Source organism: Podarcis bocagei, assembly GCF_964188305.1.
Source record: "Podarcis bocagei genome assembly, chromosome: 3".
NCBI lineage: Eukaryota > Metazoa > Chordata > Lepidosauria > Squamata > Lacertidae > Podarcis > Podarcis bocagei.
Window position 1 is genome coordinate 31443483 of NC_138127.1, and position 72089 is coordinate 31515571.

Consider the following 72089-nt stretch of genomic DNA (forward strand, 5'->3'; position numbering starts at 1 on the left):
GCATTTCTGCTTGCCCCTTTCCTCTCCAATGTGTTTTTCTGCACGTTCTCCCAAACCTCTAGAGCAGATTTGGCAGAGAGACAGTGGAGGAGAGAGAGAGGGCATTCCCCACTGATTAGTGGGAATATTCTGCTAATGGAACTGGGTAGTTGAATGTGGCTCATAGTAAGTAAGCAAATAAAAAATGTCATTTAGTCAAACTTTTAGAAATTTGATTTGAAGCCGATGCTTTTAAAAACCTCGTTGATATCAGTGAATAAATATCAGGAACATCACAACATAAGCAATCCCGGGCATTTCTGACTCAATCACAGATTTCACATCTATAATACAGAAGCAGTGCTATTAACTTTTTCAGTAATGCTAGCAGGCCTCAAATATTCTATAAATGAGCCTCACATTCATTGCAGTAGTGTTCACTAAAAAATTGTTAAGTGTCAATGTGAATACAGGAATTTTTTTTATTATGTGTCATAAAATGCAGTGCTATTTGGAATGTGCACTTTATTTGAAAATGTAGGCTCACTGGCATGGCTTCATGTATGCAACATGCATTTATCTGTCTTTCCTTCTCTTTCTTTGCCTCAGACACACTTGGACCGGGAACCTCGCTTTCACAAATAGGTCTCTACTTGCTTTACTTACCTCAGGGCTGGCCCACCCATGAGGCAGACTGAGGCAGCTGCTTCAGGTAGCAGAATCCACTCTGCAAATGTGCCCCCCAAGCCACCACTGATGGAAAAGTGGCTACAGCAGCTTTCAGGTTCTGGACAGAATGTGTAAGAGCCCCATGAGATTGTGCAGGGCTCCTGCAAGACCTCACTGAAATCCAGAAAACCGCAACCACACAAACCCAGTAAGCATGGCTTTGGCAGGAGTGATGGGGGGGGGGCCTGGCAGCACGCATGGAGGGCAGCACCTTCCAGTTTCACCTCAGGTGGTGAAACAAAACAGGCTGCCCCTGACTTACCTAAACAAAACTGCCAACCAATCCTCCCCTCCTAAATCATCTGCTCTTTTCTCTTTCACTCGCTGCCTACCCTTGGTGAAATATTAAATTAAGAAGATAAGAAGAGTCCTGGTCAAAGGCCCACCTAGTCCAGCATCCTGATCTAACAGTAGCTAATCTAATGCCCGTAGGAAGCCTACTAGCAGGAGAGCAGTACTCTCCTCACTTGCTTTCCCCAGTAACTGTATTGCATTGCATACAGTGAGAAATCTGCATTCAACTATTCCTCTTCAATGGAAAGTTCTTATCTTTATCAAGCCTGTCTCCATTCCTGTTCTAATGCTGGTTCTCTTCAGAGCTAGATTTTCTAGTAGAACCTAAAATTGATTTAACACTGAACCACCACTAAGTGTGTGCAGTCTCTAACAGACATTTATTGTAGTAGCTGCAACTGAACGGTCATCATCTCTCTCTCTATTCCTCATACCTGGTGGCCAAGCAATTCTAGGTTGATGCAGAAGTAAGCATGCAACTGGTTCAGTAGCAAAATACACAACAGAGGCATAGATGTTAGAGCAGCCACAAAGCCAAGGGAGGCACATATGTCAATGAAGCTGGGAGGGCACTGAAGCCAAGACAGAAGTCCTCAAGAGATGCCCAAAAGAGAGCAACTGAGAGCTGACCTCCCATCACAGGCCCTAACAGGACCAGGTGTTTTATACCTCCACAGCCAGGATCTCTTCTTTCTGTTCACTTACTGGGTGACAATGTACACTTGGTCCCTCTATGACTGGTGTGAGGAAACTTTGTACTTTTGGATATTGCTAAGCTACAACCCCCATCACCTCTTGCTGTTGACCATGCTTGCTGGAGTTTATGGGAGTTGTAGTTCAGCAGTATCTGGAGGGGCAAATGTTCTTCAGCCCTGCTCTATGACTTCTCCAAACTCCCAGATAAACCTTTTCCTCTTCTGCTGATCCCTGAGAGTGAAGCTTCCTAGCAGTTAGACTCTGGAAATCTCACTGGGTCCACAGTTGTCTCAGTTTCTGATCCTCAGAAGGATGAAAATTGGATTTGTTGGTTAAGGTGGGAGTATGAGGTTGTGGAGGGGGGGCAGTAATATGTCCTTGGGACTTGAAAGCACAGTGGTTCATCAGAAGCCCCACTATGCTAGGGCTTTTCACAGTGTCCCATGCCTCCTTCTCAGATGAGGCCTTCCTGTGGTCCAGGCCAGGCTGAACCCTGATACTTCTAAGCAATAGTGACTATTGAAGACATGAAGCACAAAGTGAGCTGGCTGGCCTAAGTCATTGTATGCACCTGATGTATTAAATAAAATGCATACATAGGTCACATTGAGTAGAATAGGCACATTTTGTACAAACGCTGAATTTCTAGTAAGGGCTTTCTCCTTTCATCCTCACATACAAAAGAAGTCAATGGCTTTTTTTAAAAAAAAAAGTGTTTCTCTCCTTCTCCCTTTGTAATAGGTGAGAGAACATTAATAGGATTGTACACTTCCCCAGCAATTTCTGAGCTGAAGTAAGATGAGTTTTCCTGCTTTAACGATCAGCCATTTGAAGCTGTTTTCATCCATCTTGTTCAGCAGCAAGGCCCATTTACACCGCGTACTATTAAAAGCCACTGGGTTGCTTTGAAAACTGTTCGTTTTCAGATCCTGCTGAATTCTCATTTTCTCCCTAGCAGATCCCTGAGGGAAAGAGACTTTGCTGGTCAAGAATTATTCCTCACTATTCCACAGCTTTACAGCACTTTATGCTGTCTAAATAATGATGACATCTCTGTAGCTTAGGGAGAGCAGCAGCTCCTTTCATGGGGCAGCCTCAAATATAGCATATGCTACTAATATGGGATATCCTGACAAAAAAGTTGCGGGAAATGTATATTTTAACTTCCTTTTATTTTAGGGTTGTCACTTTCTTAAAGAGTTCTAATCCAAACAGCTTTTAAAAAGTGTGCGGAATGATATATTAATTAATCATTTATTTATTTATTTATCATTTCAAAGGTTTTGCATGTGATCAGAATGCCTGCATGGGACTAAGGTGGTTAAGAAAATTGACAGTTAGAAGGTTCACAGCTGAAATATAACCAAAATGGCTGTAAGAAGGTTCAGGGCTTCCTAGCCTTAGATTCCCCCAAACTACACTGTCTTTGTGAGGAGTAGCCAATATGGTACCATCCAGATGTAGCTGAACTACAACTCCCATCATCCTTGACCATTGGCCATACTGGCTGGGCCTGATGGGAGCTGATAACGAATAACATCTCATGAGGAACCAGGTTGGCTATGCCTAGTCTATGCCAAGGAAGAAGAGTCACTTGCATTACAGGAAACCCAAAAGATAACAATTTCCCTTTGGGATCCACGTCTCTCTCTCTTTGGAAACCCAAAAGACCTGTTCCCTGTCATGTAGGCCTTTTCCCACCTGGCCTGGGAGGGTAGAGCCCTGATTGATTCCCGCTACAAAAGCTGAGACTGGCAAAGAGACTAGAGAACATCTTGGATGTCTCTTAATGCAAACCCAGGTCATTGCCACCAACCATCATGAACCACCATTAGCAAGATTGACAGCAACAGCAGCAGGTATGTTCTATGCTTATGACGATATTTTATTCTCTTGCCATTTATGCTGTCTTAAACGTGCATTTTATATTTGACTTCCTTTAGTAATGCTTTATTTTGAAATCTTTAAGATAGTATTTTAGTTTTCTGTTAATTATGTTGCTTTGCACGTAGACTTGACTTTCTTCAGTGGTGTTTTATTCTGGATTGTTTTATTTGATGCTTTAATGTAGGTTGTAAACCACTTTGACATTGTTTTTCTTTTCTTAAAGTGGTATAATAATAATAATAATAATAATAATAATAATAATAATAATAATAATAATAGGAATTGCATTTAGGAGAGGCAAACTATCAGCTCTGTTCTTGTTTAGTTGAGCCTCGCCAGATTTAATGATAAAGTTTCATCTATGTCACCTTCAGATATCGCCACATCTTTTCCTAAAGGACCGGAAGCAAAATGGCTGAAAATGTGGGGGGAACAGTCAGATTAAAGTTATTTAATGTTTATAGCACAAAGGCTACTGTCCATATTCTTTATTTTTACAGCATTGCTTTTTTAGAAAAATGTACAATGACAGCTGCCAGGCAAAAAACACTGACTTAAAGTAGCTCAGACAGTTTTCCACTCTGATGACATTTTTTTCATCAAAACATACATTATTTATGGGTGGGGAAAAATCTTTTCCCCATGAAAGTGATGACCTGAAAATGAACCTCCACAGATTTTGCTATCCAAAGAAGAGTGTTCCTGTGTCAGGAAGAAGTTGAATGACAAATGGGAAATAGATTCTCCCTCTCTTTTTTTTATTTATTTAGCCATAACCTCTGGGCCTAAGAGAAAGAAAACCGTGTCTTGTGCAGAATATCAAGGCTACAGTCCTGGCAGTAAGCCCTGTTGTACTCAGCAGAACTTACTTCCGAGGAGACGTTGTTAGAATTGTTCTGAAAATGCAGAAGACTATCACTCCCTTGTTTATACTCAAGGCATTTAGTTTTATATTGTTCTGTGCTAATTTCAATGTCATGGTCTCTCCCATTCCTTACTGCTGCCCATGACAGTGGTGGTGATTGACAAGGCAACTTGACATTGGCACTCTGGTGCTGGACTCACCAACGCCATCATGGTCCCACCCACAACACAAAGTGGGTCAATAGGATGGGGTCAGAGAATTCTGGCACACTGAGCTCTACTTGGCACTGCTGCCCATATAGTTCAACTGCAGACACCTTACATGCAGGCAGAGGGAACTTCAGCGAGGGTGGGAGTAGCAGTGCTGAGCGGTAGTGAGACTATGCACCTTGACTTACCAGCACTGACATCTCAGTTTGTAATTCCTCTGAATAAGGATATGTTATAAAAAAAAAAAAAATGGGTAAGCTAAGTTTATCAGTATCTTCATGCTTATCAGCAGTGCTTTTTTCTAGAAAAGTTGTTACAGTAAGTGTCATACTTTTTAACAACAGCAAAAGAGGTGCCACTACTGCATACCCTTAGGTAAAGGTAAAGGGACCCCTGACCATTAGGTCCAGTCATGGCCGACTCTGGGGTTGCGGCGCTCATCTCGCTTTATTGGCCGAGGGAGCCGGCTTATAGCTTCCGGGTCATGTGGCCAGTATGACTAAGCCGCTTCTGGCAAACCAGAGCAGCACACGGAAACGCCATTTACCTTCCCGCCAGAGCAGTACCTATTTATCTACTTGCACTTTTGATGTGCTTTCAAACTGCTAGGCTGGCAGGAGCAGGGACCAAGCAACAGGAGCTCACCTCGTCGTGGGGATTCGAACCGCCAACCTTCTGATCGGCAAGCCCTAGGCTTCTGTGGTTTAACCCACAGCACCACCCGCGTCCCTACTGCATACCCTTAAGTACCCCCTAACACCCCCCCCCTGCTTATTAGTATTTAGCATGCAGAGCTATCACATTGATATATCCAGTAAGTGCATTTGGGGTCACACCTTGGATGGTTAAATATGGGAGTACTGTGTTAAGACTGGACTGGCAGGTGGACAGATGAAAGTCCCATGCCTTTTGAATGCTATACATTTTTTATAGCTGCTCCCTACATCAGTGCCCATTTTCTTCTTTCTTTTGATTCGGCAAGCTAAATTATAGTTCATGCATAAGGGCTCTACAGAAAGTATAGCTGGAATTTCTTGTTTCCTTTTCTTGTTGCAAATCAAGCTAGTCACTGACAACTTCATTTTCGTCATGTTCTATGTAACTCAGAAGGCACAGCTTGCAGTGAGTGCTGTCTTATATTTCACATGTAGAGCAGGCTTATTTTAATTTACATTAACACCTGCCATGTTTTTCTTGAAAACTTTTAGAGCAGTAAGATTAGCAACATTTAGTATTCAGCATTTGCTAATACAACTTAATACAAAAAAACCCATGTCCACTACTGATGTGAAGTTTGGCAGCTTCTGTCCACAACCCAGTACAGAGCTAGGCATAAAAGTCCCCTTGATTTCCACAGTGCTTATTGGAATAAACATGTGAAAAATAGGACAAACATTGAGCCTTGCCATTGGATACATGGCAATCGCCTGGTTCGTCTTCAGTTTCCTTATTAAGGCCACCAAACTGGATTGCAATCTATAAGAACTTTATAGATACAAATATACCCAAGTTTGTACCATACAGATGCCATAACAAAAACATTGTATGCAGGTAATTTATATGGTTGTTTTCTATGCCAATATTGAACACTAAGAACACGCCATTGTACCAGAGCAATGTATACCCACTAAAAGGGTCCACTGTATTCTGCCTAAGGAAGAATAGGTGCAATCCAGTTGTGGTGTTACTAAAAGCTACCTCCTGCCACCATCAGGACAGCAGCATCAATCAGCAGTCTTCCTTGAGATCTTAGTACCCTTCCTTTACCTTTACACACATTGAAAAGACCAAAGACCCATCTAGTCTAGCATCCTATTCTCACCTTCTTCCAGGGCATCTAGACAGCATATTGAGTGGCATGGACTTGTTTTAAAAACACATTTATTTGGGGAGACCTTCAAAAGTTAGTCAGCAACCCAAGAATACCAGTATAATTAAGGGAAAACACACTGCAGAGATACAGTGCCAATTATAAGTTCATTGGGAGGAAGCTTTAGTAGGCTGCCTGACCCTAGCATTTCACAGTGCCCTCCCCCAAATTTACCTGGCTGTGAATGGTCAGCATTTATGGTGGTAGAGCTCCATGAAACACTGCAGGGGCAACAGTAATGGTGATGGTCCTCCAAGCACTGGAGCTCAGCTGGGCAACAGCATTGATCCAGAGTACTGGAGGGAGTTAAGATGGCATCTGGCAAGCTTCTCCATCCATGGAATGCCAGAGGGGGAAAAAGATAGGTGTGGAAGGGCATGCATCTGTGGTGGACCCTGCTAGAGTATTGGGACTCTAGTAGTTGCCTGAATAGTCACTTGGGAGCACTGAACCTTCACATGGCCTCTGCTTCTCTAGATGTATGCATCTCACCCCCACCAACATACTTTTACAGCCTACATCAATAGAACACCGTGTAGCTGGGCAGCCACATGAAGCGTGACATAGATTTCAATGGATCAGTTTCTATCTATTTTGATCTGCTCCCCAAAGGCTCCCCCCCTTAAAAGATTCACCACCATAGTAAAAGTAGCTTCCCTTTATGAATCATCCATTTCATTTTCAGTGTAAGAGCGTTAAGACAAAAGAAGGCATGAAAAATGAATACATCCTCACATCACATTTCATAAATATACTGTGACAGTGCATACAGTTTAGTAGCTACTGCAGATTGGTTATGGAATAATGCATGTGTAGAATTAAGCCGCCTGGTACTAATGTGTAAATCAAATATGCAGAAGCTTCTGTTATTTAGGGAGGATTAAAATACATTGAGTCAATTTAATCCATTAGATTAAAAGAATCATATTGTTGAATTCCCCATGAGGATGACAATACAGGCTGGTGTTAAAAATGTTTGTCTCTGCTACATTCACCAGATGAGGACTCTGACATGCCAAAGTTAAGTAAAGTGCATGGGACTGAGAATAACAACTACTGAGGGAATATTTCACTGCTATCCATTAAAGTCTTCTATCTCTCTAGTATATGTGACATACATATTCCTTGTGTAAATGGTGTAAAGAACTACCCAGTGCCACAGACATTTTAGAGATTATATTTGCTTTGTCAATCAGTGCTTATATGAACAAATCAAGGAAACGTATTAGGGACTGTAGAAAGATTTACCATCCATCTCCCTTCCCTTGGAGGCAGAAGGGAGCCATGTTTTGCCATCAGCGAAGGACGAAGTTCAAAGAAAGTGAGAGACGTGGATCCCAAAGGGAAATTGTTGTTATCTCTTGCTACTGCACTGTTGCTCATAGAGTCCTAAAACTTTTTTATATATTTATTTCAATTTTTATAACATTAAATAGCAGAGCAGTATGCAATGCCTAGATTCCTCTTTTGTTCAACATTTCTAAAGGCATTTATTGCACAATACCACCAGATCCACTTTAACTTGCAGGTATGAGAATGAATCCCACCCCCCAAAATAGCAACAGTCTGGAAGCATCACCAGATTTATTGGACCGTACAGCTGACGATCTCTCCCATACCACCAACACCACCCCCGCTAATATACTGTTAGTGTTCTAGAAAGGCAGATGTGCTTGATAGAGTCAAGCCACATATGAATCATCAACCTGAGGATGATAACCAAGTGGGAACAGTGGCAAGTAGGCTAGAAAAAGGTATTGTTGCCAACACTTCCAAATCTTAAATGTGTTGAGGGTAAATGGGTTATGTATAGTCAGTAGTCCAGAAGAATGCAATTTACACAAAGGCAAAATCTACAAATCCTTAATGACATTTTCCTAAATGAAAATTTGATCATATCTAATTGCTGACAAGGGGAACATATCATGATTAGGAATATTCTAGGATTGTTTACTGCACCACTTCAGTTTACCACTTCACATTTCCACTTTTCCACCTTTGTTTTTCAACTTTTTATTCACCAGCTTGACTGCTCTTATGTTTTTATGGTTGGCACAGGGTAGGATAGTGGTTGATTTGCAGCAAAGAAGGGGATTGATGGGCTGCTTTGTAGAAATTGTTTTATTGTGAAGAAAGAAAATGCATCAATGAAAAGTGAAATGAAAAAGAACAGAAGAGAGGCTAGATAGCTGAAGAGCAGCAGTAACCAACAAGAAAAAGGAGACTGTTGTGTTTTGGGTATAATATTTATCCATTTAATTCTGCTGAAATTTATAAAAGGTCTGCTCTGATACTTTTGGTGTAAAAGGCCTTTGGAACCTCTGTGTGTAGAAAAAGACACAAGTGGGCAATTCCCCAGTAAATAAAAGAGAATGTGATCATTTAAAAGGTGCAGGAAAGGGCCATAAGACATTTCATTTTATGGCAAGACAGAAAGAGGTTCCAACAGTAGTGGAAATTCCCTATCTCACAACAAGCAAAGCAAAAATCAATGCACAAAAGAAGGGCCAATGGGTTTTTGTTTTTTTAAAAAAAGAATGAACAAATTAAAATGTAACAAGAATACCACACATTTTAATTTTAAAATCTTTCATCTTGAAATCGTTATAAAGCCAACTATTATTTCAAGTTTGGAGACAACTCTTCAAGGGGTTGTACCAAGCAGGGTGGCCAGTTCAGGGGGGGGGGAGGCTCAAGGATGCATTTAGAATTCTGAGAGCACCAGGGGTGCTACCTTCTCCGGTTACTTCTCTTGCCCTCCCCTGAGGACACTCTCCCTACTCCAAACAAATAGAAAGAAAGTGTACATGTAAATTATGCTTTTCTATGAGGTCTGAATAAGAGTCAGATTCAGGATAATTAAAATGGATTCTGTTGAACCTGCATCATTTTACACAGTCTCCGAAACAACACTCCATCAAATAAAATAAAATAAAAAATTGGTAGACTGCAGTGCAAATCACTAATCGTGCTTTCCAGTAGCACAGAAATATTGATCCAAGGTATAGATCCCCATGACAGGATAACAATAAAACTACCAACAATCATTGAACACATCTGTTGATGCAGAAATGACTGGTAATTTTATGATAATTTTTGAGTCAATCTCTTGCAGAAATTATGAAGTAGCACTTTGTTGAGATACTTTCTGGGGATAATGGAGTAGAAATGTACTAAAGAACATAAATAAAGTAAATTGCCTGGTAACTTTTCAACCTCCACAATTGCCTTGTGAATTGGATGGACCTAAAATCGTCAGACACATACATGCAATTTTTAATAAATGTAGAGGAGAAAACAGAAGGAAACAAAGAGAACCAAACTGGGGACAGAATCATCATTCACACATACCATCAAGAATATATAGAAATGCTCTCAAATAATTTGAGTTGGGGAACTGGAAGCTAAAAAAAACCATTTCAGCACTTGGGAGCTGTCCACAGCATTAGTACTGGAGCTTCATCTGTCCCTAGTCTGACAATATGTCTATTCCTTGCATGTCTCGCCTATTCAGCAACAGTTCTATGCAATTTATAAGCAGCCAATTTTATATCCATGCAGTAACTATGCGAGGTAGGCTAGACTGAAAAGGGGTGACTGGCCCAAGGCTACCAGAGGTCTTCATGACTCAGCACTTCCAAATTCAACTTTCTAGCTTTTACACCCCACTGACTCTAAGGAGCTTAAGGGGAGACCAGCCTAGCTTCAGCCACCATCCAGAGAACAGTTGCTGCACAGAGGCTGCTTACCCACATCCTGTCAACAATAATACTCTGTTCTGACTGTGCACTGGCCTTGGACTGTGGAAATTAACAGAAGCACACTCCAGCCTGGAGAATGTTTCTGGATGTGGGGGGTTTGATTTTGTAGTGTTGTAGTCTCCTGCCTTAAGAATCATTTCAGCAAAGAGTGTGATATAAATCTTCAGAATGAATGAATGAATAATATAAAATATGGAACCGGCCCTGCAGTGTCCTGCTCTCTGGCTAAAAGTACAGATCTAATTAATGACTTAGAAGGAAGGCTTGAGGTGGACTCAAACCAGCGCCTGTAACTTCACAGCCTGATTTTCAGGTGACAAAGTTGTTCCAGATTCTCTTGTATGTTTTGTACATGGGAGGGTTAAGAACTTAGGTGAACATCTCCCACTGCATGATTCACCATTTCATAAAGTTTGATCTGAATCTCTAGCAGCAGTGCATTTATACAGATCCACCCTGTAAATAAAGAAAAATGTGTGATTGTAGATTGATTCGTAGACTGATTTCCTCATGAATGGGCAGATATTCGTTCTTAGTGCAATGCTATTCCAAAATAGAGGTGTGGGTTTTATTATTGCATCAGCAGTCATTGTTACATATACTTTCATTTTATTTCAGTTTGCCCTTCATCGGCCTTCTTCTCTCTGTACTAATGAATGTATATTTCCCATACACCAGTTAGTCCATTTCGAAGCACTTTTCAAATGACACACAATTAAAAAAATAAAAAAGATCTTGGTTGTAATGCTGCTTACTGTATTATTATGACTTCATTGTTTTTTAGTGCTGCTGTTTCATTGAAGAACTGGTTTCATGTAAACCATACTGAGAACTTCACTGAAGAAGAAGAGGAGGAGGAAGAGGAAGAGGAAGAGGAGGAGATTGGATTTGATAGCCCGCTTTATCACTACCCTAAGGAGTCTCAAAACAGCTAACAATCTCCTTTCCCTTCCTCCCCCACAACAAACACTCTGTAAGGTGAGTGAGGCTGAGAGACTTCAGAGAAGTGTGACTGGCCCAAGGTCACCCAGCAGCTGCATGTGAAGGAGCGGAGACGCGAACCCAGTTCACCAGATTATGAGTCTACCACTCTTAACCACTATACCACACTGGCTGAATGAAGATGGAGGTAAAAAAAAAAAAAAACACACACACACCCCTCTAAAACAACAAAGATGACATGCAGTTAAGTCCAAACTACACTAGTTCCCCATAATGCTTTTGGTGACAAATTTCTACACGCCATGCCCCAAAATTGAGCTGGTACAGTCATATTGTTACCATACTTGGAAGCAAGGCTATAATAGGCAATAGTAGTTTTTCTCCTCATTTGGAAGTGGTGGTGGGAAAAATCACACGTGTGTAGGATCTTGAAGATCTTTTGCACACGTTTGTTCTAGCCCTTCCATTTCCTTCAATCTTTCATGAATTACTGTAATATACTCAAGATGATAATCTGCCTAAGGGAGAGAGAAAAAGCAACACTTCAAATCCACATTTATGCAGGATAGGCATTTCAGAACGACATAAGTAACATCAAATAGTATAATGAAGTCATGGCCCCATGAAAACTCTCAGTACCCTGCAGCAGAAAAGATATACCATAATGGGGCTTGATAATGATTTTCCAGTTCATTGACTTGAGTAAAGAAAGTCCTGACATTATTCTTTAGGCTAATGGACTCCAATATAAAACTGTAGCCTGTATTCTCACTTCTTTCAGCACTTTGTTGATTTATACAATGCTGAAGCTGTGAAACACTGTGCTAATTAACCCTTAGGTCTTAAATTAACAAAAACAAAAAACAAGTGCCTGGTACTGTCTTGTTTGTTTTCTAATACTGTAGCAATTGAAACACTTGCTTTTGTTTTTGTTCGAAGGAAATCAGGACCTTCTCAAAATGGATTTATAGATAAGGTGGTGAAAAAAGAAATAAGACTGTATGTTTGCTCTGACATATCTCCCTCAAAAATTAGCCAAACCCTACCACAAATTCGACACATTGTTTTTATATTAATTTACGGTGCAGCTTTTTTTTGGAATTCTGTGTACAGTTCTGTTTGGCCCGTGAACCCCATCCCAATTTTTACCTCAGGATTGGCACATTTCTGCCATCATCTAGTGCTGTAGTGTCAGTATCTGGCATGTCAGAATTGGTGCTAAAAATGCTATCGAGTAAGCAATTTTTCTGAAATACACTGAGCTCACAATAAATACTATTTTGTAGATTTTGGACCACCTGGAGTTTCTCTCCTCTCCTCCCTCAGGCACAAATGCAACTCTCACACAATGCCTAATTCATTTATGGAAGTTAGTACAGCAAGATGTGGTGTTGGCTGCTGGTTCAGAAGACATTAAAGGAGAAGTTGGATATATTTGTGGAGGATAGGTCTATAAGTGAGTATTAGTTATGGTAAATGTGGAATCTCGAGATTCAGAGGCAGTAACAGTGGGAGCATCAAGGAAGAAGGCTTTCCTCTTTCAGGCTTTCCAGAGACTCCTGGCTGGCCAGTTTGGGGGACAAGATGTTGGTCTAAATTGACCTTTCATTTGATGCAGCAGGTTGCATCTTACATTTTATGTACCAGTGTGACAACCAATTAGTTCACATTATGTGAAGTCTGATGGTTGTTGGTATTTGCTAGGCTTGGTTGGTCACAATTTATACATGCCTCAGCTAGAGAGTTCTACCTAAGTGCTAACCTGCAGGAAGTTTGGAAGATTTGCAAGGGCTTCCTTTTTAAGAAGACCTCCAGCAATTTAAAAAATAATAATTTTAGGACTGGTCTATGTCAGTTTCTGTTTTACATTTCTATATAATAGATTTCTTAAAGTATTTGGATTACTTGGTTCAGCTGTAAATTATATTACATTTTGATTTTATAGAATTGTTAGTATTCAGGATACATGTATGGGAAAGGCAAGATCTAAATGAGCTGACTGTGGTAAATTATGTGTCTCCTCATAGTTCAATTGAGCCCTAGTCCCATGCAAATGCACATATGACTGCAGCCTAAGCAAAGTAAACTATAGATTGCCTATTAGAAGCTAAATACTACACACAGGACTGGACTGAGTGCAGCTCAGAAGAGGCCTCTTTCTCTTCCCTGATTCCCAGCTCTAGATTTTAGCACCTGGCTCTGCAGTTTCCAAATCAGTTCTATGCTGGGTAACTAATTATCACTATAATAACATTCTTCCATAAAGAACATTTGCATGAATTCCTCTTTTAAAAAGGGCCTCAAGTAGCAGGTCCGTGGAGGGCATGATGGGAGTTGTAGTGTAAAATGTCTGGAATGGAACAAAAATAGCAAAGGCTGCTCTAGAGCGCTACTGACAGTAGACAATACTGTGCTAGATGGATCTGTGCTCTCATATGGCTGCATATCTTAATATGGTGCAGTATCTCATTAACAGCCTTCCTCATGTTAACAGTTTTGTACACACTGCAAGGGCTTAGATAAGGGCAGTGTTTCATTACCAGTATATGGAGAAAAAAACATTTTCTGAACTCTGGTGGGATATAAGTATATTTGAATATTATCAGATATGAGAATAACAAACCTCATAGCCTGAGGAGATATTATTTAGTATTTATTTTATTAATTTGCACTATACCCCAATTAATAATAATACAATTAAAATCACTATAAAAAGGCAGTTAAAAATAATATTGTTACCTGGGGAGTCTTTGCTGGGCTATCAAACAGTGGAGCTTCAAATCCAGAGCCTGGTAAGTGTCTCCTTACTGGAGGGTAGGTCATAGGTTTGACAGCTGAGGGTGGCTGTGAAAGCAGGATGTCTTGGTGATGGGGGACCATTTGGCAGGAGCACAGACAGTCTGCCAGAGACTGCCTATGGTATCCTTCAGATGAATGCCATTCTGTGGCACTCACTTGATGCTATGTTTAGAGGCCACCAGAGGCTGATCAGAGCAACATTTACATAAATTGAATTTTACAGCTTCATGACCTTTCAGAAATGTTTGTGTTTTACTCTGCCTGTGTACTTTGCAAATAGAGTGGTGTATCGTTCTCTTCTTCTTCTACAATTTTAACCTTTATTATAAGCAGCCTAGAGAACTCGGGCAACATAGAAGTACAGTTAAGAACTGTCTGTTTAACTCACAGTGTCAATGTGGGTTAGTGGGTGGAGACTTTGGGGCCAACAGAAGTGGGGCTAAGTTAAACAGGAGATGGCTTAACATGCCCCTTGGATTTTCATATATTGGCAGAGGGAGGCTTTGTATACCTGCAGGGCTGCTCCTGTCATCTGCATTCTAATGTTGTCTTACCCAATAAGTGTATATAAATAAATAGCGTGCGTTATTTCTTGCAAAAGATTGTTTATGCATATTGCTTGAAACAGTAATTGAAAATGTTTGATGGCTTCTGGAAATGTGATGAAACAGCATTCAGTTAATTTTCTTTGATGTTAATACTCAATCAATTAGAAAATGATGATTATGCAGTATTGAAATACCATAAAAGTAAATTGATATGTCATTAAAATTCACATATACACTAATTGCATTTAGGTAAGTTTTGTCATTTCTTTTATTTTTTGTGCGCAGGATCTCTTTCTTGCCAGTACCATGCATTTCATTTGCCAATTCCTCATGTAAGTTACAGCAGAAATAAATAATCCCTAACTTTATTTATGTTCCTGAGTTTGTAATTCCACCAAAAAAAGAAAAGAAACCAGATTGGTCTGGCATGACTTATTTTTGAGAAACCCATACTGGGTCTTAGTAATCACAGCATCCTTTTCTAAATGCTCACAGACCAACTGTTGAATTATCTATACGAGGACCTTCCCTGGTATTGATATCAAGATCACTGGTCGGTAGTTACCTGGGTCTTCCTTTCCCTACATTTTGAAGATGGGGACATCATCTGCCCACCTCCAGTCTGTAGGGACTTCACCTGTTCTCTAAGTCAGTGTTTCCCAACCTTTTTTGGGCAAAGGCACACTTGTTTCATGAAAAAAATCTCGAGGCACACCACCATGCCAGATGGGGAAAGGTCACTTTTTACTTATGTAAAAAAAAATAAAAAAATAGTAACAGCATAGAAGGTAATGGTAGATGACTGTTAGGGTCTCCCCCCAAATGCAGAATTCTATTAATATCTTCCTTAGCGAGCCGCGTTAACCCCTGTAATGCTTTCTATAGAGTAAGCATAGGGGACACTGGGGGATGTGGAACCAAGGGGGCAGTGGGCCAAAAGAGTTCGGGATCTACTGCTTTAAACAGAAATAAGAGCCAGTGGGTTCTTCCTTTTTTAAAGTATCGTTTCAGCGGGGACAGCAGTCCGGATTTCCAAAAAGCGGCGCTTTTTTGCGTCTGAGCAAAGAAGAGAGAGAGGGGGAAAAAGAGAGAGAGATTGATTTGTGGCTGCGCAAAGGGGGGAGGAGCGCAGGAGTAAAAGTAGGAAGGACGAAGGGAGGGGAAAGGAAAGTTAATAGAAGGAAAGGCGGGTGGGAGAGAAAGAGAAAGAAAGAGGGAAGGAAGGGGGGAAGAGAAGTGGAAAGGAGGGAGACCGAGGTGGGGGAGAAGCGTCTGGAGAGTTGCTCCGAAGTTTGGGGGGCCGCGGGGGAGGGCGCACGTCCCAGGAGGCGGAGGCCAGCCCGGGCTGGGAGCCGCGCCGCGGCCCGGGGGCAGTAGGCGGACCGCGGCTCCTAGGATGTGGAAAGGGGACGGCGGCGCAGGGGGAGGAGACCCGCACGGCTAGGGCAGCGCGCAGGGGGAGGGGAGCGGGCCGGAGGCGGGCGAGGGGGGCCGCGATCCCGCGCGCCGCGAACATGGCCTTCTTCCCCGTGGGCCCCGTAGAGCCCCCCGGCCGGGGAGGGCAGCGCGCCCCCACCGCCGGAGGAGAGCAGAGGCAGGAGGAGGAGGACGAAGGCGCTGCCGAGGAGGCGCGCCAACTTCTGCCAACTTCGGCGCCCGCCCCGTCGCTGCAGGCTCCTCCCGGCCGAGAGCCAGAGGACGGCGGCGGAGCAGGAGGATCGAGTTTGGTGACGGCTGCTGCGTCCTCTCCAAGCGCGGGGCTGGCCTCCGCCGCGCCCGATCCTCCGCGCTCGCTGCGCTTCTCGGTGGAGCAGGTTTCGTGCGTGTGTGAGGCGCTGCTGCAGGCAGGCGACCCCAGCCGGCTGGGCCGCTTCCTGGGCTCGCTGCCGCCCGACGCCGAGGCGCCGTGCCTGGAGGCGCAGGCGGGCGAGAGCCTGGCCAAGGCGCCCGCGCTGCTGGCCTTCCAGCGCGGCGACTTCGCCGAGCTCTACCGCCTGGTGCTGAGCCGGCGATGGGATGTGGGAGGGAGCTCGCTCGCCTCCCCGCGTGTGCCTATGTGGGGCACGTTACAGCCCCGTGACGTCAGCGCCACGCAGGCAGCCAGGCAGGCAGACGGCGAGAGCCCCGCGCTGGGCGGCCTCTCCTCGCCCGCCTCCCTCCCATGGTACACCAGGCAACGTCTCGTGGCACACTAGTGTGCCGCGGAACACCGGTTGGGAAACACTGCTCTAAGTATTCTCAGAGATAATAGACAAAGGCTCACTACCCTAGTTGTGGACAATGTGGTGGTGGTAGTGGCAATGTGGTTCTTCCCTGACCACCCAACTATTGAGTCACTGCTATATATTGGGGGGGGGAGCAAGGTGGCAGGGAGGTGTGTGGTGTAAATGCACTAGCAGAAACTCTGCTGTCAAGAAGTCAGGTGAGCACTGCTACCCCACCATATCCCACTGCACCATCTGCTACTGAATAATCCTTTACAGGAACAGTGCAGGGATCTGGCACAGATCAGGCTGCATTTTGCAATCAGTCAATCTTTAGCAGATATGCATAGGTGCATTTGCACAAAGTCGGTGCAGCTTCTCCTTTGAAAGAAAAGTAGCCGAACAGCCACTGTTTCTTGATAAGTAGAGGTGATTAATTAGTAATGACTGGTTACTAATGGGCAACCTATCCTTTCTTCCCATCAGAAGCAGCAGGAAACTGGGAGGACCCTCCAAGCTAAGACACACCCATTCTTCCCAGTGTGTCCTTGTAATTCTCCAAGAAAAAGCTGTAGCTGCTCCTCTCTCTTCTCATCTTCCCTGGGAACTACTGAAGAGAAGACTGAGCTCATAGTGCTGCCTAGAGAGAAATAATATCAAGCCCTCTCTGCTTGCTCTGTGGGTGATGCAGGGGAGAGTACTGATCATGGAAGAAGCAGACGTCTCTCTCATTTTTCATCTACATTTCCCCTTGTGGAAGTGCATTATTACTTATTATTTTATATACTGCTTAATTGGCTTTTCAAGGTGGCTTCTAAGTGGCTTGCAGTATAAAACCAGTTACAAATAGTATAAACACCTATGATTAAAATGCACATTAAAACAATTTCATCAAAACATTAAATCAAACCCCACCAATAAAAATGTACAATAAAATAAGCCCATTAAAAAAGCACAATAATAATATTTAAAATCTTTATTTAAACTGTTAAAGCAGGGCACTTAAAGACCATGACTTTCCTCAAAGAATCCCAGGGACTGTAGTTAACCCCTCACAGAGCTAAAATTCCCGGTGCCCATAGCGAACTATAGTTCTCAGAATTCTTTGGGGGGAAAGCTTTTTTTCAGAAATTCAAAGTTGAAATCACAAGTAAAATGCCCAATAAATAGAATATTGAGGACAAAAAGCTACTGCTGGGGGGAAGCACATCCTCAGATACAACCACCCAGCCACCACTTCGCTATTCCCATGGGTACAAGAGATGGAGAGGAAAGGGAGGGGCATGAAGCCACAAACAGCCTTCCAAATACTTAACTAGTTTGGAGTGAGGCATTGCTTATTTTTATTTTGGGACTGCTTTTTTGTGCAACCATGGTAGATCACAAAAGGTGTATGTGCACATGTAGACAAATACCCATAGATCTCAGCTTTCCTGGCGTGGGGACACACACACAAACACACAGAGAGACACTGCTGCTGTTTTGTGCAAATCTAGTAGATTAAGAAACTCATATTAAAAATAAAATAAAGGTATGTGCTTACAGGCAAACAGATACCAGTGTGTATGCCCATAATGACCTCAGGCAAGGCCACCCCACCCATGAAGTTGCATGAAGTAGCTGCCTCAGGCAGCAGAAGCCCCCAAGGCAGCACCCTTGTGGGCGCCTCCTGCCACGCCCCCACCTCTGCCAGAGAAGTGGTGCCAGGATAGGTGCTGATTTCCTGCAAGATCTTGCGAAGTCTCATCAAAGTCTTGCAAGATGGTCTGCATTTCTGGCCAGGCCTGTGTCCTGGGGACGAAATAGGGAGGAAATGAAGCAATAGGCAGCCATACATATAAACAACTCAAAATCCTTACCTAGTTTAGAATGAGGTATTGCTTATTTTTATTTTGGGACTGCTCTTTTGTCCAACCATGGTAGATCACAAAAGGTGCATGTGCACATGTAGACAAATACCCATAGATCTCAGCTTTCCTGGCTTGAGGCAACACACATAAACACAGCTGCTGTTTTGTGTAAATCTGGTAGATTAAGAAACTTGTATTTTAAAAAAAAATTAAATGTGAGTGTTTCCTGCAAGATCTTGCGAGATCTCCGCAAAGACTTGCAAGATGTCAAGGAGAGCAAAAGATCTCTTGAGATTTGGGAGATATCTTGCAAGCTCTTTCGGGGACCAATGCCAGCACTACTTCTCCACTAGCAGCAGAGGTGATACAGCTTGTGGTACAGCTGCACTGCCACTAGCAGGTGTGGCAGTAGTGAAGAGTGTCCCACTGGTGGTGATGGTGTTGTGGTGTGGCAGAGCAGGGTGGGACTTCCTGTTTTGCCTCAACTGGCAATATGGGATGTACTACTTCTGACCTCGGGATACCAAAACTTACAGCTCTCAGTTCTGAGTGAAGGCAGGCAAGGACCTGCAGCCCAGGTGGGCCTCGTTAGCTCAGAAAAGGAGTTGTGTAATTCCTCAGCTAGAGTAGACTCAGAACAGGTGAGGGTCACATGCCTCATCAACCCCACAAGCTATAACAGGAAAGCTGTCCTGGCCAGGCCTCCATCCTGAAAGGAAGCAACAGGCAGCCAGTTCCTTACCTAGCTTGGAGTGAGGCATCACTTACCGTATTTTTCGCTCTATAACACGCACCTGACCATAACACGCACGTAGTTTTTAGAGGAGGAAAACAAGAAAAAAATATTCTAAACGAAACAGTGGATGTATGATTTTTGTGGTTCATGCTGTGGCCACAGACGTGATCTGACGGTGAGTTTGGGGTAGCCCAATGCAAAAATCCTGAGGATCCATGTGGATCCATGCTTTGTAACCATGTTTTTGCACCATTGCAGCCCCATGAAACAGTGTGTGTGTGTGTGTGTGTGTGTGTGTGTGTGTGTGTGTGTGTGTTTGGTGCAGGCTGTAGCCATGCATATGCTATATGATCTGATGGTGAACTTGGGGTGACCCAGTGCAAAAATCCTGAGGATCCATGTGGATCCGTGCTTTGTAACCACATTTTAAGTGGGGAGGGAAGGAAAAGTATTAAAGGGAGAAGGAACACGCGTGGGGTGGGTGGAGAAGGATGTGGCTAATAATGCAGGAGAGGGGTCTAAGGGGACAAGGAACACGTGTGGGGTGGGTGGAGAAGGATGTGGCTAATGATGCAGGAGAGGGGTCTAAGGGGACAAGGAACACGCGTGGGGTGGGTGGAGAAGGATGTGGCTAATAATGCAGGAGAGGGGTCTAAGGGGACAAGGAACACGCGTGGGGTGGGTGGAGAAGGATGTGGCTAATGATGCAGGAGAGGGGTCTAAGGGGACAAGGAACACGCATGGGGTGGGTGGAGAAGGATGTGGCTAATAATGCAGGAGAGGGGACAAGGAACACGCGTGGGGTGGGTGGAGAAGGATGTGGCTAATAATGCAGGAGAGGGATCTAAGGGGACAAGGAACACGCGTGGGGTGGGTGGAGAAGGAGCTTTTCGGAGAGCTGAGCAGGGAGGGGGGAGGGAAAGAGCACTGTTGCTTTAAAGGAGCCAACCGGACAGCAGCCACTTACAGCAGTGTAAGCAGCTCCTTTCCTCTCCCGCTTTCCTCCTTCTCTCCCTCTTTGCTGCTTTACGCAGCTAATGGCAAATCCCCTGCAACCCAAGTCCTGCTCAGCGGATCAGCTGAGACGCTGGGAGAATTGTAATTTCCCCCTCTCCCTCATCCCGTGCCCTCCTGTCCCCAGCAGCCTTTTAAAAAACTTTTTTACTGATTTTCACTGGGCTTGTGGCTCAGAGCCCTCCTGTGCCCTGCCGTCCCTCTGCAGCCTCATTGCTCTGTTTAGAGAGCGCACGGACCTTTGCTAGCTGAGGCTGCAGCAGCTGTTGCTGGCTACGCGGCGCTTTTTTCCGGCTCGCTATGGCTCCCGTCTGTCCCGCCTCGTGTGTAAGCGGCTGCTGCCCGCTTTGCTGGCATGGCTCTCCTTCCCTCCCTCCTCCTCAGCTCCTCCCCCTCCTCCTGGCTGTAAAGCAAGCAAAGCTAGAGCCGTGCAAAGCCCTGCAAGCGGCTCCTGCTTTGCTTGATTGACGGCAGCCATGGCTCCGGTCGAGTGCATTCGCTCCGTAACACGCACAGGCATTTTCCCTTACTTTCTAGGAGCAAAAAAGTGCGTGTTATGGAGCGAAAATTACGGTATTTTTATTTTGGACTGCTCTTTTGTGCAAGCTTGGTGCATCACAATAGGGGTATGTGCACATGTACCCATAGATCTCAGCTTTCCTGAACAACTGTGCCAAAGCCTGTGGGTTACTAGGCACTACGAAGGCCTGGGACCCCTCCTGGTTCCCTTGTGCCACCCCAGATATAGCGGCATATTGCTGGTTCTCTTGAGCAGACATAGTTTGATACCCTTAATTAGCCTGGTTCTGTAAAATCAACGCCAACTAGCTTGGATTATATGCGTGAGCTGCGAGCAATATCACGGTAGTTCAGTATTGTCTGCACTGGTAAATTTAAAGGACCCAAAGATGCCTAACTAATCTCCAACAAATTGTATTTAGCTGCAAACAATATCACCGCAGCTCAGTATTATCTGCACTGGATAGCAGTCCAAAATACCAGCCCACACCTCAAAGCAATGTATTTAGAGGAATACTGAGTCTATACTAAACAGAAGAGAACCTTTGATAATGTAAGCAGCTATGCAGCAAGCTAGAGGTAGAATTATAAATTGTAACCCAGCAATACAGCAGTGAAAAATGATAAATTGACTTATGCAACAAACCTATAAGCAAAGCAAAGCTCCTAAGAGCCCTTAAGCACTATTATCAAAATCAACCAAATGAATTAAATTGCCAGATTAAATATATACTTATAAACTAACAGATGAAATACCAGTTACAGATAGGTAGCCGTGTTGGTCTGCCATAGTCAAAATAAAAAAAATCCTTCCAGTAGCACCTTAAAGACCAACTAAGTTAGTTCTTGGTATGAGCTTTCGTGTGCATGCACACTTCTTCAGATACACATCTGAAGAAGTGTGCATGCACACGAAAGCTCATACCAAGAACTAACTTAGTTGGTCTTTAAGATGAAATACCAGAAAGAGATGAACGTAGAAGAGGCATGAGCTATTTACTTTAGATTCCCTATAAACCTGTATGCAAAGATTATTTTGCAGGCGAAGAAGCCCTTTAATAAATCAAATGATATAAAACCCGGATCTCTTTTTCCTTATAACTATGAATTGACTAATGAAATTCTCAAGAGTGTAAGTATAAACAAAAGCAGTCAAATTAATTATAGGATATCAATTCAAAGATCAGCCTAGCCAGAGACGCTGTAGCCAGCTCTATACAAGCTTATGCACCAAGAGGAAGGGCTCCCTGCAGCCCCTTGTGCGCTCTTATTTAAGCTAGGCTCTTTTAATTGCGCCATCATCCTTTGTTTATATTGCTTATGTTTATTTCCTTTGTTTATATTGCTTTTGAATTTATAACCAACGAGAAAGTGAGGGGCACTTGAAAAGGAGATAGCTCCCACGTGGTTTTGCCTCTCCTAAAATGGCTGCTGCCGCAAGGCCACATGGGCAATCAAAATGGCGGCCGTAATGCGTTCCCGTTGCCTAGCGACAATGAACACTTGCGAAAACACTTAACTCTAGCCCTTTAACACTGAAAAATTCTGCAGCCTCAAGAGGAAAACCTGCAGGCATTCCCCACGTACCCCTTATGAACGTTAATTATTCCCCTGGTTTTCTCGCCGGTTAAGCTTAAAAGGGAGGGTTTGTAAAGTTACTTCCCACGTGGAATGCCTATAGTAAAATGGCGGCCGCCCGGAAGGGCACGTGGGCGGATGAAATGGCGGCCGGGGCGCACTGGTTGCCCGGCAACGGCGCAGCTGCTTCCGAGGCTTTCCAAGTCTAAACTTCTGCGCGAAAATAAAACAGCCTGTAGAGTAAGCGATGCTCTGTGGAAGCCACTCACCCCCTCAAGAATGCTGCTGAAATGATTATTTAACAAGAAATTCTGCCCCTCACCCCGGCAAGAAAATGAAACACAGCCGGCACAAAACGTAGCCTGCTCTCCTCCCGCAGCTGCCCTTCTGCCTAATTGCACCACGCTCCCCTGCACAAACCCCTAGCTAAAACCTGAAGCCCTAACAGCAAAACCTGATTGGATGGGTGTGCTGCGTCCTCCATGGAAGGAACGAAGAGGAGCCAAACGTTCTTCCTTGAGCTCCTTGCAGAACAGGCAGTCAACAGCCGAGGGCAAGCAACGGATCACAGCAGAAAAAGCTCCACAAAGCTGAATAAATTCCTCTGAAGGGGGCATGCAGCAGCAGACACGGCAAGCTCCTGAGGGCAGGGAACTTGCACCGAAACACACAGAGCTCCCTGTAAAACTGTAGACGTGAAAGAGATGCTGGAAGGAAAGCACACAAACACACACACAGTGATTTTAGCTCATTTACAGCTCCGGTGTTAAACTGCAGCAGCTGGAATGGAGCGCAAAGGGGGAAACCCCCAGAAGGAGAAAAGCCCCAAATTGGTTTCAGCTCCAAAACTAGAGATAACAACTCCTGAACATCAAGCAGTTTAGAAATCAAGCAACACCAGCAGCGAATGCTGGAAATTCTCTGTAAAAGAAAGGGAGCTTTTTCTGTGAAGCTACAGCATATTCCACGAGGTGCCCTGCAGCTCAAGAACAAAGGCAACAAAGAAGCAAGGCAGGAACGCTCCAGGCAACGCAGATAAGATCTCCGACAAACAGGAACAGCTGATATGCGGGAAACAAACACTGGGGCTAGCCGGGATTCCCCTGCTCTCGAGGGGGCTGAAACCAGCCCCCCCTCACATGGGGGGTGGGCGTGAAGCCCGCAACCCCACCTCCTGGGCAGACCGGAAGTGGCTTAGTTACTACGTAGCTCTTCCCGCGAGCTTAAGGGCAAGCGGCGGCTTCTCCCTCTGCTACTACGCATGCTCGGCGGACCCAGTATCAATGCAGGACCCTCGATCTTCCAGTCCCTGCGGATTCTGGCTCTGAACTCGGGGTAAGTGAGAGGCGGGGAAAGAGGAGAGGAGGAGGAGGCTCCTTCTTCCACCCTGCCTGCTCTCCTTCTGTGCTTTGGCAATGACAGCGGCGGCGGCGGCGACAAAAATGGGGGAGGGTCCTCTCTGCGGTCCGGTGGGTGGGGGGAGGTGAAAGGCTGCCCGCGCGCCCGAGGCGCCTCACGTGACTCTCCGAGGGGGGCGGGAGTCGAGCAATGGGGGTCCCGAGGCGAGGTGGTCGGCGGAAGAGAGCCGGGGGCGCTGCGCAGGTGAAGTAGCGCTTGCGGGGCTTGCCTGGCCCGGTTGGGTAGGTAAGGCGCCTGGATACGTGCGCTGGCGCAGCCGTTGCTGGGGAGGCTCGCGCTCAAATCCCAGCTGTGGTAATTAGGCCATCCTCGCAGGGGTGTCGCGAGGACCAAAAATAAAATACAATTACGGTCGGCGAGACATGCACCCCGCCTATGCGTGTACATAAATACACACATACACGCAACGATTAAATTCATTTCTTCTAGATATTTGGTCTGAGCTTTGCAAGGGGTTATTCCTTGCCTCTCACCAATTCCCGAGCTGCAGTAAGCACCCAGACTGACGTTGAGCTCAGTTTGGGGTGGAAGTGGTCAAGGGTTGGCACTTCGTCCAGAAGCAAACCACGGGGTGCATTTTCCCCCATGCGAAGGAGGGCTCTGCTTGCATGCCGTTCAGAGAGGTTGATGAAGGGGTTAACGGTTTCTAACAGATGTCATGCCAGCCTGTGACTTTGCCCCCCCCACCCCCACCCCCACCCCGGTTATCAGAAGTTTGACAACAAGATATAAGAAAAGTTGTTATAATAGGGCTTACACTAATGTAACTAGGTGTTACATTGTAATATAACTAATGTCACAGAAGAGCAACTAGTATACTATATCCTTAATTCCTCTCTGTATACAGTATAATAAAAAGTAGGTTCAGCTGATAGAGTAGCTGATATTGTGTGGAATGGCTGTCATGGCTATTTACTTTTAATTTCATAAGATACAGCTCAGTACAAAATTGTATATGCATTATTTATTTGCAAACTATTATATTCACGGATGACAGTGTGTGCTATATATTCAATGATCAAAAAACTTGCTAGTTTTAAAATACGAGTTAAGGCTTTCTGATGTTGATTCAAACTCCACAAACTCAGGACATTTGAAGTTAAGGCTGATGAAACCTTAAGAAATATACCCTGATCACCAATGAGGTTGTACATTGTCACAGATTGTGCTTACTGGCAACTTTGCCTCCATGCACCCCCACTTTTCCTTGGTCTTTCAGGCCCAATCCTGCAAGGGAGGATGGAGTGCCTGGGGCCAGCAAAAATACCCAACATTGTACTGGTTTTGTATTACCGTATTACTTAGTTTATGGAAAGAAAATATATTGAGATAATGGGTTCTGCTAAATAGAGAAGTAATGGTTTCATAACTGTTAATTGTTGTAGTAGCCCTGTGGTATTTTCAATGTGGGGAGTGATTCTGCAAAAGCAAAACACAAACAAGCTAGTAGCTGTGTAGAAATAAGCAAATGAATAGATTTTACCCTCTGTGTTCAGAAAAGTTTGCTTCTGAGTAAGTCTGCACAGGGTGGTAATATCCTCTCTTGCTCAGTAATCTTGCTGCCTGGCAGACTGACTCCCTGAGACCTTAAAAGTTAACTTGCTGTTTACTTCGCTCCTGCCTTTCTCCCAATATGAGGAGAACACTAGGTGGTAGGCGGGGGGTAGGGGTGGGTTTAAGTATGGGGTGTGTATCGAGATTGTGTGTGGAATTCTGTGTCTGTTTCTGTGGTGGTGCTTTAAGTGTGAAGCAAAGGATATGTGGGGGCAGTTTCAGTGTGGGGTGGAGTGTGTGGAAGTGGGTTCACTGTGGGATAGGGCAGGCTTATGCACGCTCCACCAATGCATGTGATGACGTGGAACATAAGCCCTGTGCCTGTGCTTGTTTACCATGGACTTTAATGAGAGAGGAAATCTTAATAACTTTTGAGTAGCTTTTCAGAACTTCACCAAGCCTGTGGAAGTGAGGGCTCTACAAGAAGCCTGAATGAAATAGATCAGCAAGTTTCACCAAAACTGGAAAGAATCGTTATTTATTATATTTCTTAGTTGACCTTTAAAATAAAGTCTCAGGGCAGATTACAAAAATGTAAAAACTCTGTATTAAAATCAGTTATACAGTATGTGGTCTTAATAGCAGAAGGCCACAACTCAGTGCCTTGCATGCAAACGGCCCCAGGTTCAGTCCTTTATGGCATCTCCAGTTAGGACTGGGAGAGACTGAAATACTGGAGAGTCCCTGTCAGTCAGTGCAGACAATAATGAGTTGAATAGACTGGGAGAGACTGAAATACTGGAGAGTCCCTGTCAGTCAGTGCAGACAATAATGAGTTGAATAGACCAGTGGGTTTGGCTCAGTATAAGGCAACTTCCTATGTTCCTAAAAAGAAGGGGACAGGGCAAAGTAAATTTTCAGCACTTCTCGACTTACTCTGTTATCTGTGGCAACCTTTTTCAGGTCAGTTAGAAATTTGGCACTTTCATAGACCTCTTCAGCCTAGACAACGTAAGCCAAGTTATTAGCTCAACAGACGGCATTTTTATAAGCTATGGAATTTTGAGGCTTACAATGAAAGAACCTCCTGTGCTTCTATAATATATGTTAATATACTGTAGAACATTGTCTATTTGATTAATGTTGAGGATAAATCTTATTGCATTGATTTTCTTCTTAAACAAGATATCTTTATGAACCTTGTCTTGATCAACCCTATTTTCCAATAATAATAACACAACTTAAACTATTGGAAACTGGTACTCAAAGGAGAGAGAAAATTGTATTTCTAATGTGAAATTACACTAAGGAGAAAAGGTGTGGCACTGTTCTTTTATTTTAAGTACCTCATTTTCTAGTAATGGAACTGTGTAGGAGTTTTGTGACCTTCCTGAAAATGGGTGTAGGGGCTAGAGTTTGAACATGAAATGTGTAATTCTGCACTTAACATGCACATCAAGTTTCATTCCTTGCCTCTGTTATGCCTGAAAGCTTGGAATGTTTACACAGGTAGAGAACATTCTCTCCCTGCCCCCCCCCCACTTAACCAGGTTTCTCTTGGGTTTTGGTAGACAATAGGTGGACTTGCCAGTGATAAATTGCTTGTGTCTTGTGCTTCTCTGTGTCTTGTGTCTTTGTGACAAGCTATCTCATGTCCTGGATGATAATTGACTATATTTAGAAGTCAGCCTAACATTTGTGAAGCTGCTTATTCTGCATGGAGAATTTATTGTTCCCTCTCATTCTTATCTCAACATTCCGTCCATCAAGTTTCATCCCTACAGTTTTTCTTTTTCTTTCACCTCACAGTTTATTTGTTATAGCTTTAGCAAGGGACATATTTTTTCAAAAAGCAAAAACATAACCACCATAACACTAATACAAAATTAAATGCTACACAACACAATAAAAGAACAGTAATGTTAAAAAAAGTATTGTTAACTCCTGAGTTGTTTGTTGCCAAATAGATAAATCCAATAACAATTGTAGAATGTTTATTATACAGCAAAATTGAATGAAGATTCATTGTTGTATCTACATTTTAACTGAAAATCAAAATTCTGTACCAAGCTGACATAAGGCTATTCTTCCTTATGTTAGAATGGCTGATGACATTGAGTGACTGAAGTAATGCTGTAATCCAGGGATGGACAAACTTTTTTCACCCCATGGATTACTGGTATACTCCCTTCTGAGGAACCCTTCTGAGAGCCACGCCTAAGTGGTGGGTGATTGCAAGAGGCAAACGGTGGGGGGAAATATGTAAACTTATTTAGAAGCTAGCTTGTGGGCCAAAGGCCTGCCTAAAGAAAACAAGACAAGGGAGAGGCCAGAGTGGACTCATCCATAGGCCAGAGGAACAGCTTTTGGGATATTGTTTCCCACCAGAAATGTTACCCTGGCCAGGAGACAAAGAAAGAACATCATGGTAAGGGGGACCCAGATCTGGCCCTTGCTTTCTTTTTCTAGTCTTAACCTTTTTTATTTCATGTTTTTGTCTCTTATGTGTTGAGTCTGCAGGAAGGGACTGCTTAGAAATATTTAGGGTGCTTTACAAATGTTAAATAGTTTTTAAAAAATTGTTTGCAACATTTCAAACCCTAACATTATGCTTTTTAAATCATTGGCAGCTAGAAGCCGCCTACGTGTGCCTTGAACTACAATGACATCATGGCAAGATTTCGCAGGAGAACGTGCATCATTCTGGTGCTCTTTATTTTATTCATATGCTCCATAATGATGGCCTTGAAAACTTTGAGACCTGAAAGAGCTGGGTTTGGAGATCCATTTGGCCTTGGCCTGTTACCAGATTTTCAGCAACGAACAACACATCTAAGAAATAAGTTCAATGTGCAGAGCGGAGCTAAGGAAGAAAGTTTCACACACGCAAAAAATGTTCACCCTTTAACAATGAACTTAAAAAAACCCACCGTTTCTGTAAGGAAACTAGAAGAACAGCTGCCTTCCCCAAATTACAACTTTCATGTGTTTTACTACAGCTGGTATGGGACACCGCAGTTTGATGGAAAATATATTCACTGGAACCACCCATTATTAACACATTGGGATCCCAAAATTGCAAGTGATTATCCAAAAGGAAGGCACAGTCCTCCGGAGGATATTGGCTCCAGCTTCTATCCTGAACTTGGACCTTACAGCTCCAAAGACCCTTCTGTCATAGAAGAGCACATGAAGCAGATGAGCTCAGCTTCCATTGGTAAATGGTATTTTATTTTTCTGTATGGCATTAAGCGTTTTGAATTCAGAGCTTTGGTGTGATAAGTCACTTTCCCCCCTCTTTGAACTGAAACTGAACTGTGAGAAAGTCTTACGTAATTTCCCCATTATTAACTGTTTTCTCCATGGGATAGGACAATTAGGATGAATCACAAATGTCTTTTTCAGGGATTGAGTAAAAATATATTGAAACCAGCAACTTGGAAGGTAACTACGTGGACTATCGCCTTCTACTAGACTTGTGACCTGTTCTGTTTAGCTAAACTATGGCTGCTTGTACACCTGTAATAATAATAATAATTTATTATTTATATGCTGCCCATCTGGCTGAGTTTCCCCAGCGGCTCCCAATCAAGTGTTGAAAACAATACAGCATTAAATATTAAAAACTTCCCTGAACAGGGCTGCCTTAAGATGTCTTCTGAATGTCAGGTAGTTGTTTATCTCTTTGACATCTGATGGGAGGGCGTTCCACAGGGCGGGCGCCACTACCGAGAAGGCCCTCTGTCTGGTTCCCTGTAGCCTCACTTCTCGCAATGAGGGAACCACCAGAAGGCCCTCGGCGCTGGATCTCAGTGTCCGGGCTGAACGATGGGGGTGGAGATGCTCCTTCAGGTATACAGGACCGAGGCCGTTTAGAGCTTTAAAGGTCAGCACCAACACTTTGAATTGTGCTCGGAAACGTACTGGGAGCCAATGCAGATCTCTCAGAACCGGTGTTATGTGGTCCTGGCGGCCACTCCCAGTCGCCAGTCTAGCTGCCGCATTCTGGATTAATTGCTGTACTGAAATTTACTCACTAATCGTGGATTTTGTGAGTTGACAAAGGAGGATCCATAAGCACAGTTTGAAGCTGGCTTTTCAGCTGCAGTTTGCACTAACTGGTTTCTTACTGCATCCCAGCTTGGGCATCCTGGTTTGTTCAGTCACTCCCTTGGAAGGCCACCTGATTATAGAGGCAGAAGGGCAGAGCAGCTGAAAAATGAAACCACTTCAACCGTGTATTCAGTGGCTAATGCTGGTACTTTTGCAGAGCTCAACTTCTGTCCTCTGTCTGCTTGGCCACACCCCATCCACTGTTCACCTCCCCACGCATTTTTAATGATGTTTACTTAATTCATCTTAAAACACATTTTAAGGCTGTTTAACAGATAAAGTTGCACTTCCCCTATTCCTGCAAACAGACAATTTTTTACACTTTGCTTTGCCTTGCCTCTCATTCTCAAAAAAAATTTAAATATGACCTATGCATCTCCTCTCCATCAGCATTCCCTTGATTTCTGTTCTTAGAGACAGATACAAGCAGAGGTGATTGTTGCATGATTCATACCTTACTGGCCAAGAAATGAGTTGGAATTGTATACAGTGGTACCTCTGGTTACGAATTTAATCCGTTCCGGAGGTCCATTTGTAACCCGAAACAGCTCATAACATGAGGCACGCTTTCAGTAATGGAGCCTCCCGCTGCTTCCGCGTTGCCAGCACGTAACTTCCGCTCGCATCCCGAGGCAAAGGTCGCAACTGGGAACATCTACTTCTGGGTTAGCGGAGCTCATAACCTGCAGCATTTGCAAGGGGGACGGTACGCAACACAAGGTTCCACTGTAAAAGGAGCCATATTGTTCCCACAGGCTGGTTTCCTCTGTCTGTTAAGGTTCTATTCCAACCATTAGGCATGAAAAGGGTATAGACCTACCCTGTTCTACCACCTGATAGTGTAAGGATTATTTTTTGCCCATTCTTAAAAATTAGTCAAACAAACAATAAAGCTAGTACAGTAGTGATTTAATTGGTGACTTGGAGATACTTGAAGATAGCTAAAGAAACTCAATTTTATTGGCTTATGTGTTGAAATGTTTGATACTGAAATCTCAAAGTAGTTGTACATGCTTTGTTTGCTAAATTGCTTTTTAAAAAAGACATCCAATACAAATTGGTTAAACATCACTGTAGGTAAAATGTATATTTTGTTCCTTAGGGGTATTGGCCCTTTCTTGGTACCCACCTGGAATGGGTGATGAAAATGGAGAACCTGTTGATGCCCTGGTACCAACCATTTTGGATATTGCACATAAGTACAAATTAAAGGTACACTATTTGAAGTTTTAGACTTGTCAAAGTTGTAGATATGATGGACTGATTGTTCTAAAGTTAGACTCTCTGCACAGTTGTCCTATCAGAGTTTGAGGAGTTGAGTTAATTGCATGTAATTTCATTGTGGCTAAGGTGCTGCTGCCCAAACTCCTTCCCCACCAATGAACCAATCGAAAATTGTTGATGGTCTTGACAGACCACTTAACGATTTTTTCCCCTGAGTGTTATAGCAATTGGAATGTGCTGTGCTGGATGCTGTATGATTTTTAATCATGTTTTTATTGCTCCTTTTATTTCTTGTATTGTATTATATTACAATTGGGATATAAGGAGGAAAAGAAGCAATAAAATACAATGGAAAATAAATATGAATATTTAATGTGGACATTCCACAGACCACGTAAACAAAGCTTGCAGGCCACTAGTGGTTCACAGACCACAGCTTGAGAATTCCAAGCTAAGGAATGTTTGGTGAAGTGCTACATTGATAGAACTAGGAAACAGCCTAGCGTTGTGTATCCAGTTTAGCTACAGTATCTTACACTATTGTAGCTAAAGAGCAATTTTCTGTGTATACATGTCTACTCTGAAGTACCACTGAATTCATAGGCTACAATGCATGCCCATTAACCTATAAGTCACTTCCACTGAATCCAGTGCACAGATTGCATACAATGGTGCACTGGGTGCTTCTGGAAACACTCATAGGATTGTGCTTTTAGTGCCTGGCAAATGAGGTGCAGCCATTTTTCTGTATATTTCTTGCTAGGCTTACAATACCACAAAAGCAATTCTTTAGTTGGTACTTCTACCTCAGATATGGGGAACTTTTAGCCTTCCAGATGTTGCTGAATTACAACCATTGGCCAGGATGATTAGAGTTATTGTTTTTGTTTGTTTGTTTGCTTGCTTTGTTTGCTACTATACTGTGTATTTTTGTGGTTTTTTATTGTGATCTTCAGATGAAAGGTGGTATAGAAATTTAATAAATAATAGCAACATTTGGAGGGTCAAAGGTTCCCCACACCTGTTAGAAATGCAATTTATATTAATCACAGTTACATTTTTGTTGTGGTTGTTGTGTAGGAGTATTTTTGAGTTACTTTGCATGCACTTCTATTGGCTTTACATTATTCTGTTGAATTGTGAATTATAATAGAGTGCTATGTTGCACTAACACTTGGAACATGTTGCTCCTTGTTTAAGTTCATAACTCTCCTGTGGTGAATTGCTTGGAGTTTTTATTCTTGCTCGCATTGCCCTTGCTAGGTTTCTGTCTCATGATGCACTTTAAAGTAAAACAGCATCTGAAACAAATACAGTTCCCAAAGGGTTTGCGCAGGCTGTACATTTTATGTCCTTACTTCATAATCTTGGATACAAATCTTGACCAAATTTCGATCGCCTATTCTTAATTCATGTGGTTTCCAAATGAATACCACAACCTAGTGATAGGACTGAAAGTTATATTTATCGCAGTTTGTCTAAAGTGACTTTATCATAACTGGTATCTCTGTAAGTGCCAGCTAATTGCATTGTCATGCATAATTGTGTTATATGTGGTTCAGCTGTTTTGAAGAACTACCTCTGGAGTAGGTGGTAAGATGTACTAAACTAGTGGCTTGTGCAAGCTTTTGATGCAAACAGCCTTCAGTGGTTTCCTGCAGTCTTCTGATCCTCAGGGGGTTCTATACTGGGGAGGAGAAGGCAGGAAAACCTTACAGCTTCTGCTTGTGCAACTATGGCTCAGAATATTTAGGCTCAAAATGGAGATTTCAAGAATAACTTCTGCAAACCTTGGTATTCCCCTAAGCCTGCTGATACCTCCCTTCTGTTTATAGACAGTAATGTTTTGACTGGTGATTTTGACTCACCTTTGACTCACCTTTGAACCTCATAAATAGAAGTGTTTGACCTTCACTATGTTGAGATTATTCAGTTATTTAAAAACACCTATCTAATATTTCATTTTTTTAGGTCACTTTCCATATTGAGCCATACAAAGATAGAGATGATCGCAGTATGTACAGCAACATCAAGTATATCATAGACAAGTAAGCACTTCCTCAAGTATTTGAATGTTGATGTTACAACTTAACTCTGTCCAGTGTTTTTCATGTGATTTTGTTTCGTTGTGCAGTACACTATCAATTAACGTTCTTAATCCACACAAATAGCTCTGCTTCTTGTTCAAATCCCCTGATTTTTTTCTGCCTGTTCAAGTCATAGAGATTTGGTTCAATTGCCAGTTTTCTCATATTTATAGCTGTGTCTTAAGGCTGTTTTTCAAACTTCCTGCCTTGCTAGACCCTTAGTTAGCCTTTACTAGCTGAAGTATCATGAAATATGAAATTAGAAGCAGAGCAATAGAATATATTTTTTCTTCATAGTGTGGAAATGACTAATTTAAATAAAATTAATTGTGCATAACTACATTGGCAAGTGTACATCCTTTACTATATCTAATGATGGTGATGACACATCTGAATGGAAATAAATTTGGGAAGAGCAAACAACACTGCTTAATACCCAATGATACAAAAATGAATGTTATTTACTTTATATTGGTTACTTTCTTTCCTTTCTAGATATGGAGCCCATCCAGCCTTTTACAGACATAAAGTCAGCATAGGTAGAACCCTTCCCATGTTTTATGTCTACGATTCTTATATAACAATCCCTGAAATGTGGGCAAATCTGCTTACTGTCTCTGGATCCCAGAGTATACGCAATACACCCTATGATAGCTTATTCATTGCCCTTCTTGTGGAAGAAAAACACAAGCATGAAATCCATAGAAGTGGCTTTGACGGAATTTATACATATTTTGCCACCAACGGCTTCTCCTACGGCTCAAGCCATCACAACTGGCCAAGTTTGAAAGCCTTTTGTGACACGAAAAACTTGCTGTTTATTCCAAGCGTGGGCCCAGGCTACGTAGACACCAGCATTCGACCATGGAACAGCCACAACACACGGAACCGCGTCAATGGCAAATACTACGAGACTGCGTTCAGCGCTGCGCTTCTGGTACGCCCTGAAATAATCTCTATCACCTCTTTCAATGAATGGCATGAAGGAACTCAGATTGAAAAGGCCATTCCAAAGAGGACTGGAAAGGCAGTTTACCTCGACTATCAGCCACATAAGCCAAATATTTATCTGGAGCTCACTCGTAAGTGGTCTGAAAAGTACAGCAAAGAAAAAGAGCAGTGGCTTACATGAGGTGCATTTCCACTTGGCAGTTCCACGATGGGCCCATCGCTGTGTCTCGCTGATAAATCAAGAACGTTTTAATTTGTGAGGATATCATCTACACTGTTGCTATAGCTTTCCGAAGAGAAAATGTTCACTTTTAGAGTAATGATAGCAATGGCAAGCAATATTAGCCCCTCGGGTTCTTATAATACATTGATAGTGCTAAATACTGTCCCTTTTAATGTTCTGTATATTACCAGTACACTGTCTAGAATATTTGACTTATAACACTAGTAGAATGATACAGAGCTTATTCCAGCTAAAATAGTTGCTTAGAGTCTCTGTACCCAGTTGGACTTCTGAGCTTTCCCCTTTCCTGAAGAATTCCCTCAAAGTGAGAAAACCTCAGAAACAACTTCCAGTGCAAGGTGAAGAGGTGTGCAAAAACAAAACAAACCCTAGCACTCAAATGGAAACCACTGTGGTGCACTTAAATGTGCTCCTTAGGTCAGGCCCTTTAAAGAACCATGAACAAAACCTTTTACAACAGTTTCTTAAATATTAATTTGTATATGTGAAGCATCTTTTCCAGTGGGAAAGTAGAGAACTCACCAAGGAACCTTCCAGAACAAGAATCACTTTTTAAAAAATGTATTGGAGCTTCAGAAGAACATTGCCTGAGTTTCCTATGCTACTCCCATTCATTGCAATTCAAACCACAGGAATTGGTGGTAGGTGCCCGTGATGTATATTATATATTTTGTAGAAAAATAAACATGTTCTCCTCATTTTTTTGCACTTATTTTGGTAGAAATAATGAGTGAACCAAAATTATCATGATAATCATAATTAGTAATTGTTTCAGTTAGGTTTTTTAAAGGCACATTTACTCATTTTGTTTGGCATTGTCGCATGAACAGAACACTCAGTTTGCTTTGCTTTAGGTCCTAAATACAGGAATCATTTTCAAAGAAGAAAAATGTTTTTGAGTGCTTAGAATGTTTAGCAGGATTTAACCTTTTAGAGTACAGACTCAGAAAACAATAATTTGGAATAGTATAAATTGTCGGTTGTGAGCATTTGTAGGAGCTTTAAAAATGTCTTTTTAAAAGAATTGTATTTCCCCAGTGTGGTGTTAATATATATTCCACGTGAAATTGGAGACACCCAACTTTGGATAGCAAAGACTATGTTCTTCCAAACACACTGCCAGCTGCAGTCTGGGTTGAGCGGACTATAACACGAGAGCACCTGTGCTTTGAATCATTTCTCACTAATGGGCTACTGGATGTTGTGATTTTCAGTGAGTGCCTTATTATCTCCAAATTGAAAGTGCCTCTCTAATGTGCTCCCTAGACACTTATCCAAAGCTAATATAGCAAACACACAAGATGGATTCATTGTCTTATTTTATGAGTTTGGTTCTGCAGGGGTTTTTTTTTGGTTTTTTTTAAACTATATTATGCTGCAGGCGAAAGGATTTGCCCTTCCCTTTTTTGCCCAGGGGTGGGCAACCCCATCCCTATGGTGTTATTGGAAGTTGAGCTTAACAAACCAAATTATTTTCTGTTTTTAATTTGTTTTTATTCTGAAGCAAATTCTGAGCCCAGCTTGTAGCTACTGTGCTTCCAGTAACATGGAGTGTGACAAAGCTCAAGCAATTTCCTCCACAAGCCCCTGTAGCTTGGTCCACTATGAAATTTGGTGGTTGCAACATAGGAAGGCTTCCTGCATGCTTTCCTTCTTTCCTAGCATCTTGCTAAGAAATGTAATTATTTCAAGAAGCCCAAGTCCTTTGAACAGCCATTGTGTGCCCAGGAAACATCCTACAGTTTCAATAGGAGTAGCCTACTGAAGACCTCTGTACCGTTGTTGTTGTTGTAGCTGCCAGGCCAAGTAAGTGGGAAGGAAGGAGAAGCTGGAAAACAACTTGTAGAGGTATAAGCCAAACCAGTTCTGTGAGGCCCATCCCTTTTAAAGCTACTGATAAATGGTTTTTGGAGTTCATGCAGATGAGATCCAGATGTTTATTTCCCCCTCCTAAAAAACACCCATTGTTAGTGACTTTGCAAATACTGACAGTTTCAAGGCTTTTTGATATAGATGATAGATAGATAGATAGATAGATAGATAGATAGATAGATAGATAGATAGCAGATTGAACCAAGGACACCAGCCAAACTGAAATGGATTGTTTATTGCCACTTTTGTAACAATTTGCACAAAATTAAATTAAAAATCTTCTGGTACATGCACTTCTCTGCCTTTCAGGTCATGGAAACTGATTTTTTGGCAGACCTTCACTGCAGGGCCATGAATGGGTATCCATACACTGATAGTATAGCTAGAATGTGAAGATTAATTACTTAAGTTCTGTTCATTCATCCATCCACCCAATTTATAAGAGTAGCTAATACGATGGAAAATACTGTGAGCTGCACTTTACCCATCCCAAATAGGCCGTAGTTTAGAGCTAAGGCACACACATCCACTTGGGTGCATTGTGCTTCCCATATGTCAATATTAACTTTTACAATTTGTTCTGAAACTCAGTGTTCATCAGTGAAAGAGCTTTACTAAGACTGGCTTCACCTTTGGGGATGAATTGATGGCTGTTTGTTAATCGTGGCACTTACTAATTACTATTTGAATTAGTTGTATGAAGTCCCATATAGTAACAAAATGAAACAAAATCAAGCTCAAAAATAAGACAGTAACTTGGAACTTGTCCCAAATTCTGTGCATGGCAACTCATTAATTGAATTTGATTTTCTTACAGCACTATCCTGTCCTTGTTTACTCAGCAGTAAATCCCACTGAGTTCAGTGGAGCTGAATAGGCATGCACAGAATTTCGATGTTGATGCCTTCAAATTTCCTAGAATCATTATATGTCCTTAAACCTGGGGCTGGGGAACCTATAGCCTTCTAGATATTGTTCAGCCCGAACCCTTGTCAGCTCTAGTCGGTATGGCCAGCAGTCCAAAGTTGATGTATTGTTGTCCAGCAAAATCTAGAAGGCCCCTTCTTTGCCTTAAACACACAGCGCTTATGGTGTATTTAAAGTAATGCTTTCAAATTCTCATGATCAGTTAAAATTTAGGGGTAATAATGGTTTGAAACCAGTTTTGCTACAACTGCTTAGGCATTTTAGACATCTAATCAATTTTGTTTAAAAACCATATTGCATTTCTTAAAAGAAAATCGCAACATAAGCTTTTAAATATTTTCCTCCATTTATTTCATTATAATTCTGCTAAGGGCTGTGATCCAAAGCAACAGATGTAGTGCTGCATACACAGCTGCAACTTGTAGCCTATAGCTCTGCTCAAATAACTGCATTTAAGGTGAAAACTGGCTTGTCTTTACAGCAGTGGGAGCAGTTCAGGATCTGAAGGAGCTTCCAGCTTAAGTGTGCACACTTCTCCCCAGGATACCCTAATAGCTTCACTATTTTCCCATCTAGAGCTTCAGGGCATCTGCAAAATGGTCCCGGTGTCAGCTAGAGAATTTTTTGGCAATCATTTTCCTTTCCAAATTTGAAATTTTGAAAGGAGGCAACTTTGAAGTATTTTGTTCATTTGAAGTAGATTTTTTTCAGACATAGTTCTTCTCTCTGCTGCTGCTGCTTAGCAGATGGTTTCTACTTGCTTTTGCAATTCTAGTCGCAATGAGATTTCTTCACCTTATCTCATAGAATGTTATATTCACCTAGCATATATATAATATGGAGAGTTGAATGCGGATCTAGTCTGACACTTGCTTTCACTGCTAAATATGTAGTTGGGGTACATAGAGTGTTTGGAAATTGTAACCGGGGATGGGGGGGACAGGGCAGAGGAGGGAGATCTGACATTTGGGTAGAGGGCATGTAGGATACGTGATGGGAAGTAACTCGCAAGGAGTATCCTTACATAATACAATTTGGTCCATTGGCTACATAGTGAATACCACTGAGAAGTGAGAGCTTTTATTCTCAGAAGTACAGCAAGGCTTGGAAAGCACATAAAGGAAACTTGTACTCAAGACATTTTCATATACTTAGGTTCAGGTCACTTGTATAGTTCCACTTGGATTTGCAGTGAGTTAGGCAGACAACTGTTGCAAGTACAGTCAAATAAGTTTGAATCACACTTCTTCAGTAGTCTTTTAAAACCCTGCACCAGGGTTTTTAAGATAATAATACTGTCTGCAGACTAAGGAACAGACCTCACTGCATGATTCATACCATAGTAAGCCACTGTCACATGGTAACTATGAGGAAGGAAAATCTGAATTCCAGAGTGGTTGATTTAGAGCTTAAAGGGCTCATCTGCAGGGCTACAGGTTTTTACAAATCGCAACCTAGCTTGCAAATTCCATTCTCTTCTGCCCGAATTAAGTGTGTGTCTCAACAGTTGTTTCAATTATACGATAATAAGGTCTGCTTTATGAGAAATGAAATTATTCTAATTTACTTTTAAATAAATAGTTGTAAGGCTTTTAATGTGCACAGTGTTAGTATGAATGCATGAATGAGAAGTTAGAAACCGTTTTGTACACACCTATATTGAAAATATCAAACATACTCTGTATGCTATGAAAAAAGAACACTGCAGGAGCACTGTTCTTGGAGTAAGAGTTCATGTGATTTGTATTTTCTGAAATGTTCATTCTGCCTCTTATTTGCCAGGGATTTCTTTGAACTTCAGTGGAAAGCATACTGAATAGCTTAATAGATACTTTGGTGAAACATTTGTTAATATATGCTGAAGCTGTTTTTGAAGCCCAGCTCACATTTCAAAAAACTGAACCATCAAAAGCTATGTAAGGACACAATCCTACAGCTGATTAAGGGCTGAGGAGTCACCAGAAGTGACGTAAGTTCCATTCTGGAGGCATGGTACTTATGCTCCCAGAGGACCCCTGATACACCTGTGGAAAGCTCTGTGGGCATAGAATTTATGCTGGTTCTCTGGCATCAAGCAGAGAGGTGTGGGACACTGGGTCAGGATGTGGTGCGGCAGCTAGGAGTCCACAGTACACTCCTTCCCCGACAGGTTCCCCAGAGGAGTCTTTAATTATACCAGTCCTGGAGCTGGTGTAGTTAATCATTCCCATTTGAAAGGGTTGGGGGGAAAGGGAGAGAAAAGCTTGCCAGCCACCTCCTGTCCTGACTTCAGCAAGTTGATGGGGCTTAGGAAGTGGTTGGAGCTTCCCCAAAGAATCTTCACAGCGACACACATGCACAACCATTACCATAGGATTTTTCTGCCCATGTGTTGTAATTGGTACAATAATGCTTGAGTGAAAAGTGTGGTATGTTTTGTGATAGGTTTCTCTTACCTTTCCCCCTTTGTTTTAGCTAAATAAGGCACAATTGCTTTCTTTTGTTTTTCTGGAGAAATGTGTTGGAAGAACCCTCCACGTAAAAATAATATTGTGCATACATACTGTAAACATTAGGTTGATTAATTGTGAATGTGTTCCGGCTTAAGCAAATTGTGTTAATTTTCCCACTGTATGCCTTAATGAGCCAATTGAACAACCCATACTTTCTTTCTGGGACTAATTTAGATCGCTCCCTCCTGCTCTAGAGGGAAGAGTTTGTATGGAAGAGATTGATGCTTGGTAGGTTGCTCAAGAACCAGTCAGTGAAATATGTGTAGCATAGGCTATGGCTTGCATTGGAGTCAAAATTACATTGTCTAAGCCATGATATTTGGATCCAAAGTTTTTCTTAGTGCAGAACAATCCTTACGTGTTATGCTTCCATGAGCATCACCAACTTTAACAACAATTTGACATCCACCTTGAATTAAATTTGTTGTATTGAATGCTGCAATTCTTTCTCAGCTCAATTGGTGAGTTGGGATTTTGTGGAAGATCATTTTCCTGGGTTTGAATGTTGCAGATAATTTCTAGTGTTCATGCCCGCTGATGGATATCTGTCAACTGTGTTTTCCTTTTCTGTCAGTTGGGATGAAGATATTATATGCAAGAGCATTGCAAAAGTCCTAAGTGAGCTACAAATTATGCCCTTAGCTCAAAAAGTCCTCTTCTTTTTTCTGTCATATCATTCCTTCTCTTGTCTACCTTCCCTGCCAACTGTATTAACTTTGAAGTTATTCCTGTGCAATTTAATTTTAAAGTTAACAAATTTGGTTCATGCTCCACTGTAACTCAGCAACAGGTATATGAATATGTGGGTTTGTTTTGAAAGTTTATAGCAGTGGGGTTGAGAGGAGAGCTAAACAAGATAATGCTAGACCATTTCTTTCTTTTAAAATAATAGCTGGAGCTGCAATAGTTGGGAATTTTCAAGCATATGACATTATTCTTTAATTGCTCAACTTAAAGCACCACCCATTTTTTTAAAAGTACAATGAGCATACTTGTATGATCCAGCTGCTGCAGAACTGTAGCTCTTTATATTGCAGGTGGAGAGTAAGTTACCTGCAGTAAACAAATCTTTTGCACATTCAAAAATAGAATTTAGGGAGAGTTCTGGTTTTGGTATGTACAGGGAGGTTGTGGTGTGTTTATGTGGAGACATATTCAAAAATTCAGTTTCCAACTAGCAGTCTCCAGTGGTAACGGTCCAGCAACAAATACACCACACATGGAGTTTCTCTCTTAGTTTAATATGTAATTTGAATCACTATTAATTGCTTGACTTTTTTCCAGCATTTTTCCAAAATATGAACAATAATTATGAACTGTATTTATGTACTGTTATGTTTGCAAATGTTTCTTGACTGTTAGAGGCTTTTATGGAGAAGAAGTGCCTTTTTAAAGTGCTGTATGCATTTTACTAGATATTGACCCTTAGTGCTGTTAAGCATTGTTTAATTTTTCGATGGGCATCCAATGCATTTCTGAGTAAAAGGCCCCCACAGTTGCATGTCAGTTACAAATGGTGCATGCATGTTCACAATGACACGTTCATACTTTCATTTAAACGCCTTCCTCTGCAGAAAGTATACATGCGCCCCTGGGGAAAGACTTGAGTTCCTACTTCAACTTAACATTATACATTATTCACAATAGATGTGGCATGCTTTTATTTTGTATTTGAGTTCCTGTACCTGACTACAAAAAGTAAAGCACAAGAAACAGTCACAACGGAGTTTAATCTTCCGAGTTGCCTGCTTTATTGACTTGCTTTGTAGCATTCACTTACACTGAAATCCATTTTCTATAGCTACTCTTCAGTTTATGTGCCCTAAAAAACAAAGGCAATGGGGTATAACAGCAACATTTCTTATTTCCAAGATTTATAGTTTAGCTGAATACATTTCAATATATACATCTTTGAAAGCTCATTGGGGAACCAATGGATGATGTGAAATAAAACATTTCCCTTAAGCTTTGGGTTTTTTAAAAGCTTCTCCCCTGCATCTTCCCACTCTGCCACAGATTTTCTTCTACATGGACTTTATGTCCAGTAACAGCTGGCTGAAATTACTTCACATTTCTTAAACTGCAGTTTTAAATATACCTACTGAAGAGTAAGCCCCATTGAAGAAAGTGGGACTTGTTTTTTTATAAACACACATTGAATGTATTGTCAATCTGTTATTAAAGGTTTAAATATGTGCAATTAATGCTTGTGAAGCTTGATAAAACAGAGTTGGCAAACTTGTGAAAGGCAGAAATAGGTATGAAAATGTGAGGTATGATTTGAGCCTGAGGATTAGAATTTTCTAGCTTCTTCCAATCTATAAAATAGTGCAGACTCTAATATCTTAGTATCTTTTGCTGATAAAACTCCTTAATTATACTACACCCACAATGGGAGCTAAAGGTGAATGAGCCCTATTCTGCATTATACAGAAAATATCCCCTAAGGGCCACTTCAGATGTTGCACACTCTACCCACAATATGATAGTACTGCCAAACGTTGGACAATCATGGCTAAAAAGGAATGTATATACAATTGAATAATTGGCATATAACTAAATAATTACATCATTTATTTGTAGAAGTATTTTCTGCATAGGAAATATCTGAGGTATATCTGCTTGAAATGCAATAATATGGTGTTCCAACTTTTAAAACCAGATCATTGGGATCTGCTAGCCTCATTTAACTACCTGAATCTTGTCCAGATCCTTTAGTGAGCTTTTGTGAAGGCTTGAAGTTAAGAGCCTCAAGAATCTAAGTTGGTTGACATTATTTTAACTTTGTAGGTTCATGAATTCCTATGGTAGAGTGGAAGTTCACTCTCTTGTAGACCTATATATCTTACAAGCTACTGAAATAAACTATAGGCTCCAAAACTTTAACCAAGGGCAATTCAAAGTGTCACCTTCTAACTTCCTATAAAAAAAGATTGCCTTCCTCTTTGATTCAGTTTGTTAATATGTAATCTATAAGTGTTTGTAAACCCAGAGGGAGAACAAAATAATTATTTTCCCCTTGTGTTTTCATACAATTTAGAAGCATAAACTACTTGCATCCTTAGCTAAAATAATACTTGCTTTAAAAAATGTAATTATGCAAGGTGTGTACATTTCTTTCTGTGGCACATTATCACTGTTAAACTGTTAATGTATTTTTGATGTACTTTACTTTGTGCATCACTGAGCACCACTGATTATGTACAGTGTTTTGATATGTAAAACATATATAAGTCTAAAATACTATGCATGTCTCAGGAAATGTAATTTACAGAAAATGCACTTCAAAAATTGTAAAATCCTGTTAAATAGTATGTAATATAATTATCACTTGAACTAAGGACTGCAAACAATTCTGGGCTATGTGTTTTAACAAATAAAATTTTCATTACCATGTTTCTGTTATTGCATAGTCTCATAATATTTGACTGAAGTAATTGGAAAATGTGTACTTTTCTACTTAGTGGGGCATTATTTCAGATAGCTACCTTTTGAATTGCAACTAGCACATATCCAGTATTCTTCAGTGCATTATACAAGGTTATCAAAGTTTCAGAGATTAGCTGTCCTGCTTCCAGTCTTAAGTTAATAAAGTTTTCCCTCAACTAGTAGCCGACAAGAGAATGCTTCCATTTGCCAACTCCTGCCCCTTTTGGAGTTTGATCAGCTTGCCCTCCAGAATCATCTCAGGCTTGCCCATAATAGCTGCCCCCTTCCAGCTTGCATTCCTGCTGTCTCGGTTCCCTTTCCCCATGGCTTACAAGTCCCTGCCACACATTTTGAATTTGCCTCTTTCCCTCTTGGCTACAAATTCTAGCAAACAGTGCAGATCTGATCACACTGTCTACACATCTAAACTGCTAATTTAATTAGAATAGAGAGACGGATGCTGTGTTATGACATAGTTGCCACTGGGCATCCCTTCCAAGCACTGAAGAGTGTTCAGTACTTTGTATCGTATTATGGTAAGGACAATCAGCAGACCATATCATGGAATCCAAAGAAGCTTCCATTCCCACACTTTTGTTTTGAAGACCTACGTTAGTGCTATTAAGTGCAAATATAAAATGTTAGGATTGCAGAAAGAGGAGGGTGTGTGTTTTAATGGAAATGGTGTGGCTGTGCCCTCATCGATGGAAAGAAAGGCACCTCCCAACAACCGCTGCCACACTTGCTCACAGAGAGAAGCTCTTTGTACCTCTCCACCATCAGAACCAAAGGGAAGGAAGGTATCTAATCCTGGCATCCATGTAAATGTTGGCATGTTTGATATAGAAGAGGCCAACCCAGGGCAAACACATACTGAGCAGAAAGAGCAAACAGTCTCTCATGCATTGTGGATGTTTGATGAGATATCTACTGAGACCTTTCCACAACCATGATAGGAGGTACTGATGGCCCCCATCGTGGAGGATGAAAATAAACAACATACATGTTCCATGAATATTCCATGGTACAGGGGTTAGATGCCATACCTTTGCAAGGTTTAAGCCAGGATGAAGAAACCCTAGACCTCCAGATACTGTTGCTTCCCATCAGCTCCAGACAGCATGGTTAATGGTCAAACACAATGAGACGCCAAGAACATCTGGAGGACCATAGATTCCCCACCCATGCTCTACAGGGCTTGACACTTGGTCAAATGTTGAATGTTCTTACAAACCACTTGACTTTTTCCTATCTTCTGTAGAGATTCTAGTCCATGAATCATCCTACGGATGTATATCTCAATAGCATTTGACAGTGAGGATTTGCGTGGGTCTTTAACCTTTTTATCGTTTCTGTTTTTGCCACTATATAAGCTGTTCAGAAGACACTGAGATGGGAGCAAGCAGGAAGCTTGGTAGGACAATTGGGGGGCAGTGGCGGGGGAAGAAGAGACACAAACACCATGAAATTAAACTGAAAAGTTAGCCACAATTTTTGACAATGTGTGTAACTGAGAACATTTTAAAGTGAAAGTGTGGTGCTGATTTCACTAGTGAAAAACCAGAGGAATGAAGAAGAAGAAAAAGAAGAAGAAGAAGAAGAAGAGTTTGGATTTGATATCCCGCCTTTCACTCCCCTTCAGGAGTCTCAAAGCGGCTAACATTCTCCTTTCCCTTCCTCCCCCACAACAAACACTCTGTGAGGTGAGTGGGGCTGAGAGACTTCACAGAAGTGTGACTGGCCCAAGGTCACCCAGCAGCTGCATGTGGAGGAGCGGAGACACGAACCCGGTTTCCCAGATTACATGACTACTGCTCTTAACCACTACACCACACTGGCTCTGAGAGGTGAGACTGAGCAACAAAATAGCTAGAAATGGTCAAACTTGCTTTAAGAAGGAAATACGAGTTTAAATATGTGCAGGCTATGTTTGCTGCTGATAAAGGAGGAATGCATGTCTGCACATAGCTGAGCACATTAAATGGCAATGAGTTATTGAGCAAAAGTAAATAGCATTATATGTGAATCTAATAAGTGAAATTAAAAGAAGAACTTGGCTGAATGTCAGAGAAGGCATCATGATAGGTAGCGCTATTATTGTGCAAAATAATTTCCCAAGGGACAAGCTTTGTAGCTTGAAATCTTAAAAACTAAATGATAAAATGTTTGTAAAATGTAAGAGCAGAAAGAAACTGCTCTGGCATACTGAATAGAATAGCCTGCGATTTTTAGACGTAATGACATTGAAAATAGGTATTTTGCATCCTTTGATTCCAGTGTATTTTTCACAACTAGGCAATGTCTGTTTTAAACCTATTGGGTGACAGAAAAGAACCTGCATGTGGGCTAGAGGTATTTGAACAGGTTTTTTTGTTTTTGTTTTTAAATGTGGCTCCTCTCCTCCCTTTTATGAATACTAAATGGTCTTCTTAAGCAAAAAATAATAATAAGAATTTTCTGTCCTATAAACAAGAGGCACCAGGTATGTGTATTGGTTAGAATTCTGGATGAGACTGGAGAGACTGGGTTTCAAGCCATCCCCCTTCTATGGAGATTACATTGGGCCAATCACTATATTTCAGCTGAGCCTGCTTCACAGAAACATATGGAACTGTCTTATGCAAATTAAGATAATTGGTCCACATATCAGTACAGTGGTACCTCGGGTTACAGATGCTTCAGGTTACAGAGTCCGCTAACCCAGAAATAGTACCTTGGGTTAAGAACTTTGCTTCAGGATGAGAACAGAAATCGTGCGGTGGTGGCACGGCGGCAGCAGGAGGCCCCATTAGCTAAAGTGGTACCTCAGGTTAAGAGCGGACCTCTGGAACAAATTAAGTTCTTAACCCAAGGTACCACTGTACTGGCTACTCTGACTGGCAGTGATGCTCTGAGTTTTGTGGACTCTCCAAGACCTACTGTCTGAAGTCCTTCAGCTGAAGATGGCAGGGATTGAAGAGAAACCTTTTTTGCAATGTAGGACAAGATTTTTAAAAATAGCTTAAAATAAATGCTTTGCCAAATAAAAATGACCCTAGGCTATTTCAACTCAATATAGAACACTTTGTTTTGGATGGAACATGATTTTTCCAAAAATGACTATCTATGGGACTGACACAACCAGTGATGGGTGAACTTTCTCAGGTTCTCCTTGTGTTGCCTTTGGATTCTTTCCAAGCTTATGATGTATAATACCATGCTAGGATACGGGAGCCAAGAGCTGGAGTGTGGAAGAGCTAGGAATTTTCCAGCTCAGATCAAAATCAAAGTTGGAGGAGAACATAGGCTTGTAAAGCTCACCTTGCAGATAGGTAGCCGTGTTGGTCTGCCATAGTCAAAATAAAAAAATTCCTTCCAGTAGCACCTTAAAGACCAACTAAGTTAGTTCTTGGTATGAGCTTTCGTGTGCATGCACACTTCTTCAGCTACACTGAAACAGAAGTTGCCAGATCCTTCTATATAGTGAGAAGGTGGACCACCCTTCTGAGTAATACCCCTCCCCACCTTCTCACTATATAGAAGGATCTGGCAACTTCTGTTTCAGTGTATCTGAAGAAGTGTGCATGCACATGAAAGCTCATACCAAGAACTAACTTAGTTGGTCTTTAAGGTGCTACTGGAAGGAATTTTTTTATCTTGCTTCTGAACTTTGCTTTAACCAGCCCCAGAAGTTCCATTCAAAGCCTTGCTCAGGAGAACTTTGCAACCCTCTGTAGCTGCAACCAATGCCAACCCTAGTTGCTTCAATAACTTCAAGTCTAGGCTACAGTTATGTGGAACATGGTGGATCAAACCCTCACTTTGTGAATAACAGAGAGCATATTAAACCCATTATTTCAGTGGCCATACTTCATGGCAGAACACTGAATTTGACTTACGAAGCCACAAACTGATCAAGACATACAGCGTACCTTTAAATATTGATGAGAGTTTCAGCACTTTTAAGTCCAATAAATGTGTCAAGTTCAAATTTGAATTTCATTACTTCAGCCTAATAAAAATAGAACCACAATGACTTCATAAGCGCTAGTCCAGATAGAGAGGTACAGTAGTTAAATGTGAAAGCAGGTTTCCATGTACAAATCTTTACTTGGATGAGGAACTGCACACCCAAATGGATGTGGTATGAGCATTCGCTATCCCAATTAAGTGTCGTTAGAAAAATGGTTATAGTTGTACGTATATACAGTTGATTCAGTACTGTAATACATGCAAGAGCTAAAACAACCACCCCTCTGTACCCAGATATGAAATTATCTACTGTCCTACTGAATTTGGATCTGCTGTTCAAATGCTGCTTTTCAGAATGAGACAGAAGTAAATGTCTGAAGCTCCCTTTCCATTGTTCATCATGGTGCTCCTTGAGAGCTCTGCCGTCGCTTGTCTATGCAGAAAATACATTTTTTGTTTTTATATAAATGGAAATGTGCAGTGCGTGGCTGACTAGGGTATGGCCTTCAGAGCCATACTGAGAGACTCAAGCCATTGCTATGGAAACACAGCATGGCATCTCAAATCTCTGGCTTCCTCATACAGCAGTGAGATGATTCAGAAAATAAAATTAACAAGCAAACAAATCAGGACCTGGTTGCTCCAGGGGAAATAGAGAGGAAAATTAAAATGTTGCCCTGTTGTGAGTATTAATAGGTCTCAGCTGGGAAAGTCTGAATGGAAGATTTTATTCTAATGCTATAGCAAAGAAAGGAAAGTGTCATTTTCCTTACATTTAGAAGCTTGGGTCAGGCTTGTAGGCACAGGAATCTCTATGCTTTGCTGACATTTCAAAAAGCAAATGCCTAAGCTGTTTGGATAACTGCTAGGATTAATGAAAGACCTGGTCTCGCAGTCGTGTATTTTATTCAGAGTTAAGAGAAATAACAATGGAAAACCCATAAGCCCCTTTCAGGCATTAAACTGAAAGTGCAGGGTGGTCAGCAGATATCTAGTTCTGCCAACTCATGGAGGAAAAGCTGGGATAGAAATGTAATTAATAAAGCTATAAGCAAATGGCCTTCAGAAAGCATCTTCAAGTTGTTTAAAATTGTGGAGGTAATGTAAAGAGCCGTGCTTATTTGTTATTGTTTAGTCGTTTAGTCGTGTCCGACTCTTCGTGACCCCATGGACTAGAGCACACCAGGCACTCCTGTCTTCCACTGCCTCCCACAGTTTGGTCAAACTCATGCTGGTAGCTTCGAGAACACTGTCCAACCATCTCGTTCTCTGTCGTCCCCTTCTCCTTGTGCCCTCCATCTTTCCCAACATCAGGGTCTTTTCCAGGGAGTCTTCTCTTCTCATGAGGTGGCCAAAGTATTGGAGCCTCAGCTTCAGGATCTGTCCTTCCAGTGAGCACTCAGGGCTGATTTCCTTCAGAATGGATAGGTTTGCTCTTCTTGCAGTCCACGGGACTCTCAAGAGTCTCCTCCAGCACCATAATTCAAAAGCATCAATTCTTCGGCGATCAGCCTTCTTTATGGTCCAGCTCTCACTTCCATACATCACTACTGGGAAAACCATGGCTTTTACTATACGGACCCTTGTTGGCAAGGTGATGTCTCTGAGAGCCAGTGTGGTGTAGTGGTTAAGAGCGGTAGTCTCGTAATCTGGGGAACCGGGTTCGAGTCTCCGCTCCTCCACATGCAGCTGCTGGGTGACCTTGGGCCAGTCACACTTCTGTGAAGTCTCTCAGCCCCACTCACCTCACAGAGTGTTTGTTGTGGGGGAGGAAGGGAAAAGAGAATGTTAGCCGCTTTGAGACTCCTGAAGGGGAGTGAAAGGCGGGATATCAAATCCAAACTCTTCTTCTTCTCTTCTTCTTTTTAAGATGCTGTTTAAGATGATGTGCTTATTTTGCTTGGCGTTAAGGACAGTGTACCCATTGCTGTCCCTTTGTCAACTGAATAGCAGTTGCTGGAAACTGCAGGAGGGGAGAGTGCTCTTGTGGTTAGGTCTTGCTTGAGGGTTTTCTAGGTGGGCCACTGGCCTGATACAGTAGGCTTTTCTTATGTCCTTATGTTGTGCGAAAGGACAATCCTAAGTGTGTCTGTTCAGCAGCAAATTGAATTCCATGGGGCCTATTCTTAGGCAAGTGACTTTTATGCATATTACAGATTTTCACAGGCAGCCAACCTGGAAGTCTCATCTGGGTTGTGAACCAGTGTCAGAACTACATGTGTATAGCTTGGTTCAGTAGATCAACAGGTTAATATTATTTCTGTTTTGTGATAGTATTGATTCTTTCATATCACACACACACACACACACACACACACACACACACACACACTTAGACAAAGTCTCTGATGATCTGTGAAGACAAACTGTCTTTCAGAGAACCCTATCTACCATTTTTAATGATTTCCTCACTGAACACCCTCAGACAAGAATCCAAGAAACTCATCCGTTCTCCAGAAAACAATTTGAAAATGACTGTTACAGAATCATCAGAAACATTCCTGGAAAAGACTCTAATAAAATAAATGTAAGTTGTACAATAAAGAAGAAATAATATTATCCAAGCAACTGTAGCAGAACCACAGAATGAATACATTACTTTAGGTTATTGGGGGGGGGGGGGTTGTTTTGTAATTTAGCATGGAGGTACTTCCAAAAAAAAATGTTGCAAACTACATTATCCTTTCATTTATTTTTAAAAGTATCATTTACTTCTATGATACTGAATTGGATTACCCAATCAACTGCAAGCAAGCTATGTAGTAACCCACGCATAGCATATTCCTCCCCTTTCCTCATTCCAAAGTTCCACTGCTTTCTTATTGTGAATGCCTAATTTGCACAATCAATGCACTTTTAGATCTCAGAACTATATTGTGAGCTTTCTACGTGCACTGCTGTCTTCTGCACTGGGAATGTTAAGGGGTTTTCTGTCCTTCTAAGGCTTTCAGTTCTGCTGAAACAGAAATCATAAAATGCAGTTGAAGGAAAGGAAATCAACTATACCAAGAAGGAATCAAAGTGAAGCAAAAGCTGTCACACATAAAAGGGAAATGTAGCCATCCCTACTTAAAGAACATGGTTTGCACTCATTAGACCAGGATCAAAAGTCAAAAATAGTTCAGAGTCAGAGCCCAGGAATGAACTGATACTTTTTAATTCCATGGAGCTGAAATTTCAGCTATGCAAATGCCTGGTAATTATGTGGCTAACAGTGTCGAAGTCTTAGCTTCTGTTAATTTCACCAATAAAAAGATTTTTCCACAGGCCCGCATGCTATATGCTTCATTTAATACAGAGCTGCTTCTGTTGAACAGGTAGGTTTTCTCAGCTATTTGAGTCCCAGACTATTCATGGCTTTAAATGTTAACACAGGTACTTTGAAATGGGCCTAGAAGTTAACTGGAAACTAATGCAGCTGTCTGAGAACTGGCTCACTACTCCCTTAAACACCCTGGCCACCATATTTGGTACTAGTTCCAACTTCCAGATCGTTAGCCTCACAGACTCATATCCATATGTGTATGAATGTGAATGTGTGTGCACGTGCATACACAACAGTGTGGAAGACTAGCAATTGTAAAGGTGGTATAATCCTGTGATCTGGAAGCGTTAACTGTTTTATTTTGCTTGTTAAATTCCACCCTATCGAACTGATGCTTCTGAAGGCAATGCATTTGCCTTCTTTATTGGATATGATTTTGCTTAAAACATAGCTATTAAATAATAAACACATTGGCAGAACACAGCAGTTACTGCTGCCTGCAGTAACCATGATTGCCTGAAATTGCAGACTCTGGAGGGTGAAAATATTTCCCTGCTAATCATCATGTCCAAATCACATGTAAAACCCTAGACGATTATACTTGTGCTTTCCATTGGCCCTGAACCTGATCTCTGAAGGTCACTCAGTAGCTCAAAACATAAAATACTCATTACTTTGCCACCAACCACAAATTTCACTTCTCTATTGATCATTCTGTCAGCAGTTGCACTGAAGAGAAAGCTGCTGAATCAGGATTAATGTTACATTTCTGAACATCTGGCAGCATGCTGTCTAATTTTCTCATCTCAGAGGATTACATTTGCTTTTGCAGGGTGCCTTCTGTGAAATACATGTAGAACTGAGCGACTTCACAATGTCATAGAGCTCAATTTATTTCTGTGACGTTCAGGGTCCCTGAAATCTGGCAAGACACTTGAGCACATTGTTTGGCAATATAGACTGAACATTAGTTTTGGACCTAAGTCCTACTGATTTCAATGTGCAGTGTTCTATGCAGTCTCCTGGGAACAAGCAACTCTTGCACAAGCAGAAATCCCAGTTAGCTTCAATGGTGAGATGGAGGATAGGAGGTCTGTTGCATGTTGCTTTGTAGTGAAAGCACAGAAGGACTGTAGCTCAGTAGTGGAACATCTGCTTTGCATTCAGGTGCCCAGGTAGAGCTTAAAGAGAACCTGTCTGAAATCTTGGAGAGCCCCTGCCAGTCAATGTAAACAATACTGAGCTCGATGGCTAAATGGCTTGATGCTAGGCAACTTCTTACGTTCCTACACATGTGTCACAGAACTACTGTGCTAACAAGGAACCTTGGGCTTTGGCATGTCTATTTCAAGGCAAGCGGATCTCAAATTCATATGCTTCCACCCGAATTTAAATATATTCACAGGCAAGTTTTCAGTGGCACTTGTTCCACAGGGAGTGTTCAAGGCATATTGAAGAAAATCATAACACTTCCTATTAATGTTTTTCCAGAGAGAAAGGTTTGGGAAAGGATCTTAAGCAGACAAGTCCTTCTTTGGGGATACAGTAAATTTAAGCCATGAGAAATATAGATGCTGAAGGAAATCTCACCAGGGTGAGATCAGATAAAATTTGGGTATCAAATGACAATCAAAATAGAAATCTGCCTTAAATGTGCTAAAAATAGGCGTTATCTATACCTTACAGCAAGACGGAAAGGTCAGTTGCAGTTTGTATTCAACAGTTGCATTCACCTTGGCACTCTGTCATTTGTGAAGGCTTTCACAAATGTTTATCACTCAAAAGATGTTTATCACTCAAATAATGAGTTCTGGTGGTCCATGTATCTATTTATGTTAGGTAGACAGAGTGACAATGGCTGTTTAACCATGGTTCAAGTGTTAACTGTAGCCATGCTCAGGTGTTTGCCTGAACACATGAAGGGTTAAATGGGGGGAGGGGTACACACTCAAGATCTGCCCCCATAGTCTCTGTTGTAGTGGCTGCTCCCAAGATCTTTGCAGGATTAGCACAAAGATCTGAAGAAAGTTTTTAAGAACGTTCAGTGGAAGGTGCTTCAGTACTCTCCTTACCCTCAGGAGGTTCAATAAGCATGTTCAAGCACTAAATAAATCACTAATCATGCAAAAATATCAAGAGCAAATTATGTTTTGAGGGATGGGGGGTTGCAGCTTGTGTGCCCATCCTACCTCCATCCCTGCTTCAACCATTGACATGTGCATGGAAACACCCGAACAAGTTTTCGGTCTACTGATTGATAAGTTTCTAAGTCTTGCCCACATTGGTAGGATAGTTTTCAGCTGTAAAACAATATACATTAAGAACTTTGCAATCTTCCCCAGAGTCATATCCCCAGTGTTTTAATATCTTCCAATAGAGTAATTAGGGAAATAGTTTCTATTCCTATAATGCTTGTCATATTTGCTGTATTTATTTAAAACATAAAATATAAAAGACAGAATATAATAGCAGTCAATATAATAGCACATGAAAGTAATTTCATGTGGGCTAAACTTTCAGGAAATGGAATAATTAATTAAGGAAGCATATTGTGTGTGTTTTTGTTTGTGTGTGTATTTATACACACACAGTGTGTAAGTGTGTGTGTGTGTGTGTGTGTGTGTGTGTGTGTGTGTATGTGTGTGTGTGTAAACTGCCCATGTAATGGAATTCTCTTGGCAATTTGAAGCCCATTAAGATATCAAATGGAATCCAAACTGCAACTCAAAAAATAAAAACCAATTATAAATAAATCAAAGCGGTGAAAAAGAGCACAAGCAAAGCAGCTGAAAACTATTTCAAACCACCATAGAACCAGCAAGGAAAAGCAGTACAAGGATATAAAAGCACTAAATAGATGTACCCATCAGAGTGAAAATGGTTGGGAGAACAAAAAGATCTTCCCTGGTGCCTAGATGACTATTGTGTGAATAGCAAGCCTTTTAGGGAGCCAATTCCATTAGAGGGGCAGGGTTTCTCGGGGGGGGGGGATGGGGACCAATTGCTTTCCACAATAAGTTTCCATTTCCTTGGTTAGTCTTTATACAGCAAACAGTTAAAAATTTGCCTTGATTGTCCAAGCAGGAAGGAAAATCATGAACAAGATTTAAAAGGTGGGATGGTCAAGAAGCAGTTACCAAACACACCTGATGTATTTTCTCTCTGACGTTTCCTAAACTTATAGTATGGACATGTTTGTTTTTTAGGTGGGATCCAAAGGAAAGACACCTAATCCAGCATTAAAGCAAAGTTCAAGAGTTCACTGTCATTACCAAAGAATCCGAATGCAGGGACAGAACACAGGTGAAAAGAGGATTGTAGCTATAAGCAAAGTCAGGCTTTTGAGCCTGGCATTCCTGGGATTTCTTTAGAAGGCAGAGACAATTTGACAGATTAAATCTCATTCATACCCCTCAAAAAGTGAGAGGCATTGTTATGTACTGTGCTGAATCCTAGAACAATAGGATCCTGAATGCAGCAGTCTGATTGGTTCACAGGAGCCACCCAATCCAGCTCCAGATGGAAATGAATCAGCAACCTGACTGGCCTGCAGGAGCAGCAAATCAGGCTTCTGGAGGAGGTGAATCTGCAACCTGATTAGCCTACAGGAGCAGCCCAGAATTAGCCAATCATGCGGGGCCCATTGTGTAAATAATGTATATATAGTTAAACGTTTTGGGGAAAGATTCATTCATTGCTACTATGAGCTGAATAAAGAGCATGAAATTCACACTCTACTCTTGAGTATATTTCAGGCATAATTTCTGGCTAAAATGGCTCCAGAAATGTGAGTGGACAGAGTATTCTCCATCAGCTGATGTAGCTTTCTGCTATTCTTCCCAGGATTTCTAAAAAAATACCTGTATGTCAAAACAAGATATCCTTACTGTAAAAGGTTTCAAGGACTAGAAGAAAGCACTTGAAAAATCAAGAGGGGTTTACAAACATGCTGCATCTGTAGTCCATATTTCAGCAATACCTATGTGGCATGAAAATGAACCTTTTAGTATATCCCCTTGTTCACTGTATCAATAACATCTTTCCCCCCCTTTGAAATGAAAAACATGCTAGTCGTGGTGCTCTTGACCTATACATAGCCCATCGTTTTAGTGAACATACACTTTAGATATTGTAAGATGATGATCCTATCTCTTCTCAGTCTCCTCTTAACCAGGCTAAACATACCTAACTCCCTCAACTGTTTCTCATAAAGCTTGTTTTCCAGACCCTTGATCATCTTGGTTGCCCCCCTTTGCACATGTTCCCCTGCAGCCTAGCTCCATGCCACACAGGATCAAACACCTGCAGAAAAGGCTACAAATCTTTCAAATGTGGTAAGCAGCTTCTATGAATGGAGCTTCTGATGCCTCTAAGCCAGTGGTGTCAAACTCAAATTCATCAGGGGCCACATCAGCAGTTTGGTCACCCTCAAAGGGCCGGTTGTATCGGCCTAAAATATTTGAGCAGGCTGAGCCCCTCGAAGTTGATGGGCTTTGACATTTAAATGGGGTGTGTGTGGCATGTGATAAATTATGTGAGGTTCGAGCTGGTCTTCGACCAGTAATAAATGATGATGATGATGATGGTGATGTGAGGTGGGGCCTACCTGCCCCCCCCTCAATATTTTATTCAGGCTGACACCCCTGTTATGAAAGATTACTAAAGTCTGCCCCTGTGGTGATGTGTCAGAACATTGTGCAGGCCCAGTCTCAGGGCACCGTTACTGGACTGTGTCTTGTGGCTGGGGCTTGTCTGCGCCTTCTCTTCCTTCTTCGCCTGTTGCTGCCTCCTCCCTGTGCCAGGTGCTGGTGGGGGGGGAGAGATGTGCCGGTTGCACCCCAGTTTCTGAGGGGGGCCAATGCTGCTTATTCCTCCCTCTGCTTTTCAACACTGGAATACAGTATATTGCTACCGTATCACAACATCACTATCACAATGTTGAAAAGTTGGTATCGTCTGCTTTTAGGGGCTGAGGGCCTTACTCAGTACGGACAGGGGCACTCCTAGGAATTTATTGGATTTCAAATCCCTGGATTTCAAATCCCATTGGGGGGGGGGCAGGAGCGGACTTTGGTAATATGGCACCCACCCTGAGTGAGGACAAAATTTGGTGCCCCCCAATAGAATAAATAGGCATTGTTATCATTATTTTGTGCTCCCTTGGCTTGGGGCGGGTGAGGCGCCCACACGACCCCAAATGACTGGTCGAGCTGCCCCTGTGGATCCTGCTGCCTGAGGCAGCCGCCTACCCTTGCCCTCCGTGGCAAGCCGAGGCTGAGGGGGACGTTCGCTTGCCCAGGCGCGGGCTCCCGTCCACTTGCTCCGGCGCGCCCGCTGCAGCCCTGCTGCCAGCAGCCGTCGGGAAAGGCGGCTGGCCGGGCTCCGGGGCTCGGTGGGGCCCACCGGCAGAGGGCGGCGCTGCGCCTCGCCTGGGCGTGGAAGCCCTGCTGGCATGTTGTTTCCCACGCCGAGTGTCCGCGCCGCACTCCCGCCTCCATCTCGACTCCCTCCCTCCCGTCAGAGGCCGAGCATGGCGCCAGCAGCAGCTGCCGGGGTGCGCGGAGGGGCGTCCGGCCGGGCAGCTCCGCTCCGCTTGCTGCTGCTGCTGCTCGCGCTGGGCGCCTCCTGGGCGGCGCACCCGCCGGACCGGAGCAGCCGCCAGAGACGCGGCAGCCCGTGGGACGAGGCAGGCAGCCTGCGGGGTTGCACCGGCGGGGGACCTCTGGAGGCGGCCTCTCTGCTCACCACCTCCTTCGTGCTGAAAGGCGACGCGGCGCACAACCAGGAGATGGTGCACTGGACGGGCGAGAACAGCAGCGAGAACGGCGGCTACACGGGCCACATGACGAGGTCTGGCGGGCCGGATTTGGCCCGCGGGCCTTGTGTTTGACACCCGTGCTCTAAGCCGTTGCTGAGGGAGCATTTCTGTCAATTCAGCTATCGGGGCCTACTGGAAGGCACCCATGGCCTGATGTTCTCCCGGTTGGTATTCATTATCACTTTCCCTATGGGCACCAAGCCCCAACAGAACACAATAGCAGGCAGTTATATATAGGAGAAGTGTATCACACACTGGTGATACATGTAATTCATGGGACCTTAGACAAAAAGCTTCTGGAAGAAAACAAGATATTTTTCCTCCTATGTCTTGGCCTAGAGCGCTACTACTCCCAAGTACCCAAGGAGCTCTTGTTTTTACAGCTGTCTCATTCACTTCAGTGGAAGAGCAGGGCCCTTTGTGCAAATGAATGTACAGTGGTACCTCTGGTTACATACTTAATTGGTTCCAGAGGTCCGATTTTAACCTGAAACGGTTCTAAACCTGAGGTACCACTTTAGCTAATGGGACCTCCTGCTGCCACTGTGCCACCGCCACACAATTTCTGTTCTCATCCTGAGGTAAAGTTCTTAACCCGAGGTACTACTTCTGGGTTAGCGGAGTCTGTAGCCCAAAGTGTTTGTAACCCGAGGTACCACTGTACAGTACATGCAGATCTGCTGCGTTCACTGAAATGTGGTCTGCCCCTGCATGTGAACGTATGAAGCTGCCTTATACAGAATTAGGCAAAGGATACATCTATTGCCACTACTATGTACTCTGGTGGGCAGCACTCTCCAATACCTGGGTGAAAAGTCTTTTGCATCCAAATTACCTTGGAACAGGAGCGGCTGGGAATGGAACATTATGAATGTAAAGCATTTACTCTATTAGTGAACTACAGTAGAGATCTTTCACTAAATGTTTATAGAGAATGAGACCATAATTTGGGGAAATGGCATATGAATAAACTTGATGAGAATGTAAAGTTTTCCCTCCCCCATCCCCCCCAATCTTTTCAGCAATATATTTACTTATTGTCTACTTACTCATCAGAGACAACCTAAAAGCAATCCACACTACAACTCAAATTTGTATTGGTTCTTTCCAGAATCCCAGCAGTCTTGGCAATGTATCCTGAAAAGATAAAAGCCCCTGGGTAACAGTATACTTTGGGTATACTGCAATATGGCATCTTATAATAGTCTTGCTCATGTTGCATGCACACAGCATCTGTTGTTCATGTTTTCTTTATTGCAGCATGACAGATCACAGATGTTAGGCCTGCTGGCAACAATCATTGTTCCCATCGTATAATTCTGCATTTCCCACCTGGGCCTGAATATCTCTGAGGGGTTTTCGTTATTCCTGTCTTGATAGATAGACAGACACAAATACATAACCAAAGCCTATATGTTGAAGTGCAATTTACAGGTAAGGGTGACCATATTTGTCTATGGAACTAAGGATGTGAGGCATAGTTCATTTACCCTTATGGGATGGGATATGAAGATTTATATGGGATGTGGCATAAGAGAGAGAGAGGTTTGAAAAGTGGGTTGCTAAGTGTGGTATGATTTCCATGTTCCACAAAGATAGTACTCTCGAGGACTTTCAATGAGGCAGCAAAGTATGAAAGGCAAGCAAGCAGTGAAAAGTCATTCAGCCCAATTGGTAGGCAGGTGGTAACACTGAAATCCATATATAGAAATTCAGCATGATCAGCTCTGGTCAAGAAAAACCAAATTGAGAATGACATTTACTGCAGCCTGCATTATAAAGGCCATTTCAAAAGCAGTAGCTGAGCAAAATCAAGACAGGCAGTTATAAAAAAATATGTTGCCCTTGTTCTACCTGAAGATGACATATTGCTGTGATATATGACAGCTGAGGCAGAGGTCTAAAATGCTCAGTGCTTAGACCTCAAAACTTTAAAATCCCAATTGGGCTCTTTATTGGACTTCTGGAAAATAGTTCAAGTTCATATATGATCTCCATCATCGCCATACTGACCATGATTAATTTCATAGTAATTTGTGGTGTGAACTTTGTGATGTGAGCAAGTCAAAGGGCATGTGTAATTTACTTCTTTTTTGCAGTGGCTTTCTATATACAGTGGTACCTCAGGTTACAGACTCCGCTAACCCGGAAGTAGTACCTTGGGTTAAGAACAGGATGAGAACAGAAATTGCATGGTGGCGGTGCGACAGCAGCAGGAGGCCCCATTAGCTAAAGTGGTACCTCAGGTTAAGAATGGTTTCAGGTTAAGAACGGGCCTCCGGAACGAATTAACTTCGTAACCAGAAGTACCACTGTACAACTGAAAATCTGTTTAGGTTGCAATATTATACAGTATAGATGGGAAATTTCAGACCTGCGGGGTAGATGTGGTCCAAATATGAATTCCACCAGCCCTCTGGGTGTCCTTCGAACCACCAGCTGTTCAGCAGAGAGCAGATGAGAGAGAAAGGGGTTCAGTTGTTGCACAAAGTATACAACTAGAGTTTCTTCTCTGTGAGGAGGTTGAAACAGAGATGTATACATCTCAGCAGAGGGATAGACCTGTGTTCCTTGCAAAGGTGCAAATGTTTCCTATACATTTGGCAATTGCTCACATGCAATTTCCAGGATGCAATTGCATTTTGAAACTCTAGACTTTGAATAGCTGCAAGTGAAGGAATGAGTTGGAAACCCAAAAACTGACTGTGCAGGCAGTTTTAAACTGCGCCAAAATTCCTATTTTTCCTTAGCTAAAATTCATAAACTCAAGCTGTTGAGTAAATCCATAACAAGAACAAAGCTCTCTCCCTTATCAGTCCGTGGCGGCAATGAGTGACCTTGCCAAGTTCCAGTACAGCAGGGATGATGCGTGTGTGCTTTACCTTATGTGCTGACCACAAAGGCGCGCAGACCCACGTCTGGGAATAACGCCAGAGTGTGTTCTCGGAAATGGTGACCTCTGCGTCCCAGATAAGAGTAGGAAGAGGAAGATCCTTTTATGGTCAGAAGTACAGGAAGGAAGATCCTTTTATGGTTGAGAGTATGAGAGCAGGAACATATGTGATGTCAACCTGTGTACGTAGGCCGACGTGGTTGGGCTACTAGGGGAGGAGTGAGAGGGCGCCTGGAGGATATATAAACTGCATGAAACCTGTCATTTCTTTGGACTTGCTGTGGACTTGACCACGCAAGTGCCTTCTGCTATCCGGAGAGCAGAATAAACTCTTTCTTTGAATCAATCTCGGTGTCATTTTGACTTCCTTCCTCCTGTCCCAGAGCAACGCAGTCCCAATCGGTGAACTCCAATAAGGCTACACAAGTCAGAGCTTGCATTTTAGCTGTGCTTTGGTGGGACAGGGACAGGAGTCAGGATAATAGCTACACATATTGGGAAACTTAGCTTATAACATTAGCTTATATCAGCAGAAACTGCAAAGGCTTCAGAAGGACCAGAGGCACACTAAGGCCTCAGACCATATCCATTGGCATCAGGGGTGAAGGAGCTGACTCACATTTCACAAGAAACTTTTCTATCTCTCACACTGTAGGTTGGAGGAAGTCAAAACCTCTTCCTACAGGTCGGGGACACTGAAATAGTCAAAAACATAAGTTGTATACATGATACCCCAAAACAAACATAAGGTTCCATGTAGGGCTAGGGGATTTGAAACCCCTTCCATAGAGTTTGCAGCAATGAGGTGATCACATAATAGAGTCACAACCCAGCTTTTAAAACCATGTTTCCAATAGGCACCCCAAATGAGACCTTTCAGGGGAAATCCAATCCTAACAAGAGGTGGAAAGTCTCATGAAAAGGCTCGGGACAACTTTTCACTTTTTTGTTTCATGGATGGTATATGTTGTTTCTTCTCCCATTACTACTACATTACTACTTTTTTCTCTGTGTGTTGGTTTTAGGCTGCACCCTTCTAATCTTAACCACACTTCATTGAATGCAGTAGGATTTATTTTCAAAGATGTCTGTATAGGGTTTCAACTATATTATAAATGATCAATATAACTGTTCCTCCCACCCCACTTCATCCCATTAGGTATGTATCTACATCTATATACTGTATCTATATCTATATACTCTATCTATCATTTATCTATCTGTCTATCTATCTATCTATCTATCTACCTACCTATCATCTATCTATCATCTCCTGATGTGACCCAATGAAATCAGCAAGGTCTCATGTAAACAGACCACTTAGAGCATTCAATTCAGCTCAAGAATGGATATTTATAACTACATTTAGTAATATCCATTTATTGTAAGCACTTTTACTTTTGTCTCTGTCCTTGTAAAAGCTTTGGCTGGTCAGGGACTTCAGAAATTAAATAAGAGTGTAATACCACTCGCAAACCACCCCCATTTTCCTTTATGCACACACATACACACTATGAGATCTTGTTTGTTACAGGTAATTCTTGCAGTTATACAAGGCTTTGGGGACTGTCTCTGCTCTCTTTGCCTTTGCTCTGAGCCAGAGGCTGTTTCCAATGGGTCTTTAAGGTGTCTGGAGTTCCAGGGTTGCTGTCTCTGGTACTGATTTCCAATGAATCTTGGCTCTAAATATAGCACAGCAACAGAGCAGCTCTATATTAAACACTGCTCAGAAGCCTTGGCTTGCTCTTTACTAGGAGAAATGCAGAGGGCAGCTATGTCAGACCTGTGTACATTTCAAATATATAAAAGCAGAATGCTCTAAGGAGTCCTGCAGAAAACCTTGCCCTGGGCATCAGAGTCATGTTACTCTGTCAGCACAAATTACTACAGGGAACGCAAAACCACAAAGTGATTCTATTGCAAATGACACTGTTCTACATTCGTTTAAGTATAATGCTCCATTGTACAGTTTCATTCTGTGATTGTGTTGCCTTCAGGTGGGTTTCCGTCAGAAGTAACATCTTGCAGGATAGGTTATTAATGGTTCGTTATTAAGAAGAATGTAATATGCATTAGTGGGCTGGAAGCAGAGATGACACATGTCCATCACCTTTCTCAGTTCTGTCGGTTTATGGGCGATTGCTACTCACACAAGGGGTTTTTCATTTTCTTGCGTCCCTACTGCAGATGTTTTCACCCCCCAAACAATCTGCTTTCAAGGATTTAGAGTTTCTTTAGAGCTTATTGGGAAGACTGGGTTGTTGCAGGAAGCAAAGCCAATCTGATTATGCAACATGAGGTATCCCCGTATTGGAGGGACAGTTTATTTAGATCACTGTAACTTGTAAACTGCAATTTTGTTTTCTGCCGTTTTCTTTTAAGAACATAAGTGCCTTCTGGATCAGGCCAATGGCCCATCTCCTCCAGCACCTTGTTCTCACAGTGACCAACCAGATGCCTGTAAGAAACCCTCAAGTGGCACCCAAACACAAGATCACTCTCCTCTGCTTTCTGTGATTTCTGGCAACTAGTATTCAGAAACATTATTGCCTCCAATCTTGGGAAGTGAGCAATAGTCATCATGGCTGGTATCCATTGATGGCCCTATCTGTCTGTCTGTCTGTCTGTCTGTCTGTCTATCAGCTTTCTACAGCTATCTTTTTGTGATTCTACTCACTAGTACAATGTACAAGCACCATTTTGTGCTTGCACCCACAACACCTTTTTCTAAATATAAGTACCAGCATCTCATTTTTTAATAAAATAAAGCACTGCACACACAAACATATGAGGGGGAGGGGGGGGAGAGGGAGAGAGAGAGAAATAACCCTATGTGCCAGGCAGCTTATTTTCTAGTCTATTCCTAGAGGATTTCAGCTATTGCCACCTTTTAATGGCCATTAATTTGAAGAATAGCCCATAACAAGCAGCAGCATTTAGAATACCCAGTAGGTGGCAGCCCACAGTGGACTTTGGCCCTTTAATATTTTCCTCTAGAGAAATATGCTCTCTGGTAGGTATACCATACAAGCAATATGTTCTCAATTTGCTATCTGGAAATTGCACTAATAGATGTCTCAAGGGAAATTTTCCAGTTTTATGCAATGGCATCAAATGAAATTAGGTACAAATCCCGCCAGGCCTCTTGTTTTTCTATATTCACCCTTTATTATGTAGAAAGCTTGTCAGTAGTTGTGCTGCCTCCAGTAAGTGTGCACCTTGGAGCACAATCCACTGATCAGGATTTGTGCTCCTTGTCCCTTTCTGCTCAGTGCAGCATGTAAGGGGAAGTCACCAGGCATTAAAGTTACCAGTGTTTGCACTGGCCCTTCAACATTAGACAGACTGAAGGTACTTCTAGACAAGACTTTTAATGTACAGTTGCCATGACTCCACTACAAAATTTTACAGTGACCACATGATATCACAACCAATTGCCACCCTCCCATAATTTGCCATCACTCCATCCATTATTTTGTTACTTGCAGAAACTCCATTAAGGAGCCAAGGAGTGGGGCAGCAGCACACACTGTTTGCAGGTGTGGATATGGAAATGGGGCACAATGGGAGGAGTTGTCCCTGGGGAATGTGGATGATGCATTGGGAATGTCCCTTCCTTCTCTGTTGCTTGCCCATTACAGAGCTATTTTGTTTCCTTTCCTTTAATCTAAAGCTGCTTCAGCACCAGTCCTTGTCCAGCTAATTGCATCCTGAAATTAACCCCACACTTCAATTAGCTCTTTAATTAGGGGAGCCAACCATGCCTTTGTTGGTGTTTCTAAATGATTGCATGTATTGTTAGGGTAGCTCCCACTGAAAACAGCAGCATTACCATCCATGCAAATGCACTGTCCTTACAAAGACATTGCTGCTTCCTGATAAAGGTTTATTGTGTAATCAGTGCTGCTCATGCATTTAAGTTTTTTGCACCTTCTACAAGATGTTGTCATCATCAATGCTAGCCCCTATTTCTTTTTTTTAATCTGGCTTTCATCTTGTCACAAAAAACCTGTTAAGTAAAAATAGCCCATTATACATCTGAGGTCCCCACTGGTGGGGAAACTCATTAATGGAATGACTTTGGGTAGGCAGTTAGCTACAAGCGTAACTAACCGCCTACCCAATGTATGGGTCATTGCCACATCTCTACCCTTTGCTCAGCTGAGCACAACCTAGCCATTTTGTTCCCAGCAGCCCAAATGATACAAACCATCCCTGTTTCCATTGATTGTTGTATGCAGAAGACACATTGGAATTTCAACAACCAGTTCTGAGGAGCTGTTCTCTCACTGGTGCCTGCAGGTCTATCCCTCTGAGTTCAAACTTAAACATCTTGTCTGGGGAGAAGGTGTCACAGGTGCCAAAGTCATAGGTTGCAAAAGGTATATTTCCACAGACACCTACACACCAACTCAAGTCACAGTTCACCAGCCTTGAAAGATCTACATTGGCTCCCAGTAAGTTTCCAAGCACAATTAAAAGTGTTGATGCTGACCTTTAAAGCCCTAAACAGCTCAGCCCTGTATACCTGAAAGAGCGTCTCCACCCCCATCGTTCAGCCCAGACACTGAGGTCCAGCTCCAAGGGCCTTCTGGTGGTCCCCTCACTGCAAGAAGTGAGGTTACAGGGAACCAGGCAGAGTGGTGCCCACCCTGTGGATGCCCTCCCATCAGAGGTCAAGGAAACAAACAACTATCCGACTTTTAGAAGACATCTGAAGGCAGCCTTGTTTAGGGAAGTTTTTAATATTTGATGTCTTGTTGTTTTTTTATATATTCTGTTGAGAGCCGCCCAGAGTGGCTGGGGAAACCCAGTCAGATGGGAAGGGTAAAAATAATAAATGCTAAAATGCCTGAGAAGCAGCCCCTTCAAAATGTCTGGAGAAGGGGTAAGTGATGATCATGAGGGACAGGGAATGGAAGGGAACAATGCTGTTAACATGCTGTGTGGTGAGAACACAGTGAGATGCACACACCTAAAAAGGCTCTAGACCCCATGAAGTATGGATGATCAATTGAAATTGCATTGTAGCTTACAGGGGAAAAGAAGTAATTAGAAGCTCTAGGAGCAAGAAGATCAAACCTATCCATTCTTAAGCCCTGAGTGTTCACTGGAAGGACAGATCGTGAAGCTGAGGCTCCAATACTTTGGCCACCTCATGAGAAGAGAAGACTCCCTGGAAAAGACCCTGATGTTGGGAAAGATGGAGGGCACAAGGAGAATGGGACGACAAAGGACGAGATGGTTGGACAGTGTTCTCGAAGCTACTAACATGAGTTTAACCAAACTGTGGGAGGCAGTGGAAGACAGGAGTGCCTGGCGTGCTCTGGTCCATGGGGTCATGAAGAGTCGGACACGACTAAACAACTAAACAACAACAACAACAAGGAGCATTCCCTCTGGAAGCACCCTGATGCAAACATTAATACTTTCCCTAAGAGCTTGACTGTTCTTTTTGGGGTGGGGGGAGGAGCAGGACCCATTCGAGGAGGATTGGGTCTTCCTTGAACAACCTTACTATCTCTACTGCTGCTGTGTTAATTTTGGGTCCTCGCCGGTTCTGCAATTTTAGTGTTAACAGTTTTAATGATGGTGTGTCTTCTTCCTAGCTGCAATATTTTTGGAAACCACTCTGAGACCATTTGTTAAAGGATGGGCTACAAGCCTGTGTAAATAAATAAACATGAGAAAAGCGTCTGCTGCTCCATTTTTAGCATGTATGACTGTTAAAATGCTAGGATATAAAAGGAATGAATCAGCCCTCTTCACTTCTCCCCCTCTCTTAAAGGAAGATGCTAAAAAAAACCTCCCACACTTTTCCTACTGAAGCAGCCTGGATAAAGAGATGAGGTGAAACAAGAAGATCAAAAGCTAATTCCTAAACCACAAAACACAGAAATAACTGTTTAGCTAAAGGCAGTTTTTCCCGATGGATTACAGTTTACTATAAAATCTCTGCGTATAATATATGATTCCCGTAGCCATGTTTCTTGGCCTATTAAGGCAGCGAGGTGTGGAGTGTTCTATTAGTGTTGTAAAAGTAGATTTAAAAAGTGTAAAGGAGACAATATAATGCATTTTTTCCTGTATCTCCTGTGGCCACACTGAGAAGCATGATCTGCTCTTAATAACATTCCATTTACTACAATTTCATTTTTGCAAACATTCTAAAATTTGGAAACTCTGTATCTGTATACATCTTTCTCTGTGTGTTAATACAAGCCATGCCATATATTGTTCCTGAGTTTATAGGAAAAGCCAACTTTCAGGACAATCAGCTTTATAAAAAAAAAAAATTTTTAAAGAAAAAGTGCCCTTGATTAAGTGACAGAGAGGTAATTAGGTGGTAATTGCACTCAGGAAAGCAATAGAGATCAAAAGTGCTAATCATCTTGGCTGACAGCAGTGGGTGATTAATAGCAGTTCGACATTACCTGCAATTTCAATGCAAAATGCCCATTCAGACTAGGCGGACCAAACAAAAAACAAAACAAAAAATTCACTTCAGCCATGTCTCCTTCGTTTGGATGTTCACAACTTGTTCTAAACCAAAATCAGGCCCAGGATTGGGAGATGGGCACATGCCCTGGGTGGCAGGTTAGGCAAGATTGCAAAATTACCCTTCTCCACTGCACTGCAGTGCACACACTGTACTGCAGTGCACATCCTGCTTCCTTGGCTGCTGCCTTGACTTATTTAGGAGTAAGTCCTCTGCTCCCTTTCAACCCCCAAACTAGGGGTTCCAATTATAGTTCCTATAATTACCAGGTGAATTGAATATGAATTAAGTTCATTTTGGGATAGAACTCTGAATGATTTCCAATTCATTTGCAAGTTCATTCTCTTGCAAGTGTTTTTTATTTTTAAAAAATCTCTTTAGACTCTTTGGGCCTTTAAGCTTAAAGATGAAGATGGCCCTCTTTACCCTGACCTTTGGCACCTGAGATATGTTTTCAGGACACACGTAGTTTCTGTGGCTATAATTTGTTTCAAACATTTTAGATATTGAATTTTAAATTGCTGCAGCCCATCCTGGAACCTGGAGGTAAAGGGCAGGTAATAAACATGTTGTTTTTGGGGAAATACATTAAACAGTTCACATTCCCCTGACTGTGTGTTGTTGATGTTTTCTTAGTCTTCTTAAGTATATTTTATACTTCAGCTTAGCAGCTTGTAATATTCTGAATGCCGATTCTTTCCCCGCCCTCCAAATCATTTGGATGAACTTGAATGAACTGAATTTCCCAAGTACTGAAAATACCTAACCAGTTCACAAGAAGTGTGAAGGGCAGCTGTCTCATCATGTTGTTATCCATGTAGGTAAATGTAATGCATAGGTTGTTATTTATAGTATGCCAACAATGTCAATGAGTTTAAGCCCGTTCCAGGCTTTACTATGTGTATATTAAGCTGGGGCATAAGTATCCATGGTTTGTACAGTTACTCTAATGTCCAGATGAAGAGCTGTATCTCATGACACACAGGACAAAGAGTAGCTGGTATATAGCTATTGTTATAAAATTCATACGATTCAGCATAAAAGTTTCATTTGATATTTCTCAAATGCCATGTGCCAAAAGGAGGCAACTCCCCATATCTGCAAGGGTTGGGTTCTGGGTCACTGCGTGAAATAGTGTGAAATTGGATACCCATCGAAAAAGCCTGCAAACACCCCATTCTGCCCTGCCCTCACCCTGCCCTTTTAGCAGCATTTCAGTGACATCCTTATGACGTTTTCGGGTCACTTTCCTGCTCATATCAATGAAGTCGCCTGTACTGCAAGGCCACACAAAGTTATTTTCTTCTTTCACTTCAGAATGTCAGGTATTTAAAATTCTGGATGAAAAGCTGTGACTGCTTGTTGAACAGAGAGCCCTGTCTTATGTGGCAATGGGTTATTGTATAGAAATCTGGCACCCTTTTGAAGTAAACATAGCTGACAAAATCAATGGTAGACAGTGGTGCTGCTGTATAGTGTTCCTTCAAGGCATTTCCCTTGTTCAAGCTTGATGGCATTATATATCAAGAAGTTTCGTAGTCCCAGACTCTCACAGCTTTATTTATGTTCTGTAACTAAGACAATACGGTACTGAGCCTTTGTATTTATTGTAAAACAGTAAGGATTTTGCTGGGCATCTGAACAAAGGGTATTCCTCATTACATGAACAGTTTATTATGCAGGAGAAGGTGGCTTGCAGATACCATCCTATCAAGAAAACCATTCTGCACAATGTCACAATCAGGCCCCTAAGATGGCAAACGGGTACCTTCTCTCTCGCCTTTTTTGGCACCTGCAATTTGAAACCCCTATTTAAATAGGTTTCATCTTTTGATAATAGTGACCACTAATAGAATTCTGCTGTGAGATACAGAGAAACACTCAAACTCAGGTATGTTTGTTCCCAGACAAATACTGGTTTTCTTCTTGTCCAGCCCATATTCTGGCATGTTACTTGTAACATGCCCTTCTTCTCTGCAATGCAACCTTTGCAAGTAGGAAAGAGTGCAGAATAGAAGCAAATCTCCTTAGCAGGAGGGAACTACTAGCAGTGGCTGGTCCATTCAGGAAAATGGGGCACTGTCCCACCAACTTCAGTAACTTCTAACCAGCCCCCACCTCTCTGCCTTCTTACTTACCGTAAATCCAGTCCAGTGGGTGGCAGCGGCAACAGCCTTGGCTCTCAGCTCCCTAGTCTGAGTGATGCCTTTGTAGAACCCAGCAGAAAAGAGGACACAGGCTAAACTAGCATTAGCTGGCTCTGCCTGTCATTGGCTTTGGTGCCACCTACTGTTGAGCTCCCTGCTTTCTGCCCTACCAGTCCCAATGGGCACCAACAGACACTACAAGAGCCTGAAAATCTGAAGGGAACAACTTTTAAAGAAAAACAACATAGAAATTAGTGGATAGGGTAGGCAGTTCAGGTCTCAAAATGCAACTTTCAGCAGAAAAAAACTTCCACATGAATGCCAGCAGCAGTCCACTTTAGGTTTTCTAAGGCAAAATCAAATTTAAAAACTGGTTTTCATTGGAAATAGTTTGAAGGCACATGACAAAGCCATGTTTCTAAAAGTAAGCAAGTCTCTGTTTGTTCAGGACCTGGATGAGAGTCTGCCTGGGAACCTCATAGATACAGCTGTGAGTTCCACAGAGAAAAGGTGAGATAAAAATGACATAAATATAACTTAGTGAAGGGTGTGGCCCAATGCCTACTGTTAATCATAATGCTGAACTGCTGGTAAAGGCTATATATATATATACATACATACACACACACACACACACACACACACACACACACTTTGAAGGTATTGTTCAGCTGGCAGAGTGGCTGGTCTGAAGAAAAGTAATTAAATTGATTTAGTGTGCATTAGTATCTGCCAGGAGACACAAAATCATGTTTGATTTGTAACAACTCAAGACGCACCTTCAATGCTTGCACAGTATACAAGTAATTTGGAAAAGGATTATTTATTATTTTGTTAGAGTACCATCTAATACTCCAGCAATTATTGGAATCCCATCCTGCTCAGTGATGTCAATATTACAACCTAATCGCAACACACCTGTGAATACATGGTTAAATACCAGAGGCCTACAACCTCCAAAGATGATTGATTATCATCCTGAAAGTTGCATTTGGAATAAAAATGTTAAATTACTGCAGTGAATTTTCCTGCTCATCTAAATAGAAACTGAAAAAGCTAGGACAAAACACACAAGCAACTCTACTCAGAGTATGACCATGGAACAAACCAAGGCAGTTATGTTTTTTGGTGCACATGGTTTTGATAATTATAGATTATGCGAGGATAACCATGTTCTGATCTTTTATATAATTCCTAAACTGTTTACCAAACAGTGGGAAATAGTCTGACCTGGTAAAAAGTAGATTTCTATGTCCCTAGGCTGGGAAATAATAAAGTTGTGACTGTATCTCAGTCCACAATGCCATGCCTTTGTTCCAAGTGTGAAACAAATCCTGTTTTACACTGCTTTATCAATGTGCTAAGGAAAAGCCATACAAAAACTTAGGGTGTGAAGTGAACATTGAGCTCTGTATAGTGGGTCCCCCTTTCTTGATGGAAGTTATTTGATCCTGCAGATACTTCTGCACATGGAACAGGGAGAGTGGTGTTTTTGCCAATTCGCCTGTCCCCCAATTTAGGAGATACTGAAGTAGTCAAAGCAGATGGTCCCTAAATAGACACGGGCAAATGTTGTACTTGAAGATATTGCCATCCAGCACTTGCTGGTAACTGATATTTAAACTGGATAAAGAGGAAATGATAAAAATTCCCCACCTGAACCTATCAGCTTTTCATATAGATAGATACAGATATATAGATATGCATGCCACAATCAACCCATTTTTTCCACAAAAAAGTTGTGTCTCTGTCTTAATTCTGGGATACCCTATAGAGTTAATTTAGTGTGCGCACAGGGATCACAAGATTGTAGCTCACAAGACAATGTATGCCATGCCTCTTTAGTTTTCAAAATCGAGGGTGTCATAGGTCCGTCCTTTTTGTTTTATATATAGTCCAACATTAACCAGCCAAAAAGTAAATAGGCCATCTGTAAAATTACCCAAACTGGGGTATTCATCAAAGGAGAAACTTGCCATTTGTGCATGCTAAAAGGTATGTCCTTGTAACTTTGGCGGCTTATTTACAAGGCTTCTGCAGCTACGTTTTGTGCCAGTGAATATGCTTATAACAATTTAGACAAAGGAGCAGATTTGTAGAGGACTTTTCGGAGCTGATTTACCTTATGCAATACCATTCTCTGCTTCTAAACACAAAACTGGCCATATGCCAAGAGATTGTTAGTGCCTGGTGGGGCGGGAGAGATGCCTAAGTAAATAAAGGCTTACATGTTGTGACTTCTCCCGCAGGCTTGTGCCATAAGTATTACCCTTTTAGCTTAAAAGCCCTTCAGAATGACTTTAAAAGCATGCCATTTGCTTTCCCAGTGTGGGGGTAGGGAGTTGCGGCTACAGGGCCCAGTCTTGCAAACATTTATGCACACAGTCTATGGAATAAAGCAAGCCCATCACTGTTCACTTTTCAGCTTCCCAGTTCCTCCAGCCACAACTGTGACACCCAGCTGGGACCTTGGTAGCGGCTTTGGCTCCTCATGAAATATTTCTTACATGGCCAGCATCTCAACAAATATACAGGCTGGCCTCCGGACTAATCATATTTCTGCCATACTATTGGGTTTTCACCTGAGTAGAGTTTGATGCTACTCTGTGTAGCATGTGACAGAAAATTTATTTCAGCTACCTAGAAGACTTTCTCCCCACTGCACAGACCCCCTATGATCACTTAGATCATCTGGGGAAATTCGATTCCTGGAACTGCACCCTATAGAATACTGTAAGGTGGTGAATTGAAAATAGGCCTTTTCTACTATTACTCCTGGAGAGTGGAATGCCTTTCCCTCTGCCATACACAAAGCAGCAACAATCAGTTGCTTCAAATACACTGTAAAAACCAGAATGGGACATTCTGGAATCCAATCAGAAGCCAGGGTGGCTTCTCCAATTCTGGGTTGTCCCAGCTCAAAGTGGGATAGTTAACAAGTATGCAATTTCCTCTTCTCCCCTCCCTTGCACCCTGCAAATCTGCTTCAGAGTTGGTCTTTGGGTATGAAGGGGGAGGGGAAGAAGGGACAGTTCCATTGCACAAGCATAAATCTACTTGAGCAATGCTGGATACAACCCATAATGTCGTAGTTGTGAAAAAAGTTCTAAGCAGACCTGTCCCTGCTTAGCTTCCAGGATCAGACAAGCTCAGGTGCGTTCAGGGTGGTATGGGCATAGGCAGCTGAAAGAAAACTGAAAGTTTTGTCATTTGTTATCCGATTTGTCTAAAGTATGCTTCTGCAGTTTTGAAAAAAGCTCATCCTTCAGAAATACATTCAGTTTTTAAAGGGTCCCAAATTATTTCTTCATTAAATGTTCACATAAACAATTTATGCTGGACTTAAATAACTCCTTTGTTTGTTCCCCTGCACTTACAAACTTGCTAATTTATCCTGGTTGAAAGCCAGAATATTGATACTGTCAGTGTTTTAAATATGCTCATTCCACTTTCCTCCACTGATATTTCCCTTCTTTCATTTTTTTTTTAATAATATTTTTTATTTGCTTTTTTCTAGGTTCCAGATTCAAATACATCATCAATAACACAACAAAAGCATTTTTACAGAAAGAAAAGAAAAAAGTTAGAAAGAAAATATTCATCCTTCCAGAACAGTTTTTCATGATCTACTGGACTTCCCCACATCTTCCGCACCCTGCATTCTTTACAATAAAAATAACAGCAAATTGTAACCTTGTTTCATGCGTTTTTTGTACTTTCCTCTAAATTACACTTTAGGTTTAGAGTACTTATAATTAAATCACCTCTTATTTTACCATCAATCCTAAAAGGTTTTACTCTAAAACTTTGGTCTTTTCATAGTTATAACCTAATTTCCACCATTTTTCAAAAAAAAAATTGCTAAAGCCAATTCTTCCAAAACTCAGCAAATTCTCAACATTCATATAACTTATAGTGTTTTTGTAAATAATCCTTAAATTTTTTCCAGTCCTCTTCTATTGTTTCTTCTCCCAGGTCTCGGATTCTGCCAGTCATTTCGGCCAGCTCCATGTAGTCCATCAGTTGCGTATGCCACTCTTCCAGTGTGGGTAGCTCCTGTGACTTCCAATGTTTAGCAATAAGAATTCTTGCTGCTGTTGTTGCATATAGGAAAAAAGTTCTATCCTTCTTTATCACCCCTTGGCCGACTATGCCCAAGAGGAAGGCCTCCGGTTTCTTGTGGAAGGTATACTTAAATACCTTTTTTAACTCGTTGTAAATTATTTCCCAGAAGGCCTTCACCCTTGGGCATGTCCACCAGAGGTGAAAGAATGTTCCTTCAGCCTCCTTACATTTCCAACATTTATTATCAGATAAATGATATATCTTTGCAAGTTTGACTGGGGTCATGTACCACCTGTATATCATCTTCATAATGTTTTCTTTCAGAGCATTACATGCTGTAAATTTTATACCGGTGGTCCATAACCTTTCCCAGTCTTCAAACATAATGTTGTACCCAATGTCTTGAGCCCATTTTATCATGGCTGATTTAACAGTCTCATCCTGTGTATTCCATTTAAGCAACAAGTTGTACATTCTAGAAAGCACTTTAGTCTTTGGTTCAAGTAATTCTGTCTCTAATTTCGATTTTTCCACCTGGAAACCAATTTTTTTATCCTTTTTAAAAATCTCTTGAATTTGGGCATAATGTAACCAGTCTCGCACCTTGTTTTTTAATTTGTCTAAACTCTGCAACCTCCAACTGTCTCCAGTTTTTTCTATTATCTCGCAATACTTTGCCCAACCAACCTCCATGATATTTCCCTTCTTTCAACATCCAC

General features: G+C 42.1%; 1 protein-coding gene across 2 annotated transcripts; it reads left to right on the top strand.

Annotated features, from left to right (window-relative positions):
• The first annotated feature begins 23709 nt into the window (after positions 1-23709).
• Positions 23710-42699, top strand: MANEA (mannosidase endo-alpha). 2 transcript variants are annotated; one of them, XM_081186640.1, is made up of 5 exons: positions 23710-23815; positions 28024-28610; positions 30609-30718; positions 32702-32778; positions 33313-42699. In XM_081186640.1, the coding sequence occupies exons 2-5, from the start codon at positions 28064-28066 to the stop codon at positions 33947-33949; spliced, it is 1371 nt and encodes a 456-aa protein (XP_081042766.1). In that variant the 5' UTR covers positions 23710-23815; positions 28024-28063; the 3' UTR covers positions 33950-42699. The 2 variants fall into 2 exon arrangements, with proteins under 2 accessions (XP_081042766.1, XP_081042767.1); XM_081186641.1 differs by having other exon boundaries at positions 23713-23815; positions 28028-28610.
• Positions 42700-72089: the final 29390 nt, after the last annotated feature.

Coding starts and splice junctions, on each gene's coding strand:
- MANEA (XM_081186640.1), top strand. CDS start 28,064: ATGGCAAGATTTCGCAGGAGAACGTGCATCATTCTGGTGCTCTTTATT. Junction 28,611..30,608: donor GATGAGCTCAGCTTCCATTG/GTAAATGGTATT, acceptor TTTGTTCCTTAG/GGGTATTGGCCCTTTCTTGG. Junction 30,719..32,701: donor CACATAAGTACAAATTAAAG/GTACACTATTTG, acceptor TCATTTTTTTAG/GTCACTTTCCATATTGAGCC.